General features: G+C 40.1%; 3 protein-coding genes across 4 annotated transcripts; 2 read left to right on the top strand and 1 right to left on the bottom strand.

The window, feature by feature from the left end:
* Positions 1 to 1,081: 1,081 nt before the first annotated feature.
* LOC127451211 (retinal cone rhodopsin-sensitive cGMP 3',5'-cyclic phosphodiesterase subunit gamma-like) lies at positions 1,082 to 4,149 on the bottom strand. The gene is made up of 4 exons (XM_051715714.1): positions 4,055 to 4,149; positions 1,967 to 2,124; positions 1,818 to 1,858; positions 1,082 to 1,680 (listed from the first exon to the last, which is right to left on the bottom strand). The coding sequence occupies exons 2-4, from the start codon at positions 2,110 to 2,112 to the stop codon at positions 1,604 to 1,606; spliced, it is 264 nt and encodes an 87-aa protein (XP_051571674.1). The 5' UTR covers positions 2,113 to 2,124; positions 4,055 to 4,149; the 3' UTR covers positions 1,082 to 1,603.
* A 23,500-nt stretch (positions 4,150 to 27,649) lies between these two features.
* On the top strand, positions 27,650 to 50,121 carry LOC127451205 (WW domain-binding protein 11-like). Of its 2 annotated transcripts, XM_051715705.1 has the most exons (12): positions 27,650 to 27,866; positions 28,517 to 28,600; positions 28,701 to 28,732; positions 29,109 to 29,202; positions 29,508 to 29,704; positions 30,233 to 30,366; positions 45,972 to 46,105; positions 46,171 to 46,368; positions 47,088 to 47,201; positions 48,027 to 48,296; positions 49,152 to 49,337; positions 49,419 to 50,121. In XM_051715705.1, exons 2-12 carry the CDS (start codon positions 28,537 to 28,539, stop codon positions 49,961 to 49,963), a joined length of 1,968 nt encoding a protein of 655 aa, XP_051571665.1. In that variant the 5' UTR covers positions 27,650 to 27,866; positions 28,517 to 28,536; the 3' UTR covers positions 49,964 to 50,121. The 2 variants fall into 2 exon arrangements, with proteins under 2 accessions (XP_051571665.1, XP_051571666.1); XM_051715706.1 differs by lacking the exons at positions 27,650 to 27,866; positions 28,517 to 28,600; positions 29,508 to 29,704 and having other exon boundaries at positions 28,702 to 28,732.
* Positions 50,122 to 52,243: 2,122 nt separating this feature from the next.
* Positions 52,244 to 70,362, top strand: ddx47 (DEAD (Asp-Glu-Ala-Asp) box polypeptide 47). The gene is made up of 12 exons (XM_051716590.1): positions 52,244 to 52,399; positions 52,859 to 52,952; positions 53,153 to 53,341; positions 54,175 to 54,246; positions 60,978 to 61,096; positions 63,190 to 63,261; positions 63,345 to 63,461; positions 63,623 to 63,769; positions 68,796 to 68,933; positions 69,184 to 69,254; positions 69,715 to 69,844; positions 69,934 to 70,362. Exons 1-12 carry the CDS (start codon positions 52,298 to 52,300, stop codon positions 70,141 to 70,143), a joined length of 1,461 nt encoding a protein of 486 aa, XP_051572550.1. The 5' UTR covers positions 52,244 to 52,297; the 3' UTR covers positions 70,144 to 70,362.
* The last annotated feature ends 1,727 nt before the right edge of the window (positions 70,363 to 72,089 follow it).

Genomic DNA, 72,089 nt, shown 5'->3' with positions numbered 1-72,089 from the left:
AAGTGACTTACAAAAGAGGAAACTATTCTGAAATTATTAACTTGCTGAAACATAACAGCACTTCTGCTTGTGTGGTAAGAATTATAACTTTTAACCAACTTTAATTTTCTTTATTGTTTATTTATATACTACAATTGCTTTGGCAATATTGTAAATATTAATAATCTTATAGCCAATATTATTTTTTGACTCACTTTGAGAGTTTTATTTTATTTCAAACGATAGTTTTATTTGATTTGTTAATACTGCATTGGTTTTCTCCATTTCCATTACTGTTACTTGACTTATTTTACTTTTACATGTAATTAAACACACTAAACAGAAAGTGAATATTGAGAGTGAGAGATTTATTCTTCTGATAGTTGTGCCGTTGTGACGCGTCTATCAGCGATGTTATCTCACACACTTTAACAAATGTCTTTCCTACTTTTACTCTTTTACACATTTTACATCATTTCTAATTTGAATCAGACTCCTTGCAGCAGAAACTGATAGTTTATTGTCTGATGTTTGACAGATCTCAATTAAAACTCTTAATGACTCATTCATTTAATGTGTATGATAAAATGTATCGTCTGATTGAAGGAAATTCATGAGCAGCAGATTATTAAATAGAGGTATTTGACATAAATTTATAATTTTGTGTCTAACACAATATACACACAGTTTAATATTTTGACCTGATTGTTTATGTTGTTATTAATTTAATTCCTTCAATTAAATTCTTAATTTTTTGTGTGTTATCTGTAAGATATATTGAGATGAAAGTTTCTCACCTGCAGGTCAACGAGTCGAACACCATCAGCTCACTGTAGTCTGTGTGTGTGTGTGTGTGTGTGTGTGTGTGACTGTGTGTGTGTATGTATGTGTGTGTGTGTGTGTGTGTGTGTGTGTGACTGTGTGTATGTATGTGTGTGTGTGTGTGTGTGTGTGTGTGTGTTTGTGTGTGTGTGTGTGTGTGACTGTGTGTATGTATGTGTGTGTGTGTGTGTGTGTGTGTGTGTAATGAGGTGTAGAGGCTGATGGAGATAATGGATTTGTTTCTACTCTTCCTGATTTTCCATTTACTGTATGTTAAACAGCCAGAGGCTAAAGAGCAATCTCTCTCTCTCTATCTCTCTCTCTCACACACACACACACACACACACACACACACACACATTCTGATACACAAATATCATCACGATTCTCAACATGAATCAATCATTTTTTAATAATGTTTTTGTTTTTAATTGAAGGTGTTTTGTATATGATGTTTATTAATATCTTGCATCCTAAAGTGTGATTTCATGAGTTCTGCTGCAGTTTTAATGTTTAATCATATTTACCGTTCTGTTGTGATATCTACTGGGATGTGAAGTTGGGGTGGGGTGGAAATAAGTTGTCGTCATAACGCAAAAGATACAAAATATAATATATTATATAATAATAATAATAATAATAATAATAAAAATAACAATCATATTAATAATAACAATGTCCATTTGTTTGAACCAATCATTTACCATTCAACATCATAACCACACAACAATATCAAGTACAAGAGGTGGGGTCATGGGATGAGAGGGCGGAGTCGAAGGCAGTGACGTCCAGGAGGCGGGGTTTAGATAATGCCGTATTTGGCCAGATCGCTGAGTTCCATATCGCCAAATGCCTCCCATGGACAAACCACAGTGATATCTGTGACGGGACAAACAAACATAATGTGTGTTAGTGTGTGTGTGCGCTGACACAGCTAACCCATTACAGTTAAACATTTGATTGTATTATTGTGTAATACATGGACTAGTTTAATAACTGAACTGAATTAAACTCACCTGTGCCGAGACCCTCCATACCAGGAATATCATCACCGAACCTAAACACAAGACATAAACACATTTAGTGACGGACACATTCACTAATGCAGTGTATGTGTGTGTGTGTGTATGTGTATGTGTGTATATGTGTGTTTGTGTGTGTGTACCCTTTCTGTCCAGGTTTGGGTGCTTTGCTCTTGAATGTACGTGTCTGTCTTTGTTTGAATTTGGGCGGTCCCTTCTTGGGCGTGGTGGGTCCTGCAGCACCGGCGGGTGTGGCCAGAGCACTTCCTGCGGGAGGAGCAGCGTTCATGTCTGCGTTTCCCTGAAACACACACACAGGAAGAGACGTGATGTTTATTATTTGCTCATCTGAGCAATTTATGGTAATCTCAGATTATCACATTAAACTGTCACTCACTGGAGTTAACTTCCTCACAATCCAGAGATTTACACAGCGCACTTTTATTCTGATGTTTGATTGTTTGTGTTGATATCACAGATTAGATCATTATAACACGTGTGTAATTGTGTAGTGATTTACTATAACTCTCTTCTCTCATAATAACATCATTTACACTCAAATCTATATTTCATGTCCATTTATTGATATATTTCAAAAGTGTGATAATATACAGTCAGCTGCTCATTTACATTTAGTTATTTAGCAGAATAAGGAACAGAACAAGTAATTTGTCACACAAAAGTCAACACACTGTCATTCTCACACAATAGTGACTTTACATGATGTGTGTGTGATCAGATTATTATGTCACAATAATCCATATCAAACTCTGTTGTTCACGTTTCCTTCAGCCGCTAATCTCATTAACATAATGGATTTATGAGATTTCCTGCCATCCGGAAGATTATATAACACATGCAGCACAGATTTCAGACAACAACCTGTCTCTCTCTCTCATCTTTCTGTCTCTATATGTCTCTCTCTCTCTCTCTCTCTCTCTCTCTTTGGTGATGGTGAATCTCTGACCGAACATCTTCATTATTTAATAAATTAAATGCTGATCTGATATTGTATATTGTATCATCTTATTTCACTGTGTAACAAATTTTTTATTTTTTTCCTGGGTTGTAAGTCCTTATTGCTTATGCCTCAAAAGTATAGAAAATGGCTATTATTCCCCACAAAATTTGCTTTTGTGACCAGGACAGTGATATTTTGAAATTTACCTATTTCCAATGAGAAAACGGGAGAATTTGTGTCTTTTTGTTCACATAAAGTCAGAAAAAACAACATATGAATCCAAATGAACATGTATTTATACTACAGTAATATTCAAAGCCGTGCTGGTCCATAACGGTAACAAGTTCCCGTCTCTTCCCCTGACTCACTTGGTGCACCTCAAAGAGGATTACAACAGCATCAAGACCTTGCTGGACGCCTTGAAGTATGATGAGTACGGCTGGGAGGTCATAGGAGACTTCAGAATGGTGGCATTCCTGATGGGTCTCCAAGGTGGTTTTACCAAGTTTCCCTGCTATCTTTGCCTTTGGGACACCAAGGCGCACTACCACAGGCGGGACTGGCCACAGCGGACCGAGTTCTCTGTGGGGAGGAACAACGTCAAGTGGGAGCCACTGGTGGACCCCCAGAAGGTGCTGATGCCACCACTGCACATCAAATTGGGCCTTATGAAACAATTTGTCAGAGCTCTAGATAAGGAGTCGGCAGCCTTCAAGTACCTTCAAGACTTCTTCCCTAAGCTGTCTGAGCCAAAGGTCAAAGCCGGTGTCTTCGTCAGACCACAGATAAAGAAGGATTTTGGATTCATATGTTGTTTTTTTCTGACTTTATGTGAACGAAAAGACACAAATTCGCCCATTTTCTCATTGGAAATAGCTTATCATTTCAAAATATCTCTGTCCTGGTCACAAAAGCAAAGTTTGTGGGGAGTAATAGCCATTTTCTATACTTTTGAGGCATAAGCAATTAGGAAATAACACACTACCCAGGAACAAAAATTGTGTTACATAGTGTTTTCAGACCAGATCATAAAGACAGATTTTAGAATTTAAATGTTCCTGTTTTTAAGCACCAGACCACACAACAGAAATAGTGTAGAATATAACCCAGAATAAACAAAACCACAATAAACTAATCATAGACTGAAGTAGACTTCAACAGACAGTGTGTCTTGATATTAATTGTTCAACTGAAACAATAAACAGAGATTAATAAAATAAAATAAAACACACAATGTGATTGTAGATGAGTAAAAGAGTGAAATGTTTACCTGTGTGTCTGTTGCGTGAGTGGTGTTTCTTTCTCTCTCTCTCTCTCTCTCTCTCTCTCTCTCTCTCTCTCTCTCTCTCTGTCTGTCAGTAGAATGAGTCTGTCTCTCTCTCTCTCTACAGCTCTTTTATAGTCTCACTGAAGGTCTCTCCACCAATCAGCTGTCAGCATCCTGATAGGGAAACAAATATTGATTTAAGACTCTGTACAGTTCATTTAGTGTGTGTGTGTGTGTGTGTGTGTGTGTGTGTGTGTGTGTGTGTGTGTGTGTGGTCTTAACACTTTAATCTCAAGGATCTCGTTTCCTGAGAAGATGCATAATCTCTTTGTACACACACAAAAACACACACACACACGAAGACACACAAACAATAATGATTTAGCAAAAAGCATATTTGGTAAATAAATAAATTATAATATATAAAATATAAATCATACAGTCAGTGACAGAAGTAATTTCAAATAAAACTGCACAATAAATTCTATGAGACTTTCCAAACCATCTATTTTTCCACATTTCTGTTACTGTCTTCTATTTTAAATATTGTCTTCATGATCTTTGAATGATCAGGTGGAGTTAATACTGAGACAGTGTTGGGACAACAATCTGATCAGACATGTCCTTTAATGTCGCAACCCTCCATGTGTCTCGACATGAACACACTTACAGTTCCCATTGTCCCATTGTGATTCGTTACAATCATAATCTCTAAAATTTCTAATACAAAATGTACGGAAAAAAATGAAAAAAGCACATCTCGGTCTTCGGTTGAAAATGTTGATGTCTTTAATGTAGTGTAGAAGTGACAAAATTTAGATTGACATGCACACATGAGAAGATCCAAGAGAGGAGGTACAGTTCAAATTGTTTAATTACAAGAGAAGGAATAAACCAGGGTAACAGATTACTGGAGTTTGACCTGACACAGACTGCAGCAGGAGTGCAGAAAATGTGATTAATGACTTCAACCGCTGTCTCCCTCGCTGAAGGCAATTCGGGGAGGGGGATGAAATGAGCCGCCATTGAGAACAGGTCCACTATGGTCATATTGAGCGTGTAGTCATGTGATGGGGAGACCGGTAACAAAATCCATGACTATGTGAGACCAGGGTCTCGAAGGGACTGACAGCGGTTAAAGGAGCCATGCTGGGGGCTGACTGGAGGTCTTACTTGAGGCACAAATGGGACAAGCGGCAACGAACTGTTCAACGTCCTGCGCTTATGAGCTAACGTGCACCTGGGTGCGAGCCATGCCAGGGTGACAGGCAAGATTGGAGAAGTGAACCCATTTTAGGATGTGTGTTTGGACCAATCGCAGAACAAACAATTCGGGCACATCAGGGGGATAGTTATGTCACACAATGCTGAACAGACTTTGGACTCCACCTCCCAGGATACCATGCCCACCACCCGAGAAAGTGGTAGGATGATGTCTGGTGGGACCATGGAGGTCTCGTCTTCAAACCGTCGAGATAAGGCATCGGGCTTGAAATTCTTAGAACCCGGACGGTATGAGAGAGCGAAGTAAAAATGAGCAAAGAAAGTGCCCAGTAAGCCTGTCTAGAATATAGCCGTTTGGCCCTGCAGATATATTCAGGGTTCTTATGATCGGTCCAAACCACGAGAGGTACCCTGAACCCTCTAACCAATAACACCACTCCCCTGAATCCAGCCTGACAGCCAGCAGCTATCTGTTACCCCCGTCAAAATTCTGTTCCGTAGGAGTTAGGCGATGGGATAAAAAGGTGCAAGGATGCATGTTTTCATCCGAGGGGGAGTGTTGAGACAAAACCACCCTGACCTCTGATGCATCCACTTCCACTATGAACTGATAAGAAGGGTCAGGAGTAACTAGAAATAGGGCAGTGGTAAACCTTTTCTTAAAATTTAGAAACGTGGCTTGAGCCCACGGGGACCAACAAAAGTCAGTGCGTGAGGATGTGAGATACGTCAGAGGTGCAGCAACTTGGTTATAGTTGCAGATAAAGCAGTGGTACAAATTGGGAAACCCCAGAAACCTCTGAAAAGACTTATGGGAGTCTGGGTTGGCCAGTCCGAGACAGCACTAACCTTAGCAGGGTCCATGCGAATCACCTCGGTCGAAAGGATGAACTCCAGGAACGGAACCAATTGTGCATGAAACAAACACTTCTCCGCCTTGACGTACAGCCAGTTCTCTAACAGCCGCTGGAGCACCCTCCTGATGTGCTGGAAATGGTCTTGGATATTCTGGGAGAAGATCAGAATGTCGTCAAGATAGACAAAGGCGTTGACCAGCTCGAAGGACATGACCAAGTACTCAAAGTGCCCCTATGGGTCTTCCAATCATCCCCTTCCCTTATCCGGCAAGGTGGTAAACGTTGCGTAGGTCCAGCTTCATAAAGATAGTCATTACCTGCAAGAGTTCGAAAGCTGAAGACCTCAGTGACGAAGGGTAACAATTCTTTACCGTGATGTCATTCAGCCCCTGATAATCTATACAAGGGCGCAGCGAACCATCTTTCTTCTCCACAAAGAAGAACCCCACCCATGCCGGAAAGGAGGAAGGGCAGATGAGCCTGGCCACAGAGAATTGTTGATATACTAATCCATGGCCTCCTTCTCAGGGGCAGAGAGCGAGAAGAGCCAATCCCCAGGCAGAGAAGTGCCAGGTAGTAAGTCAATGGCACAGTCATACAGGCGATGAGGAGGGAGGGTCTGACTGAACATGGCTCTGAGGTCATGGTAAGCCACAGGAACTCCAGACAAATTCACTGGCTTATCCTGTAACACAAAACAAGAACTGACAGGGGAAACAGCAGAAGTTAGACAGTGAGATGAACAAAAAGGACTCCAGTGTTGGTAGATGAGTCTATGTGGGGATTATGCATTACCAGCCATGGTTGCCCCAGCACTATCAGAGAAGATGGAGAACCAGGTCTGTTCCGAGTGATTTCCAGAGGTGAAAGGTCATGGGCTGGGTAGAGTGGTGATGATGGCTAGCGGGGTGCCACTCAGGGTGCACATGGTGTTGGGCTGCTCCAATTGGATGGTTGGAATGTGCCATGTGGAGGCAAGTTCGCTATCCATGAAGTTTCCTTCAGCTCCAGAGTCCACCAAGATGGAAACTGTGTGGGAGATGGAACCACACTGCAGTCTGGCTGGGAGAAGAGTCCTAAGTCCAGGGATTTTATCCAACAGGGTGATGCTTGCCAGTAACCCCTTGTCTACCAACAAACTGACTTTTACTGGGCAAGTGGCAAGAACTTGACCAGAGCATCCAAATTACAAGCCCAGGCCCTGTGCAAGGTGGCACTGTTTCTCCTCATGTGGCAAACAGGTCCTCCCGATCTGCATGGCTTCCTTGTCTGGCACAGGTTCCAGTGGCCCAGCAAAGGGTGGAAAAGGTGAGCAGGGATGTACCACCAGAGCTATTCTCAGATTTTTGTTCTCAAAGACCCTCACAGTTAGGCGACCAAAGGCTCTGGAGGCTTTGTTAATGTGGCAGTTTATTTCATGAGAAAAGGAGCAATCTGAGGAGAGTGTGGAGCCAAGATAGGTGAATCTGTCCACCACTTTCAGTGGAACACCATTGACATGGAAACTCGGAAATATGGCTGGCTGTACTGAGAACTGTGCAATAACTTCTGTTTTCTTAATATTGACTTGTAGACAAAAGGACAGGTAGATGCTGGAGATTGTATTGAGGGCATGCTGCATGGATTGAGGGGTATTGGCTATAACTGCACAGTCATCTGCATCTGCATCTGCAACTCATGTATCTGATGTGTTAGAGATTTATTGCAGGCCTGAAACCGTCAAATATTAAAGAGGTTTCCATCCAAGCAGTATTGATATAAACACCATCTGCACTTGATTTTTTACGAAAACCAAGAAAATAGTTTTAGGTCCTGTTGGCCAGCGGCACCTTCCTTCATTGCAAATCTAAAAAAGGATGCTCTTGCCAACTCCCTCACCCCTTGGTCATCACAGTTCAGCATTTTAAGTAGATGAGACAGCCTGGTGGCTATGTAGGTCCATTCAATATTGGGAACCCCAAGACCTCTCAACTGGTGACTCTTTTTTTATGTCTTTTGTGGAATGCGAATTCAGGCCAAGCCATTTTCTCACAACATTAACAGTTCTATTATTAATTTCTATCAGAATTTTACTTGGGATATGAATGATCAAAAACAGGTGCAAAACTTTAGAGAGTGTTACCTGTCTGATGGCTTCCACTTTCATTTTCACAGGTAAAGGTGACATTTCTATTTTGTCAAGTCTTGAGATATATTATCTTTGGATCGTAACTATCTGTTCTTTCCATTCTCCTGCTACGCTGAAGTTATGCCTAAGATAGCTATAAGTTTCATGGTGAGAATAAACTGGAATTGGTTGACCTCTGATGTTAATCGTGGGAGTTTTATCTGATTTAGCATGGTACCATCGATTCCCTCCACTGTGCCGCTCATAAAACACTGCACACTTGGAGCTCTTAACCTCCAGCCTAGACCAGATCAGAAATGAATCTGTGCAAGACAACATGTTCTTTATGACCTCCTCATTTCTTGATGCTAGTAAGACATCATCTGCATAGCCCTGTACTGGGTTGGTGGAGATACTACCAGGAGGAGCACATTGATTCAGCCACTTCAACCACTGATTAATAGCAACGATAAAGTTAATAGCACTCCAGGGGCAACCTGTATTAATCCCAATCTGGAGAGGAACTGGCATTGTCAGTTGATGTCCACATATAACTTGAATAAAAGAGTCTCTATATACATCTTAAACCAAGTCAATATATAGCTCAAGTCAATATATATAAATAATATATATTTCCTCCAGAGACTTAATTATTATATCATATTCCAATGTGCCAAAGGCGTCGCTGAAATCTAGGAACACTGCATAAAATCTGGTAGATTCATGCTTGAAGTCATCAGTTCCTGTTTTTAGGCAACAATTCATCATCCATCCCTTGCCTACACACACACTCACACACACACAAACACACACACACGAAACACACACATACACACACACACACACACACACACACTCACACTCACACACACACACAAACGTGCACACAGACACACACACACACACTCACACAAACACACACACATGAAACAGATACAGCACACAAACACACACACACACACACAGACACACACCACGAAATACACACGAAACACAAACACACACACACACACACTCACACACACAAACACACACACACTGAAAATTGGGGCGCAGCTGCATGTTTAGCGGGTGTATGTAAGAATTCTGGCATTTCACTGTTTTAGCGCCCTTTTGTGTAAATTAAATCTTACTGTACTTCTTTATATTGTCATCTCTCTTATCAGTTCTGCAGAAATACACAGCATGTAAGAATGTTTTGTTGTGTTAGACATTTATTTTCACTAATTATGAGTAAAAGTGTATTACAGTATTGATGTTACACTACAGTAATTAATATAAAACACTTTTGTAAGTGGTATAGTCGTTAAAAGATAGATGACTGATAGATCAGAGGAATAGTTGTGCTACTGAATGAAGATGGTAGAAAGTGTAACTCTTCACATGATGTTTACCGATCGTTTCATGATGTTGTTCTCCACTGAAACACATTTTTCCTCCAGATCAAAATAAATGTGTATGTTGTTTAGGGCTGGTTATCCATATTCTAACCCATAATGATTTACAAGCTCTTGATTATATTTGATTCAGTTCTGGTTCATTTCATTTCCTTTATAAAGTGTATTTGTTAACATATGTCTTAACACTGTTTGATGATTCTGATGCTGCTGGACTATTTTCTGGTTCTGGTCTTAGATGTTCCATTAAAGAATTGTTCTAAACTGATGGTGCAGTATGTCTCGTGCTGTAGATACAGAAGCACTCAGTGTTACATTGTGAATACATCGCTGGAAAAAATGCATGTTCAAGAACCATTAACGAAACGGTATTATAATGCTATCATTACCAGAGAATTTGTATGTGTAGTTGTGGATAATTAAAACGTATTTGCACATCCACTGGAATGTTCTTCCCAATGACATTAACGCTCCTGAACTTCATCTTCTAGATTAACCCTAACCGAGACTATCGACTAGCTAATAAGAACCGTTCTATACAAACACCTTGAGGAATAAACTGGAACATGTTACATTATTTTACGAGCTGACACACACTGACTGAAAGTGCACCTGTGACACTGTGAAATTCACCTGCCAAATAGAAAATTTACCAGCATTTGGAGACCAGAACTGAAAGGTCAGATCACAGCTCTCTGATCACATACGCACAGAAACCACCTGTCAATCAAACAATAAAGAAATATAAAGTGATGTTTTGTGAAGTTTCTCTCTCTGATCTCTTTTCCTTTCATTAACGAGATTGTTGTCTTGTGATTGACAGAGTAAAAGACAGATCTTGTGATATCAGGAACGCTGAAATGAAGATTGCATTTGAATTGGAAACAGTGTTGTTATCGAGAATGTGATTAATGTGAAACTTCATCTGAGGATGTTTATTAATTCACATTCATTATATTCTCTGTTTCTCTCACATCTAGAAGTTTCTCTGCAGAACTCAAACACAGATGGACGTGGAGACATGAGAGCGCTTTAATCTGGTTTACAGATTGAGATGTTGGATTGACCTGCAGAAGATCACGCCGCATGACTCCAGAGGGGGGTTGTGGGTAATTGGATGTGACTAAACAGGGCCTGATGTCACAGTAAAACATGACACACACGTCACGTAACATTCTTAACGTGTAAACAACACAACAGTCTGACCCGTTTCCCTTCACAAGAAGAACTTGATATCACAGTTCACATTAATCATTTTATTTCTCATGTTTAATAAATCTGAAGAATCTCTCTTTCTATAATCAATATTTTATTTGATGTGATTACTGCTGACTGCTGATCCAATCAGAAAACAGATTAGAGCAGATTACAGTTTAAACTGATGAGATGATGTCATGACTTGAATTTATACTCTTAAATCAGTTTTTTCTTCTGCAGTGAATTCAGAACATCTCAATCACGAAATCAGTCCAGTGCACTGAAACATTTGCTCCCTAAAAAATCACACAGTGTGCCATAAAAACCAGGGATTATCGTTGCTCACTATGTTCCTTTACCGGAAACGTCCTCATGTATTCCGAAGTCTCTCAAGTCGTTAAAAGACGAGCACAAGTGTAAAACTATAGAGTCTTATTTTCTCTTTAAAAGACATGTTGTTTGTAATGTCTTTCATTCATAATTACCATGAAAGAGAAACAATCTTTTAAATATTTGAGTTATTAAAAGAAGGTTTAAAATACACTCTTTTATATTCTTATTTCTTTATTATTGTAAATGATCTTTTAAAATAACACTATACATTATCTACCAAGAAAATGCACGATAGTGTCATTTCTACATCACTGTAAAAATGCTACAGAAATAAAACGTTAATTGATTAACGAATATTAACGTAAAATATACAGTACATTTTTTACATATATTTAAAAAGGCAATACAGTAGTTTTTACAATCAAATGTTGTAAAAATTACATTTTTAGATGTAATAAGTATGATTTTCCTGTATAAGTAACGGATAAAATGTATATTTTTTAACAAGAGAGTACATGTACTTTTTTACAGAAAATAGTGTTAAAATTACAGTAAAAAAACTATTATCGGGTGTTCCCAGAATCCCCTGCATGACCCATCATATTTCATTATATTTAATGGGAATAGTTCTGTTTCTTCTTATTTTTAATATCAGTTATGTACATTGGGGTGTTCTGTGTTATATTTGATGTAGTTTAGTTAATATTTATTGCATTCATTTCACATGTGTTACCCTGACGGTGTTTAGTGTTTGTGTGAGTGATAATGTCTCTATGTGTTTATTGATTATTGTTTCCGGAAGAGCCACTATTGATGAATTTTATGATATCATGTGCCCTTCTGTAATTTTTACAGTGATTAGCAATACTTTATAAAGTAAAAAGTAGATTTTTACAGTTTCAGAAAGTTAATATCGTGGTCATGTAAATTACAACAGTTTTAAACTGTACATAAAGTTGTTTATATTTTTACTGTATTTTTACATAATTATTCTGGCAACCACAGCTGCCAGTTTGTTTGTTTTACAGTGCAGCGATGGTGCTGATTAATATCAGCTTTGTTTTAATACGCAAGCTCGTAAACGTGTCACAGGTGATTGAGTCATAAGTGTCCCAATGTTCAGTGGATGAACACCCTTACCAGTGCCCGAATTCATGTTCACGATATACTGATTCACGACATGACTGAAACGCACCCAAAATCATCAAAACTCACAAGTGTTTTCTTTAAAGTTGTGCTGTGTAATATCTGTGGCATAAGACAGAACCCGTTTGAACTTCTGAATCAATGGTGTGAGTTTGTGTTCTCTTCATCTGTTTGACGAACAATGGTAGACGAAGTGTTCAGAAAACATTTTTTTGTTTTTGTCAGTTGTGTTCGGTGACTCTAATTGTGCAGAAAAGACACACTTCAGCTTCAATTATTCATTATTTATTAATCATGAAAAAGAATGTTGATTTATGAACACTGTGAAAAAATAAAAAGAGTTTCTACATTCAAACTAGGGATGCAAACTTTGGCAAATTCTTAAACCACCAGTATTATCTAGTTATAAACCATTAGCTGACCAGCCAAAAATCAAGCAAGTGTCCAAACAGACTTTACAAAATCTGTCAAAAGTCTATACTGACTGAAACAAAAACAACAGATGTGCATAATTAAATTAAGAATAGATTATTTGCTTGTTCGATTAACCCACGAGGTGATACATTTTGCCAGTTTTAACAACTGGTCTTACACCCATAATTTAAATTGTCCCGTTGGCGATCCTGATCAGTATATGTACATGGGCATCGGTCAGTGTAATACATACCTGGATGGCAGAAAATATCTGTTCTGAAGTGACGTCCCACCACACATCACACTGTCTCCGTTACAACATCAATAAACTGAGTAAACGTGGCTCTTAGATGTCAAAGATTGCAAATGTATGTTTTTTATATGCTACTGAACTGTACTAAACTTACTTAATAATTGACATCAGAACATGTCGTCAAATGGCGAGAGGAAAACAAGCCCTTCTGTATAAATAACACAATAACATTAGCTGTCAGGCTAGCAGAGGCCTACAGCTGTGCATTGGGTGTACACCGTAACTACAATACAAAACTCCGCATTTGAACTCACTGTAGCGGATAAATCCACAAATATTCAAGCATACTTACAGGTTGTGATCCTGAAGCACCAGATTGTCCCAACAAAGTGGGAACTGCACCATCATTCAGGAGTAACCGTCTTAAAAATCCAGCTTCGGTTGTGGTTGTTCTGCTGAGGAATAGTGGTAAAAATAAATTTTAATCACTGATTCTTCAATTCGTCTGCCTTTAGAAGTCCAGACAAAGAGGTTTTGCTTTCGCAGTGAAGAAAACAGCGTCTTCTCGACATAGCGACAACTCATCCTGGCCTCGGCGATAACTACGTTTGTTTGAGGGCGGGCCAAATGTGTTACATAGTGACGTAGATACTTCACGGAAGAAATGGCTGGACTACAAACAGCCCATTTCTTGAAGTTCAGTTAAAATATGTTTCCTGGGGACAGGTGAGACACATCAGCGATTACACCTTCTGTAATAATCCATCATTCACATGATCATTTGATCAGTCCTAAGATCAGTCACTAACCCTTTACTTTGAGTGACACATAATAAAAATTCTGTGAGGAAATGGTGACAGAATTTACAATATTTTGGGTTATCTATTCTTTTACAGGTGTGTTTGTGAAGCGTGACATAGCGTCCACTCTTATGAGACAGAAGAGCTGGAGCAACTTCTGCAGATCTGTCTGTGACTCAGCTAGAGAGGTACACACATTCAATATACATTACACACTATACAATATACACTATACACTACACGTATACACTATACACATACACACTATACACTATACAATATACACTACACATACACACTATACACTACACACTATACAATATACACTACACCTATACACTATACATTACACACTATACAATATACACTATACACTACACATACACACTATACACATACACACTATACACTATACAATATACACTACACATACACACTATACACGCTATACAATAAACACTACACATACACACTATACAATATACACTACACCTATACACTATACATTACACACTATACAATATACACTATACACTACACATATACACTATACACATACACACTACACGCTATACAATATACACTACACATACACACTATACACTACACACTATACAATATACACTACACCTATACACTATATATTACACACTATACAATATACACTATACACTACACATATACACTATACGCATACACACTATACACTATACAATATACACTACACATACACACTATACACTACACGCTATACAATATACACTACACATACACACTATACACTACACGCTATACAATATACACTACACATATACACTATACACATACACACTATACACTATACAATATACACTACACACACACTATACACTACACACTATACAATATACACTACACATATACACTATACACATACACACTATACACTATACAATATACACTATACACTACACATATACACTATACACATACACATTATACACTATACAATATACACTACACATACACACTTTACACTACACGCTATACAATATACACTACACATATACACTATACATTACACACTATACAATATACACTATACCCTACACATATACACCATACACATACACACTATACACTATACAATATACACTACACATACACACTATACACTACACACTATACAATATACACTACACCTACACACTATACACACATTAACTATACATTTCACACTATACAATATACACTACACATATACACTATACACATACACACTATACAATATACACTACACATATACACTATACACATACACACTATACAATATACACTACACTACACACATACACTATACACTACACACTATACACATACACACTATACACTACGCATATACACTATACACGTACACACTATACACTACACACTCTACAATATACACTACAAATTCACACTACACTACACACTATACAATATACACTACACATACACTATACATTACACACTATACAATATACACTATACACTACACATATGCACTATATACATACACACTATACACTACACACTATACAACTTCTACTTCTACTTCACTTTTATTGTCACACAACCATATACACAAGTGCAATGGTGTGTGAAATTCTTGGGTGCAGTTCCGATCAACATAGCAGTCATGACAGTGATGAGACATATACCAATTTACAATAAACAGATTTACACATCACAATTTACATATCTAATATACACATAATAACACACAACACAATATACAAATAATAATATACAATATACAGTATACAATACACACAATATAGAATACACATACAATATAGAATACACATTATACAATAAAAATATAGTATATATAAAATGTACAGTAGGTTGTATTGTACTGTACTGTCATTCAGCTGTCGGTTGATAGTCAGTTGCCAGTGTGTTGTTAAGAGAGAATATAATTCAAATTCAAAATCAAATCACTTTATTGTCACACAGCCATATACACAAGTGCAATGGTGTGTGAAATTCTTGGGTGCAGTTCCGATCAACATAGCAGTCGTGACAGTGATGAGACATATACCAATTTACAATAACATCAAATTAACACAACACAATTTAAACATCTTTTATACACATAATTACACTCAACAATATACAAATAACATACACTGTACAGTATACAATACACACAATATAGATACACATTAAACAATAAAAATTAAAAATTAAAATATGTATTAAAAAAAAGTATATATATATATATATATATATATATATATATATATATATATATATATATATATATATATAGAATGTACAGTATTGTACTGTATTGACATTCAGCTGTCAGTTGATAGTCAGTTGTCAGTGTGTTGTTAAGAGAGAATATAATTTATGACAGTCCGGTGTGAGATATAAGAGTAAGAGTAATAAAGTGCAGTGCTGATGTATTTTGATCATGAGAGATCAAGAGTTCAGAAGTCTGATTGCTTGGGGGAAGAAGCTATCATGGAGTCGGCTGGTGCGGGTCCTGATGCTGCGATACCGCCTACCTGATGGTAGCAGTGAGAACAGCCCATGGCTCGGGTGGCTGGAGTCTCTGATGATCCTCCAAGCTTTTTTTACACACCGCCTTGTATATATTTCCTGGAGGGAGGGAAGCTCACCTCCGATGATGTGTTTGGCAGTTCGCACCACCCTTTGCAGTGCTTTGCGGTTGTGGGCAGTGCTATTGCCGTACCAGTCAGGATGCTCTCTACAGTGCAGGTGTAGAACCGTGTGAGGATGTGGCGGTTCATTCCAAACTTCCTCAGCCATCTCAGGAAGAAGAGGCGCTGATGAGCCTTCTTCACAACGACTTCAGTGTGGATGGACCATGTGAGTTCCTCAGTGATGTGGACACCCAGGAACTTGAAGCTGCTGACTCTCTCCACTGGTGCTCCATTGATGGTGATGGGACTGTGTTCTCTGTCTTTTCTTCTGAAGTCCACCACAAGCTCCTTTGTCTTACTGACGTTGAGGGAGAGGTTGTGCTCCTGACACCAGTGTGTCAGAGTGTGCACCTCCTCTCTGTAGGCTGTTTCATCATTGTCAGTGATCAGACCTACCACCGTCGTGTCATCAGCAAACTTAATGATGGCATTGGAGCTATGTGTTGCCACACAGTCATGTGTGTACAAGGAATACAGTAGTGGGCTGAGAACACAGCCCTGTGGGGCTCCAGTGTTGAGGGTCAGTGATGAGGAGATGTTGCTGCCTATTCTAACCACCTGGCGTCTGCTTGACAGGAAGTCCAGGATCCAGCTACACAGCGAGCTGTTTAAGCCCAGAGCCCGGAGTTTCTCATCTAGCTTGGAGGGCACTATGGTGTTGAATGCTGAGCTGTAGTCTACAAACAGCATTCTCACATAAGTGTTCTTTTTTCCAGGTGGGAGAGAGCAGTGTGTATTGTAGATGCAATGGCATCATCAGTGGAGCGGTTGTTGTGGTAAGCAAACTGCAGCGGGTCAAGATTGAGTGGCAAGACAGAGCAGATGTAATCTCTGATTAGTCTCTCAAAACATTTGCTGATGATGGGGGTCAGAGCAACAGGACGCCAGTCATTTAAACAAGTTATTTTTGATTGTTTTGGAACAGGCACAATGGTGGATGTTTTAAAGCATGTGGGGACCACAGACAAAGAGAGGGAAAGGTTGAAAATGTCCGTAAAAACACCAGCCAGCTGGTTCGCGCACGCTCTGATGACGCGGCCCGGAATGCCGTCTGGGCCCGCGGCTTTGCGGATATTCACCCGTCGGAAGGATCGGGTTACATCCGCTACAGAGACGGAGAGTGAACTAACCTCTGTAGCTTCAGCCGCGAGAGCTCTCTCCGCGAGGGCGGTGTTATTTCCCTCGAAACGAGCATAAAATGTATTTAGCTCATCCGGTAGAGAGGCAGCGGTGTTCATGGCGGAGTTTTTATTCCCTTTAAAGTCCGTGATGATGTTAATTCCCTGCCACATGCTGCTAGAGTTGGTGGTGTTAAACTGTCCTTCAATCTTGCTCCTGTACTGGCGTTTTGCTGTTTTAATAGTTTTTCGGAGGGCATAACTGGCTTGTTTATGCTCCTCCGCGTTCCCAGAATTAAAAGCAGAGGTCCGCGCATTAAGTGGCGCGCGAACATCGCTATTGATCCACGGCTTCTGATTCGGATAGATTCGCACAGTTCTGGTCGGAATCACTTCCTCTACGCACGTTCTGATGAAACACATTACGCTATCAGCGTAAAGCTCGATGTCGTCATCAGAGGCGGACCGGAACATCTCCCAGTCCGTGTGATCAAAACAGTCTTGTAGCATAGAATCTGATTGGTCCGACCAGCACTGGATCGTTCTGAGGGTGGGTGCTTCCTGTTTCAGTTTCTGCCTGTAAGTGGGCAGAAGCAGAATGGAAGAGTGGTCCGATTTGCAAAATGGTGGGCGGGGGAGGGATTTGTAGCCATCCCGGAACGGAGAGTAGCAATGATCCAAAACCCTGTCCCCTCGTGTGTTGAAACTAATGTGCTGGTGATATTTTGGTGCGACTGATTTTAAACTGGCTTTATTAAAGTCCCCGGTCACAATGAACGTGGCCTCAGGGTGCGCGGCTTCCTGCTCACTTATAATCCCATACAGTCCCTTGAGTGCCCGGTCTGTGTCGGCTTGTGGGGGGATGTACACAGCTGTGATAATGACCGCTGTGAATTCCCTCGGTAGCCAGAATGGTCGACACAGAAGCATAAGAAATTCCAGATCAGGAGAACAGAAAGACTTGATGGAATGTACGTTCCTCTGATCACACCAGGATTTGTTGATCATAAAACATACACCACCTCCTCTAGTTTTACCTGAGAGGTCTTTTGCTCTGTCCGCTCGGTGCATGGAGAACCCCGCGGGTTCCATGGCTGAGTCTGGAATCTCCGCAGACATCCAAGTTTCTGTTAGGCAGATAATGCAGCAGTCCCTCGTCTCTCGTTGGAAAGAGATCCGCGCTTTCAGCTCGCAGAGCTTGTTATCCAGAGACTGAACATTTGCCAGTAGAATACTGGGTAGCGGGGGTCGATTTGCGCGGCGCCTTACTCTGATGAGAACGCCGGCTCTGTTTCCCCTTTTCCTCTTGCGTTTCCACAGCCGTGCTGCCCAGACAAAGGGCTCCGCTTGCGTGTTTGTAAACAGCGGGTCGGCATTGAGGAATGTGAAGTCCGGTTTTCGGTGTGAGATCGCTGAACCAATGTCCAAAAGTGTTTGTCTGTTGTAGACAATAAGGCAGACAACATCCAAGACAAAAAACATAAGAATTGTAAACAAAACAAACAAAACATTGCTATGTTGTGTCGGAGCTCGCAACGCAGCAGCCATACTCGGCGCCATCTTGAGTCTAACCAATGGTGGACTTTTTTAATTTATGACAGTCCAGTGTGAGATAATAAGATTAATAAAGTGCAGTGCTGATGTATATTGATCGTGAGAGATCAAGAGTTCAGAAGTCTGATTGCTTGGGTGAAGAAGCTGTCATGTAGTCGGCTGGTGCGGGTCCTGATGCTGCAATACCGCCTGCCTGATGGTAGCAGTGAGAACAGCCCATGGCTCGGGTGGCTGGAGTCTCTGATGATCCTCCGAGCTTTTTTCACACACCGCCTGGTATAGATGTCCTGGAGGGAGGGAAGCTCACCTCCGATGATGTGTCTGGCAGTTCGCACCACCCTTTGCAGGGCTTTGCGGTTGTGGGCGGTGCTATTGCCGTACCAGGAAGAGATACAGCCAGTCAGGATGCTCTCTACAGTGCAGGTGTAGAACCGTGTGAGGATGTGGCGGTTCATTCCAAACTTCCTCAGCTGTCTCAGGAAGAAGAGGCGCTGATGAGCCTTCTTCACAACGACTTCAGTGTGGACGGACAATGTGAGTTCCTCAGTGATGTGGACACCCAGGAACTTGAAGCTGCTGACTCTCTCCACTGGTGCTCCATTGATGGTGATGGGACTGTGTTCTCTGTCTTTTCTCCTGAAGTCCACCACAAGCTCCTTTGTCTTGCTAACACTGAGGGAGAGGTTGTGCTCCTGACAGCAGTGTGTCAGAGTGAGCACCTCCTTTCTGTAGGCCATTTCATCTTTGTCAATGATCAGACCTACCACCGTCGTATCATCAGCAAACTTAATGATGGCATTGGAGCTATTTGTTGCCACACAGTCATGTGTGTACAGGGAATACAGGAGTGGGCTGAGAACACAGCCCTGTGGGGCTCCAGTGTTGAGGGTCAGTGATGAGGAGATGTTGCTGCCTATTCTAACCACCTGGCATCTGCTTGACAGGAAGTCCAGGATCCAGCTGCACAGCGAGCTGTTTAAGCCCAGAGCCTGGAGTTTCTCATCTAGCTTGGAGGGCACTATGGTGTTGAATGCTGAGCTGTAGTCTACAAACAGCATTCTCACATAAGTGTTCTTTTTTTCCAGGTGGGAGAGAGCAGTGTGTATAGTAGATGCAAATGGCATCATCAGTGGAGCAGCTGTTGTGGTGGTAAGCAAACTGCAGTGGGTCCAGTGATGGAGGCAGCACAGAGCAGATGTAATCTCTGAGTAGTCTCTCAAAGCATTTGCTGATGATGGGGGTCAGAGCAACAGGACGCCAGTCATTTAAGCAAGTGATTTTGGATTGCTTTGGTACAGGCACAATGGTGGATGTTTTAAAGCATGTGGGGACTACAGACAAAGAGAGGGAAGCAACCTCAGGGTGCGCGGTTTCCTGCTTGCTTATAATCCCTTACAGTTCCTTGAGTGCCCGGTCTGTGTCGGCTTGTGGCGGGATGTACACAGCAGTGATAATGACTGCTGTGAATTCCCTCGGTAGCCAGAATGGTCGACACAGAAGCATAAGAAATTCCAGATCAGGAGAGCAGAAAGACTTGATAGAATTTACGTTCCTCTGATCACACCAGGATTTGTTGATCATAAAACATACATCACCACCTCTGCTTTTACTTGAGAGGTCTTTTGCTCTGTTCGCTCAGTGCACGAGAACCCCGTGGGTTCGATGGCTGAATCTGGAATCTCAGCAGACATCCAAGTTTCTGTAAGGCAGATAATGCAGCAGTCCCTCGTCTCTCGTTGGAAAGAGATCCGCGCTTTCAGCTCGCAGAGCTTGTTGTCCAGAGACTGAACATTTGCCAGTAGAATAGTGGGTAGCGGGGGTCCATTTGCGCGACGTCTTACTCTGATGAGAACGGCGGCTCTATTTCCCCTTTTCCTTCTGAGTTTCCGCAGCCGGGCTGCCCAGACAAAGGGCTCCGCTGGCGTGTTTGTAAACAGCGGGTCGACATTGAGGAATTTAAAGTCCGATTTTCAGTGTGCTATTGCAGAACCAATGTCCAAAAGTGTTTGTCTGTCGTAGACAATAAGGCAGACAACATCCAAGACAAAAAACATAGAATTGTGAACAAAACAAACAAAAAACTGCAGTGTTGTGTCAGAGCTTGCAACGCAGCAGCCATACTCGGCGCCATCTTGAGGTGGATAGAGTGTATATGTGTAGTGTATACACATATACAATATACACTATACACTACACATATACACTATACACATACACACTATACACATACCCACTATACACTATACAATATACACTATACACTACACATATACACTATACACATACACACTATACACTACACACTATACTATATACACTACACATACACACTATAAACTATACACTACACACTATACAATATACACTACATGTATACACTATACACATACACACTATGCATTACACACTATACAATATACACTATACAATACACACTATACACTACATATATACACTACACTACACATATACACTATACACATACACACTATGTATGACAGTTTATGTATGGACACCTTCAAGTCTCAAAAAAAAAAAAAAATCTAGGAAGAAACATACAGTTCACTGAACACGTTGACCTCTTGTGACAACTTGCCCCAATAGCAGGACATTTTGTCACACTATATGGTGTAAGTTGTCGCAATTCATTTCTCCCATTAAATCAGTGGTGTAGATTTTTTTTTGGACCTAGCCTAACATTAATGAAAATTACTCTTGTCCTGAGAATAATGTTCAAACTCTTATATTGTTTAATATTGCCTGAATGTTTTAACTTTTATTGTGTTCCTTGTTTACCCAAAAGCTATTACAAGTTGGTTGGAGCACAAACATGATTCAAATTAAAGAGGGATTTCAACTAGTTCTTTGCAACAAACATACAACACCACTTCTAGAGAAAACACACTTTTTGACTTTATAGTTACTGAGATATAGCCCCTGTAACAACTCGTCCCGGTCTCCTCACCACGATACGGTATACAATACATGAGTTTCAGCTCTGTCATTCTCTCTTCAGTCTTCAAGAAGTGTGTGAAGAGCACATTATGGACACTTCTGGAATCATCGCTGCCTACGCTGCATACTACAGGCCCATTCCCTACTAGAGCAGCATCTCGTCCACTGTGTAGTGCAACATCTCACCTCTGTAGTGCATCATGAGCATGTGACAAAAACTACAACAACAACAAAAACATTATTTTATAGCCATCATGTGATCAAAGTAAAAATAAAATAATTAAATACGAGTTCTGTTCAGTTTTTGTGTTGAATGTTTATTCATGATTTCATTTTTTGTTCTGAACTATGATCTGTCATCTGATGATCTGTCAATCTGTCATTTAGATTTGAATTGTGAGTTATGAAGGATCATGTTAAATAAATCACAACACAAGTGTTTATAAACAGAAGTTGACCTTAAAACACATCACATTATTAATACATGATTTTATAATAAACATCATGTTTTACAGGACAAATCTGTTGAAAAGTTTCACAACATAAAACATGCACATGCAAATTTCCATAAGGACACATACTGAAAATGTACATAATGCACATATGCATATATACACAGTGAGACATGATAGTGAATGTATTAAAAACTAAATACAAACTGGCAGATACAGAGGAAAAATACTTTAGTCAACATAAACTTTACCGAATGTATAAAAGACATACTGATGCCAAATAAACAAGTATTTACAACAAAATGAAAGTAGAGGCTATAGATCCTCTGTCACATGAACAGATGAAATATGATAATAATAATAATAACCTTTGACGGACTGTAGATTATCATTCAGATTTAATGACACACTTCAGTTTTCATTTCCACACACAGAAGCAGCACTTTATTTGGTGTTTAATGCTCAATTATCTTGAGGTTTCAATGTTAATACACGATTTAAAGCTGTTCACTGGAGACTCATGAAACAGTGTTTATCATCAGTTGTGTAAAGTGCTATTCAAATAAAAAAAGTATCATTTGTTACTCATCAGTTTCTCTCTGCTTATGTGAAATCTCATGTGATGTGCACATCATCACAATATACTAATTCTGTTGTTCAAACTTCTTTAATTGAAAATTAACTGGTGTGTACTGTCACGAACCGCTGATGATGTCACTGTTGTAGAGGTGTTGATTGACAGCAATCACTCTGTCATTTATTTATTCATTTATTCTATTCTCACAATTCTGTTACGTTTTTGAGAACTGACCTTCAAAAATCAGAATTTACGCATTTGTTTTAGTAAATATATAAATATTGGTTCAATGACAAATCTGTGCCATCAACACGCAGTTCCCTATCTGTCACTCACTCGACGTTGTGTCGATGTAGTGACACTAAGGGTCACTCTTGAGAGCCCCAAACACCTCTGATCTTTTTTTTTTTTTAAAGGCCAATGAGAATTGGCGAGTGGAATTTGCATGCCACTCCCCCGGACATACGGGTACAAAAGGATCTGGTATGCAATCACTCATTCAGATTTTCTCTTTGGAGCCAAGCGGTTCTATTCATTGAAGCTGAATTCATCCGCCGAGTTCATTCACCTCTCTCTGCTGGATCTTATGGCAAATTTCAGCGGCTTCTTCCCCTCTGCATTTGTGGTTTGCAGAGAATGCCCCTGGGTGCTTCGGTAGAACATTTAAAAGAGTATATTCTAATAGAGTATATTTTTTTCTGAAAGTGCGGCACACACGGAACGTCTTTTTAAAGACACGTCTTTTTAAAGATGGCTTTCCGTTTGTGTGTTATTCCTGGTTGCGGTCGTTATCTCTACGCTTCTGACGGCCACAATCGCTGTCTTACGTGTCTGGGCACTGCCCACGTGGAGACATCATTCGTAGATGGATCATGTCCTCATTGCGAGAACATGACCATGGCAACATTGCGGTCACGGCTTGCATTCGTAAGAAAGCAAGCCACCCCAGAAGCTCCCCGCCTCGGTCCTTCTACCTGCGGGTACGAGGCCATGCCGGTTAGCACTGGGGGTGATTTGGGGACCTCAATGGGACCACCTCCACCGGGTATTCCCCCCACTGCCCTCCCATTCCCCAACATGCTCGCTTGCCCCGGTCTCGCACTCGGACGAGATCGCTGGCTCATCTCAGGGCGAGTTCGACCCCTCGTTCAGAGCCCGGGAAGAGGAAGAGTTATCGAGCACAGCATCGGAGAGCGTGCTCATCCAGTCAGATGCAGAGGCTTCGACTGGGCTTCCTCCTTCGGGAATGGTCGCCCAGTCCCAGGCTGACGCGGAAATGACAGACATGCTTTCTCAGGCGGCCATGAGTGTCGGGCTAGAGTGGAACCCTCCACACTCCCTGGAACCCTGCGGCTCGATGATTGGTTCCTGGGCTCGGGGCGCCGCTCACAGCCCCTGCCCCCGTTCCTTTCTTCCCGGAAGTGCATGAGGAGCTGACAAGATCGTGGGAGGCACCTTTTACTGTCCGGTCCCGATCTTTCAGCACTCCCACTCTCGCTACCCTCGATGGTGGAGCAGCCAGGGGGTACTCGGTGATACCCCAAGTGGATAAGGCGCTCGCGGTGCACTTATGTCTGCAGAACGGTGCCACCTGGCGCGGATGCCCAAAACTCCCATCCAGGGCCTGTGGGTTTACGTCATCCCTAAGGCTAAGGCTAAGGCCTACAGTGCCGCTGGACAAGCCGCCTCCGCCCTGCACGCCATGGCTCTCCTGCAAGTACACCAAGCCAAGGTGCTAAAAGAACTGCACGAGGGTAGTTCTGACCTGGGATTGATGCAGGAACTGCCCTCAGCGACCGACCTCACTCTCCGGGCGACGAAGGTCATGGCGCGGTCTCTCGGGCGGACGATGTCCACCCTCGTGGTCCAGGAGCGCCACCTTTGGCTCAACTTGGTTGAGATGCGAGAGGCTGACATGGCATGGTTCCTTGATGCCCCCATCTCCCAAGTTGGCCTATTCGGCGACACCGTCAAGAACTTTGCCCAGCAGTTCTCGGCGGTGAAGCAGCAGATGGAGGCCATAAGTCACATCCTGCCCCGGTGCAGCGCAAGACCCCGCACCCTGTCTGCTCATCACCAAGGGTGTCCTCCTGCTGCAACGACATCGGCTTGAAGATCCCCCGACGTAGACACTTAGGGCTCCCAGTCAGTTAACAAATTCCACTATTTTTTGGGGAGAAAAGAGAAGGAAAAGAAGTCTCGGCTGGCCTAGCCTGTCCACCTATTTGTTGGGCAGTCGACTTGTGCCTGAAGGACTGTTCGATGCTCATAAAGAACGTTGGGGGAGGTTACGTGACGGCCTGGTGCGCTGGCTACGAGGCACACAGCAGTCTGCCCGTCACAGACCGCCACTTCACGTAACACAGTTCAGTTAGTTGTGGTGTTTTGTATAGGGATCCCTAGTGTCACTACATTGACACAACGTCGAGTGAGTGACAGATAGGGAACATCATGGTTACGTTCGTAACCTCTGTTCCCTGATGGAGGGAACGAGACGTTCTGTCCCTCTTGCCACAACGCTGAACTACCCGCTGAAATGGCCGGGACCTGGTCTCGGCTCCTCAGCACAAAACCTGAATAAGTGGTTGCATACCAGCTCCTTTTATACCCGTATGTCCGGGGGAGTGGCATGCAAATTCAACTCACCAATTCTCATTAGCCTTTAAAAAAAAAAAAGACCAGAGGTGTTTGGGGCTCCCAAGAGTGACCCCTAGTGTCACTACATCAACACAACGTCTCGTTCCCTCCATCAGAGGTTACGAAAGTAACCATGATGATTTCTGAGTAAATGAGTAAAAAATTTGAAAATAACACTTGAAAGTTATGACATCATAACAGTCTAGTTAAGGTGGAATTATGAAAAGAAAGAAAGGTGTACTATAAATAAACATTATTAGGGATTAAATGTGAAAAAATATATTAGGATAAAGACATTATCACAACATTTTCACAGCTCAGAAACATTTTTTTAAAAGTGCAATCTGGGTGCGAGTTCATGGACAGCAAGAAAAACCTCAGATTAAAGGTGCATTCACTCATTTGGGGCTCATTTTAAAAGATTTACACATTAATGAATGAATTGTGTTATTGTTGAAGAGTGATCTGAATGGTGTACACTCACATGAGATGAAGACTGTACTCATAATAAAAAGTGTTTTTATTGTACATGGTGCGGGTCACCCCCTTCAATGTGTTTCGCCATGTTGAAATGACCCGCCATGTTTCACTAAACGTCGAAGAAGAGAATCCTCGTGCTCATTGGCTGCCACCTGTGTAGATATGCTTGGCTATGCTTAGAACACTGTTGTTGTTTGGTGATGCGAAGAGTGAAAAGAAAACAATTGAACATATTTATTATCGTGCTTTAGCAGCAGAGACAACAGGCGATTCAGTAACTATATTGACGAAGACCGGCGAAGGCAAGAAACTAGAGTAAACATCGGTACGTCATACACAAGGTGGAAAGATTTGATGACGGAGAAAAACATGAGTAGTGATGCTGATGTTGCTTCTTTTTTATTGGACAGGTAAGACATTATTAATTGTTTAGACCACTCTCTAAAATGGTATCAGTAGAATTTACAGAAAACGTATACGTTTCCCTTGAACTTGACGTGTGTAATCGATGTATGTAAGTAAGGGACAGATTTCAGCGGTGTTTTACAAATGCAACCAGAAAGCAACATATAATTTTATTTTCTTTGTTATCACAGCTATAGTAAGGGGGGCCCATATCCCTCCACCTCTATGAAACGGCACACGTCTTCATTCGTTTAATAGACTGGCACAGCGATTGTTGTGGATTTTGAGAAAATCATGACATTGGTTTGCTGAGAAACTAAACAAGTTCTTCAAAAACAGTATTCATGGAAATGCTGAATTTCAACATCAAAAACAATTCTAATCTTTCCTTTATCATTCTGTATCGCTAGATAATTTATGATTATTTCACACTAAGCAGTTCTCTAATAAAGGTAGTAACTGTCTTTAGAAATAACGTGAAATGTAGACAGTCTCCAAATATTATTGATATGAGGGACAATAATAATCTGTCCTTAACAACAGAAGCATGTTTGCTTGAATTCTGATGTTTATTTTTAGACAAAACAATTATATTATAGTAGTCATAAATAACTTTAGAAATGACCTCAAAGGCAACAGATGCAAATGATATTGCAGAGCTGACGGCAGCAGAGACGATCATACTGATCTATGTCGATAGATGGCAGTTCAGCGTCTAACACAACTGTCGTATCGGTACTTAAAGCACATGAAGAAGAGCAATGATAACCCTAACCCTAAACTAACCCTTACCAAACCTAACCCTAACCTAATCTAACCCTATACTTACCCTAACAAACCCTAACCTAACCCCTATACTAACTCTAACTACTGAATGCCCCTATAAATTTAGTAATAATAATAATAATAATAACAATAACAATAATAATAATAAACACAAAAAAACAAAGAAATAAGACCATCAAAATGTAAAACTTTTACTTTCCCGTTGCTAGGCGACTAGTATTAATTGTTAATAATATTAGAACGCGGCACTTCTTATTAACTCAACAGCTGAAAACGGTGTTTATATCTTGTGTTCGTAACTGTGTGTAAATGCCGATATACATAATAAAAGTCCGGGTGGATGACGTATTTCCGCTCAGCGCACGGAAGATGGCGCGTGATGTTGATCAGTGAGAAATGTGAATATTTGAGATCGATTCAAGTGCTTGGGGTGAGTCTGAGTTTTATTCTGCTCATATGAATCTTTAGTTTGTGATTACTTTAACTTATTTACTGCGATATATTTACAGAAGACACTTTTATCCAAATGAGGAACATTACAAACAATTTGTAATACTAATGTAATCGATATCAGCAGTATTTAACCCTTAACAGTTAATAATGAATGTTAAATATTCTGATAGCAGCATGTTTTATAATAGTTATCTTTACACAATAATCAGAAACACAGCTCGTGTTGAAATGAAATAATGTGTATTTATTTTAAACAGAAAGAATATATTCCATATATTAAATAAGATCAACGGCAGTACTTGTATTATTTTTAAGTGCATTTAAAGATATAATTCAGACACAACATTTTAAATTCAGATATCTAATATATGGGGCTGAGGAGAGATTTAATTTAGAAAATATAGAACATGTCAAAGTGTGTATGAACCATTTGATCTTTTTCTTTAAAGGGATAATCTTCCCAAAAATGTATTCTCTCACTCTCATGTTGTTCCAAACCAGTATACATTTCTTTCTTCTGTGTAACACAAAAGCCTCAGTCACTATTCAGTAAAAGTGTGTTTTTAATGTTCCACTGATGAATGAAGATGACAGAAGTTCAGATGATTGACCTGTGTGTGTTTTCAGGTGAAACAAACTCTGCAGACATGGGGCGACGCTCCACCTCCTCCACCAAGAGTGGGAAATTTATGAACCCCACCGATCAGGCCAGTGAGTACAGTTACACCTGACACAAACACTACTAATGTCTGATGATCAGTCTTCATATATATGTGTGTGTGTGTGTGTGTGTGTGTGTCTGTGTCTGCAGGGAAGGAGGCACGCAAAAGAGAGCTGAAGAAGGTATGGATCTGACCTCTGACCCCTAGAACAGTTCAGCTCATTAATATTCAGTGTTTGAAGACGAGCTGCTGGAGGAAGTGTGATGCTGTGCTCAATGTTGTGTTCATGTGGACATCAGTTAGACTGGTGCCATTTATCAAAAGATCATTGTGTAGCAGATACACCTCGTCATGCCACTCCTGCACACATCGGGCATCATTCATTAATCACAATTCATGTGTGTGTCTGTTTGTGTTTAATGAATGAGCTCACATGAACTGATGAACACTGACATTTCCCAGCAGAACATTCCCTCTTCATGTCTTCATTAGTGTATGTTTCTAATGTATTTGATTGATCATGTGCAGGTATTGACACGTGTGTGTGTGTGTTGTAGAACAAGAAGCAGAGGATGATGGTTCGAGCGGCGGTGCTGAAGATGAAGGATCCGCGTCAGATCATCAAAGACATGGAGAAACTCGATGAGATGGGTCAGTGTCAACACAGTACATTTCAAAAGTACCTATCTATAATATAAAAATATATCTCTTGAATAAATAATCTTTTTACAGATATAATGGATTTATATATTTCCTGAGAGATACAGCTGGAGTGACGTGATTGCATCAGATCCGTCACTTTCCTTACAGCTGATTGGTTCAGTATGTGTTTGTGATCCGTTACCCAGAAGAAAACAGCACGTTAACGTGTAGCCACTGAGTTCTGCTTCATGGGACAGGCCATCGGTGTGTGTGTTTTGATAAGTGGGTTTTCAGTGTTTAATTTTGTTTTTCAGAATTTAACCCGGTGCAGCAGCCGCTGTTGAATGAAAAAGTTCTGCGTGACAAACGTAAGAAACTGCGCGAGACATTTGAACGAATCGTCCGTCTGTACGAGCGAGAGAATCCAGAGACGTATAAAGAGCTTCGTAAACTGGAGGTGGATTACGAAACCAAACGTGGACAGCTGGCACTCTACTTCCACTCTGTCAAGGTGTGTGTGCGCGTGTTTGCGTGCGCATGTTTGCGTTCGTGTTTGTATAGTGCTCACAATACACGCAATATCAAAGCAGAAAATCATACTGTAATATATATAATATTGAAGAATCCGATTCCTCTGGCTTTATGATGAATGTAGGGTCCGGTTTGAGTGCGTTTAGGTTGGGGTTCGGGTTCAGGTAATGCAGACAGTGGTTGGTGAAGCACCCTAACTGTCTGGTTGGCACAGACTGAAGTAGGAAGTCATCACTCAGTAACAGTGATTGAATTGATTGACCTGTTTCATCAAAGCTCATGGTGACATGAAGGTGCTCAATTAAATGACTGTTGAAATATAAAACTAGGATCAAGACTCCGTAAATAAATACTGATGTGGTGTGTTTGTTTGTGGTCAGGTGATGTAGAAACATACTCTTGTAACATCAGTGGAAACATGTTCACAGATCCACTGACTGTGTGTTTATGTGTGGACTTGTGTCTGTTATAATGTGTGTTTATGTAAAGATGTGTGTGTGTCCTTCAGAACGCTGAGTCTGTGGAGGTGGACAGTATTCCTCTTCCTGACATGCCACACGCTCCATCCAGCATCTTAATCCAGGACATCCCGCTGCCTGGAGCTCAACCACCATCAATACTGAAGAAAAGCTCTGCACTCGGGTCAGAACACACGCATACACACACGTATACACATACATATATACATACACACAAACAGACACACATACATACACACTCAGATACATATATACACACACAAACAGACACATATACACACAAACAGACATATATACACATATACACACACGTATACACATACATATATACATACACACAAACAGACACATATAGACACATATACACACACAAACAGACACATATACACACAAACAGACACGCACATACACACACAAACATACACATTCACGCACACACATATACACATACAAACAGACATACACATTCATGCATACATACACACAAAACATACACATATACATACACACGCACACTTCACTTCACTTTTATTGTCACTCAACCATATACACAAGTGCAATGGTGTGTGAAATTCTTGGGTGCAGTTCCGATCAACATAGCAGTCGTGACAGTGATGAGACATATACCAATTTACAATAAACATCAGATTAACACAACACAATTTAAACATCTGTTATACACATAATTACACACAACACAATATACAAATAATAACATACAATGTACATTATACAATACACACAATATAGATACACATTAAACAATAAAAATAGTATATATAAAATATACAGTAGGTTGTATTGTCATTCAGCTGTCGGTTGATAGTCAGTTGTCAGTGTGTTGTTAAGAGAGAATATAATTTATGACAGTCCGGTGTGAGATATAAGAGTAATAAAGTGCAGTGCTGATGTATATTGATCATGGGAGATCTAGAGTTCAAAAGTCTGATTGCTTGGGGGAAGAAGCTGTCATGAATAAGTCTGCTGCGGGTCGTGATACTGCGATACCGCCTGCCTGATGGTAGCAGTGAGAACGGCCCATGGCTCGAATGGCTGGAGTCTCTGATGATCCTCCGAGCTTTTTTCACAAACCGCGGAACTTGAAGCTGCTGACTCTCTCCACTGGTGCTCCATTGATGGTGATGGGACTGTGTTCTCTTTCTCTTCTCCTGAAGTCCACCACAAGCTCCTTTGTCTTACTGACGTTGAGGAAGATGTTGTGCTCCTGACACCAGCGTGTCAGAGTGAGCATCTCCTCTCTGTAGGCTGTTTCATCATTGTCAGTGATCAGACCTACCACTGTCATATCATCAGCAAACTTAATGATGGCATTGGAGTTATGTGATGCCACACAGTCATGTGTGTACAAGGAATACAGTAGTGGGCTGAGAACACAGCCCTGTGGGGCTCCAGTGTTGAGGGTCAGTAATGAGGAGACGTTGCTGCCCATTCTAACCACCTGGCGTCTGCTTGACAGGAAGTCCAGGATCCAGCTGCACAGCGAGCTGTTTAAGCCCAGAGCCCGGAGTTTCTCATCTAGCTTGGAGGGCACTATGGTGTTGAATGCTGAGCTGTAGTCTACAAACAACATTCTCACATAAGTGTTCTTTTTTTCCAGGTGGGAGAGAGCAGTGTGTATTGTAGATGCAATGGCATCATCAGTGGAGCGGTTGTTGCGGTAAGCAATCTGCAACGGGTCAAGAGAGAGAGGCAGCACAGAGCAGATGTAATCTCTGATTAGTCTCTCAAAGCATTTGCTGTTGATGGGGGTCAGAGCAACTGGACGCCAGTCATTTAAGCAAGTGATTTTGGATTGCTTTGGTACAGGCACAATGGTGGATGTTTTGAAGCATGTGGGGACCATAGACAAGGAGAGGGAAAGGTTGAAAATGTCCGTAAAAACACCAGACAGTTGGTGCGCGCATGCTCTGATGACGCGGCCCGGAATGCCGTCTGGACCTCCGGTTTTACGGATATTCACCCGTCGGAAGGATCAGGTTACATCCGCTACAGAGACGGAGAGTGAACTAACCTCTGTAGCTTCGGCCGTGAGAGATCTCTCCACGAGGGCGGTGTTATTTCCCTCGAAACGAGCATAAAGTATTTAGCTCATCCAGGAGAGAGGCAGCGGTGTTTTTATTCCCTTTAAAGTCCATGATGAATAGCGAATAGGAATAATTAATTCCCTGCCACATGCTTCTAGAGTTGGTGGTGTTAAACTGTCCTTCAATCTTGTTCCTGTACTGGTGTTTTGCTGCTCTGATAGTTTTGCGGAGTGCATAACTGGCTTGTTTATGCTCCTCCGCGTTCCCGGAATTAAAAGCGGAGGTCCGCGTATCAAGTGCCGCGTGAACATCGCTATTTATCCATGGCTTCTGGTTGGGGTAGAACCGTATTGTTTTGGTCAGAACAACATCCTCTACGCACTTTCTGATGAAACACGTGACGCTATCAGCGTAAATCTCAATGTCGTCATCAGAGGTAGACCGGAACATCTCCCAGTCCGTGTGATCAAAACAGTCTTGTAGCGTAGAATCTGATTGGTCCAACCAGCACTGGATCATTCTGAGGGTGGGTGCTTCCTGTTTCAGTTTCTGCCTGTAAGCAGGCAGAAGCAGAATGGAAGAGTGGTCTGATTTGCCAAATGGTGGGTGGGGGAGGGATTATTAGCCATCCCAGAAGGGAGAGTAGCAATGGTCTGAAACCTGGTACCCTCGTGTGTTGAAACTGATGTGTTGGTGGTATTTTGGTGCGACTGAGTTTAAACTGGCTTTGTTAAAGTCCCCAGTCACAATGAATGTGGCTTCAGGATGCACGGTTTCCTGCTTGCTTATAATCCCATACAGTTCCTTGAGTGCCCGGTCTGTTGGCTTGTGGGGGAATGTACACAGCAGTGATAATGACCGCTGTGAATTCCCTCAGTAGCCAGAATGGTCGACACGGAAGCATGAGAAATTCCAGATCAGGAGAGCAGAAAGACTTGATAGAATGTACGTTTCTCTGATCACACCAGGATTTGTTGACCATAAAACATACACCACCACCTCTGCTTTTACCTGAGAGGTCTTTCGCTCTGTCCGCTCGGTGCACGGAGAACCCCGCGGGTTCCATGGCTGAGTCTGGAATCTCCACAGACATCCAAGTTTCTGTAAGGCAGATAATGCAGCAGTCCCTCGTCTCTCGTTGGAAAGAGATCTGCGCTTGCAGTTCATAGAGCTTGTTGTCCAGAGACTGAACATTTGCCAGTAGAATAGTGGGTAGCGGGGGTCAATTTGCATGACGTCTTACTCTGATGAGAACGCCGGCTCTGTTTCCCCTTTTCCTTCTACGTTTCCGCGGCCGGGCTGCCCAGACAAAGGGCTCCGCTGGCGTGTTTGTAAACAGCGGGTCAGCATTGAGGAATTTAAAGTGCTATTGCAGAACCAATGTCCAAAAGTGTTTGTCTGTCGTAGACAATAAGGCAGACAACATCCAAGACAAAAAACATAAGAATTGTAAACAAAACAAATAAAAAACTGCAATGTAGTGTAGGAGCTCGCAACGCCATCTCGGCGCCATCTTGAGTCCAATGCACATTGAGTCCAATGCACACTTTGTCCCCAATGCACATAGGCACAAAGATCTTACTTTTTGGAGAAAGGTCCTCTGGTCTAATGAAACAAAAATTTTACTGTTTGGCCATAATGACCATTGTGATGTTTGGAGGAAAAAGGGTGAGGCTTGCAAGTCGAAGAACACCATCCCAACCGTGAAGCATGGGGGTGGCAGCATCACGTTGTGGGGGTGCTTTGCTGCAGGAGGGACTGGTGCACTTCACAAAATAGATGGCATTATGAGAAAGGAAAATTATGTGGATATATTGAAGCAACATCTCAAGACATCAGCCAGGAAGTTAAAGCTCGGTCTCAAATGGGTTTTCCAAATAGACAGTGACGCCAAGCATACCTCCAAAGTTGTGGCAAAATGGCTTAAGGACAACAAAGTCAAGGTATTGGAGTGGCCATCACAAAGTCCTGACCTCAATCTGACAGAAAATTTGTGGGCATAACTGAAAAAGCATGTGTGAGCAAGGAGGCCTACAAACCTGACTCAGTTACACCAGTTCTGTCTGGAGGAATGGGACAAAATTCCAGCAACTTATTGTGAGAAGCTTGTGGAAGGATACCCAAAATGTTTGACCAAAGTTAAACAATTTAAAGGCAATGCTACCAAATACTAACAAAGTGTATGTAAACTTCTGACCCACTGGGAATGTGATGAAAGAAATAAAAGCTGAAATAAATCATTTCTCTCTACTATTATTCTGACATTTCACATTCTTAAAATAGTGATCCTAACTGACCTAAGACAGGGAATGTTTTCTACGATTAAATGTCAGGAATTGTGAAAAACTGAGTTTAAATGTATTTGGCTAAGGTGTATGAAAACTTCTGACTTCAACTGGATTTATATATATATTTAACTGTCTTTTTAAAATAACAAACCAGGAGGCAATGTAGGTTTTCCTTTTAGTAGAAGCAAGTGATTTGGTGTTAGGGGTTCTAAGTCATTGGGGTGGTCGGATACTGTAGTTCAAGGCCTATCATTTAATATTGCCTCAACTTCACAAAGAGCAGTTTGAAGGCCTTCATCATCTAGTGTTTGCTGCTTTAATACTGATGTGAGAGGGCTTTGTACCTGCTTAATCAAGCGCTCCCATACACCACCATGATGAGAACCAGTAGGGGGAGTGAAAAAAAAAGTTCCCTTTTCATTTTACTGTTATCTAGGGATTTCACAGCTTTTCTCAATTCCTTTTCAGCAGCAAAGTAGTTTATTCTGTTGTCGGATCTCATTTCTTCTACTTGACCCTTTCGACAAATAAATCTATGAATTGCATTAATACAGGAGGCTGTATCATGATTGTAAGCCATTTCAAGATGGACAGCACCACTGGCAAGGCAGGTGAATATAACTCCATATCGTTTGATAAAACTCCGACCCCGCTTTACTTCAATTGGTCCAAAGAAATCTGTCCCAACACTAGTGAATGGAGGGGAATCTGGAGAGATTCTGCTTTTGGGAAGATCTGCTATGTTTTGGGTAAATACCTTTGCATGTTGACAGGAGCAAAATGTGCAATCATAAATGACTTTTCTTGCAGCAGAGTTGGCACATGGAATCCAATATTTCTGCCTCAGTTTGGCCAACATATGATTCCTACCACTGTGTCCCATACGCTTATGTATATGGGTAAGCAAAAGTCTTGACACAAGGCACGCTTTGGGGATAATGATCAGATTTTTTGTACTCATGGGAATTGTAGATTTATTAAGTCTCCCTCCAACTGTTAACAAGCCTTCTTCCATATTAGGGTCAAGATAAAGGATAAGGCTCTTGTAGTACTGAACCAACTTTTTCAAGAGCAACAATCTCTTTGGAGAAGTGCTGATGCTGGACAAAGCTAATGATGGCCTTATCTGCATCCATCAGATTCTCTACTGACAGACTTTGGTAGCTTAGAGATTTCTTAAATGATTTCTGAAATTTGCTTTTCAATCTCTTTACCACTGTCAGTTTTCATGTTCATTACATGCTCTTTTCTTGCACAACTGTCACTGTGTCTTTAAATTTAAGAATCCATGACAGGAGAGTCACGTGACACCATGCGAGGATCGGATGTGTGAACAGCGAGCTCTGTGCACTTAAACCAGTGAGATTCAATACACTCTGTTCCATAACTATTCAAGGAGGACAATGTCAAAGAATTCAAAATCCTCGTGCTCTGGAAACATTAAAAGACACTTACGTGCTCAAGCTGATACCCCCGAGCAGGCCGAGGGCCTGGGAGTCTATTTAGTCAGAGAAGTGTGGGAAATAGGGTGGGAGATGCTGAATATGTCGGCAGTACTGACGAAGGTCATTGCATACTTGGAGGATCTTGCTGTGATACGTCGATCGATCACTGCCATGGAAGCGTAATTCACTGAAATGGTTTCAAGAGTGGGGGATGTCGAGAAATGGATCGATTATCTGGAGTCATCGGAGAGGGAATTATTTGCTAATCTGCTAGCGACCAAGGTGTATTTGGAGCGTGTCTGGGATCTTCTTTGCCCTCAGGAATTCTGACAAAACGGATGTTATTCCACCGGCTACGTTTCTCCATGTCCTCCAACAGTTGGAGGACATGGAGAACCATAGCCGGTGGAATAACGTCTGTTTCATCAGAATTCCTGAGGGCAAAGAAGGACAGGATATGGTGAAATTCCTAGATGGGCTCCTTCCGAATCTGCTCGACATTTCAGGCCATAAGCTGGAAATCGAGCGAGCTCACAGGGTTCCGGCTCAGAGATCCATGGAGGGAGACAGGCCCCGATCAATTCTGGCCAAATTTCTGAGATCATCCGATAATGATCATGTGTTACGCTAGGCAAGGAGTAAAGGAAGGCTTTCTTGGAAAAATAACAGCATTTTCTTGTTCCCAGATTTTGACGAGAGAAACGTGTTCGATTCAAGGAATGCAAGAAACTTTTACATTAATGGGAGGTCGCTTTTGCACTGATATTCCCTGCCAAATTCAGAATAGATGCTAAGAAGGGCCATTAAACATTCACATGCCCACAGCAAACAATGTCCTTCATAAAGTCAATGGAGTAAGTCATCTTGTGGTGCTCACTTTGCAGCCGAATGGACCGGCTCTCTGAACATTCATTTGACTCTGAGGAAACTGAGCGCTTTTTTTGAACTGGTTCTGCCTTGCGGCTGGAGTTTATTTTGTAGAGTGGCACACCTTCACGACAGTTTTATGGATTAACCTACACGCTCGTTGTACTTATTCCTCCTTTTGGCTGGAGTTTGTTTTGCAGAGTATTTCTTGCAAAGACATTTGAGTGATTAAGTAATTTGCCTGCACTCATGTTGCAGCTGAGTGGATCGGCTCACTGAACGTTTGTTTGACTGTTTGAAGAATCTGTGCGCCTTTTTTGTGCTGGTTCCGCCTAGCGTCTGGAGCTTATTTTGTGGAGTGACACACCTTCAAGACAGTTTTATGGATCAATCTACATGCTCTTTGTGTTATTCCATCTATTGGCTGGAGTTTGTTTTATAGATGATCATTTGCTGTGTAATTCTGTCTCACAAAATTTGTATAGAAACACCGGACTTGAGTAATCTGACAGCAAATTTGTCGCAGGGGTTCTCGTAGGCATGCATAGACTGTTTGAGTTTGGAAGGACGAATTCCAGTTTGTTTTGTTCTAGGGGAATTTTGGGTTTTGATGGTCACACCAATGTTGGAAAGTGGTCTTTATAATCTTGTTTTTGACACACAATCTTTTTTCTTAGGGTTAGGGGATGGGAAGCTTCTGCCAACCAAGACACAAGCCCGGTTAGGTCACATTCCACGTGTCTCTCTCCACATGGAATGTGAATGGGTTGGGGCACCCCATAAAAAGAAGGAAGGTTCTCTTCTTAAGCATAAGAAATATGATATAGTGTTTCTTCAAGAAACGCACCTTTCTCTGCAGGAAGATGAAAAATTTGGGAAGATTTGGGCATTTTTTTTTTAATAGTGCTGGCTCGAGTAAGAACAGGGGAGTCATTACGCTGATAAGTAAACATCTACAATTCAAATGTCTCAAACAGAGTAAAAAAATTAGGAAGAGTCATTATTGTTTTAGCTGAAATTCACGGAAAAGTCTTATTCTGGCTAATATTTATGCACCTAATGTTGATGATCAGGGCTTTTTTATAGATCTTGAAGGGATGTTGCAAGCCACTGGCACCCCTCATGATATAATATTGAGAGGAGACTTTAATCTTTTGATGGACTCAGTCCTTGATCATAGTGAAGCAAAAGTGTGTAAGCCCCCTACAGCAACATTGACACTTCACAGGATGTGTAAAAATCTTGGTCTTACAGATATTTGGCGACTTTTGAACCCATCTGATAGGGACCATACATTTTTTTTTTCATCAGTCCATAAGATTTATTCTAGAATAGCTTTGTTATTTTATTTTTTATATCCAAGTCCCTCATTTCAGCTGTTGTCGATTGCTCAATTGGAAATATCTTAGTTTCGGATCACGCCCTGGTGAGTTTAGAGGTGTTGCCACATATGGAGAAAAAGAAATCATATAGTTGGCACTTTAATGTATCCCTTTTGCAAAATCCTGAATTCCAACAAATGTTAAAGGCTGAAATCAATGTCTATATGGAGACCAACTGGTCCTCAATATCCTCTGTGGGCGTGGCTTGGGAGGCACTTAAGGTGGTTCTTAGGGGTCGGATCATACAGTATGCCACATTCACCGAAAAATCCAAAGCACGAGAACTCGTGGAGTTGGAAGGGAATATTAAAAGTGCCGAGGCAGAGCTCAAGCGCTGAATGTCGTCTAATGGCCTCAGGGAACTGACCCGATTGAAATACAGATATAATACTATTTTGATGCGGAAGGTGGAGTTTGGGCTATTCAGGGCAAGACAGTCATACTTTGAGTCGGGGGACAAAGCAGGGAAGCTTTTGGCTAGATATATAAAGCAGAGAGAGTCTTTTTCTATCATTCCCTCTGTGAAATCTGCTGGTGGTGAAATATTTACCTCGGCCATTGATATTAATAATGCTTTTAAAGAATTCTATCTTGATCTCTATAGTTCCATGTCTTCGTCTACTGATGAGGTTATTAGAAATTTTGTGAAACCATTAGAACTCCCTAAACTGTAAAAGTTATTTGATTTGATTTGAACTGACGACTAAGCAAAGGAATTCTCTTGATTCTGAGATAACTTGGAGGAGCTTGGCAAGGTAATTAAGGTCTTGCCTACAGGCAAGGCTCCGGGGCCTGATGGCTTTTTTATATCTTATGCTACAGAACTGGCTCCACTTTTGTTAGAAGTTTATACTGAATCATTAAAGAATGGGAAGCTTCCGCCAACCAAGACACAAGCCCGGTTTAGTCTGATTCTTAAAAAGGACAAAGATCCAAGCGAGTGTAAGAGTTACCATCCAATTTCCCTGTTCCAGCTAGACGTTAAAATATTGTCAAAAATTTTGGCTAACCGATTAAGTTATGACATCTCTTATACATATAGATCAGGTGGGGTTTATTCGGGGCCGCAGCTCTTCTGATAATATTAGGCGTTTCATCAATATCATGTGGTCAGTAGTGAATGATCAGTCTCCGGTTGCTGCCATCTCACTTGACGCTGAAAAGGCGTTTGATATGGTAGAATGGGATTATCTTTTTAAGATTTTGGAAATGTATGAGTTCAGGAATACTTTTATTGGGTGGATTAAGTTACTGTATAGACACCCGGTAGTGTCGGTTCAAACAAATGGATTAATTTCAGATTATTTTACTCTGGATAGGGGCACCTGGCAGGGTTGCCCTCTTTCCCCATTACTGTTCTGTCTTGCCCTGGAACCATTAGCAGCCATGATAAGAAGGGAAGATGATTTTCCAGGGGTGATGGTGGGAGGCGTGGCACATAAGCTTTTACTTTACGCAGATTATATTTTATTATTCATCTCCGACCCCACTAGATCTATGCCTTGCCTCCACAGAATTATTAATTCCTTTTCTAAATTCTCAGGATACAGAGTCGATTGGTCTAAATCCGGAGCTTTGGCTCTGTCAGCGTACTGTCCAGTAACTGCTTTTCAGCCGGGCACCTTCCAGTGGCCCAAACAGTGCATTAAGTATTTGGGTATTTTATTCCCATCAAATTTGTTTGATTTAGTTAGTGTTAATTTTGACACATTAATAAAAAGCTTTTCGAGCGATGTGAGCAGGTGGGCTTCATCACATTTATCTATGTTTGGGAAGGTTAATGTTATTAAAATGAATTGTATTCCAGAATTCAACTACCTGCTACAATCTCTCCCTGTAGATGTCCCCCTCTCTTATTTCAAGCAATTTGATAGCATAGTGAAGTCCTTCATTTGGAATGGTAAACGTGCCAGATTCCATTTCAGTAAGTTACATAGGCCGACTGACAAAGGTGAGACTAGGCCTACCCAAGATTTAGTTTTATTATTATGCATTCGGTCTCAGACATTTGGCTTATTGGTCGCTTCCACCTGAGAGAGCCCCTCCCTGGTTTTGTATCAAACAAGAATTTCTTGCCCCTATTTCGCCATTACAAAGCCTTTTTATCAAACTAATTGGAGAAGTTACCCCGTTATCTCACATTTACACTCGATATGGACAAAAGTGTCCAGAGTGTTTAATTCTGACATTTATTTAAATGTTGCCTCGAGCATATGGCTGAACCCTAAATTTATGTATTAATAAGTGCCCTTTCTGTTGGTCAGAGTGGATCGTGAGGGGGGTTACTGCACTCGGTGACATATATGAGAGTGGAGTATTGAGATCCTTTGAAAATATGGTTCAGCATTTTGGGATTCCCAGGTCTCAGTTCTTTAGGTATTTACAGCTGCACCACATGCTCTGTAGTTTTTGGGAGTAGCATACACCCCCTTAAAGCAGCAGATACTTTGGGAGTGGTGATTACTGCTTTTGGAAAAGGACATGAGGCATCAGTGTATTACTCCCTGTTAATTCAGAGTCTGGGGGACGGAGCTTTCATTTCTATCAAGAAATTATGGGAGAAAGATTTGAACTTGGTACTGGAGGAGGAAGTGTGGGCTAGGATTCTAAATAACGTCAAGTCTACATCTAGAGATGCAAAGGGGCGCCTTATGCAATTTTATATTTTGCATAGATTCTGTTGGACCTCCTCTAGATTGTATAGGCTTGGTCTTAAAGACACACCTACCTGCTGCCGATGCCAATCAGAAGATGGGGACACAATCCATGTTTTTTGGTGGTGTGTTTAGATTCAAGAATTTTGGTTGAGGGTTCAGAGCTTTATGTGTGATGTATTGGGCACTCATTTCATTTTGCCCCAGACTCTGTATTTTAGGCGATGGGGCGGTCATTAACATAGGGATAAATAAATAAAGAATTGGGTCCTGGCCAGTGTTATGATAGGTAGACGGGTTAATGTCAGGGGATGGAATTCGGCTGGAACGCCCTCATTTCGAGAGTAGTGCATGGAGATGGACAGGGTGGCGGCACTTGAGGAGATGTCGTGTAGAAGGCTGGGCAATCTGGGGTTGTTTGATGGGAAGTGGGGCAGATATTTGGCCTTTTTAGAGGGCTCTCAGGGAGGGGGTAGTGGAGAGGGATCTCTAGTTTTAAATGTGTGTGTGCAATTTTATTGTTTTTTGAAAGTGTAATTTTTATGTTTTTTTAAAAAAAAAATTATTTATTTATGACCATTGGGGTGCGTGTTTGTGTCGGGTGGGGAATGTTTGGGGGTAAGGAATTAATTTGATATAATTTGATTCTTTTGATTACATTTCTGTTATGTTTACTTCATTTGTTGAATGTTGAATTTTTATTCATTTGTTAATCAATAAAAATAGTTAATAATAAAAAAAAGAATCCATGACTTTTTTTTTTTAGCTTGTGCCACTGAGAAAAATACTCACAACGTATCTGTGGGTTCCTGTTCTATTTGTTTAGTTATAGTGCTGACCACAGCCACATCTTTGACTTCAGGGTCATCCTTAGCAATGTGGTCAAAGTCACATATTGGTTTTGGCCATTGAGACTCCGGTTGTTTTAAGAAGTCTGGGCCATCCATCCACTGCATAGATTTTAGAAAAGCCTCTGTAGAAAGAACACGTGAGGCATCGTCAGCTAGGTTATGTGTAGAATTGACATAACGCCACTGCTTAGGGTTTGATAGCTCTCTGATGGCAGACACTCTGTTGGCTACGTATGTATGAAATCATCTGGTTTCATTGAAGATGTAGTGAAGTACAGCAGTACTATCAGTCCAGAACACTGATTCAGTGAGATTCATCAGAAGTTCTTTTCTCAGTATATCATCTTTCCATGCTGCCAGTAGTGCAGCTGCCAATTCTAGACATGGAATGGCAAGTTGTTTTAAAGGGGCTACTCTTGGCTTTCCAATAAGGAATGCAACATGGATTGCATCCACCGTGTTGGTTAGATGCAGGGATGTGACATCACCATAGCCCACCTCACTCGTGTCACTAAAATGATGGAGCTGTGCTGAAGATATCTACCCAAAGCAGATTGGTTTTGTGCTCCAAACCACTTGAAATCCTGAGAGCCTACTCAGGTCCGACATCCATGTTTTCCACTGAGTGACACATGCATGAGGCATTTCCTCATCGCAGCCATAATTCATTTTATGCAGCTCTTGTAAGATTTTCCTTGCTGTCAATACAAAAAGGGCCAAGAAAGCCAAGGAGGTTGTAAACTGAACATATTAATGACAGTATACCTCTTTTTGTTGCAGGTCTGTCTTTAGAAGCAACTCGAAATGACAATGTATCCGTTTCCACATTCCATTTTACTCCAAGTGCCTTTTCAATAGGTAATTGATCCATATCAAGATCTAGGTCTTTAACATCCACTGCTTTTTCCTCCACAGGTAATTAGGCAAGACAAGTCTGCTGTTGCTGATCGATTTTGTCAGCATGAATCCGCCTTCTAGGCACAAAGATTTCAGATTTTTCACTAAGGCGATGGCTTTTTCTCTGTTGCCACTGACTTCAAGCAATCATCCATGTAGAAATTGTTTTTGACTGTATTGATGGTTTCTTCATCACACTTCTCTTTGTTGTCTTCAGCTGATCTACGAAGTGCAAAGTTTGCATAGCTCGGTGTTGAGACAGCCACAAAGAGATGCACAGTCATTCTGTATTCAGTTATTGGCTTAGAAATGTGTCAATCTGGCCACCAAAGGAATCTTAATCTAAATCATCGGGAGCAACACGGACCTGATGAAACATCCCTTCGATGTCTCCCATGAAAGCTTCAGTGTCTTGATGAAACCTGATGAGAACATCTATCAGAGTGTTGGAAAGGTCAGGTCCCTGAAGCAGTTCATTGTTTAGGGATGTTCCAGCACAAGAAGCTGCACAGTCAAATACCACCTGTATACATTTCTTTCTAAGGTGGTAAACAGCATGGTGTGGAATATACCACACTTGGCCATTATCACGGACCAATTGATCAGATGGTACATTCTCTGCGTGGCCTTTTGAATCACCTTGATTCAATTGAAGTTCTATTCAGTATCTTAAGAAGGCCCAAAGCACGCTGCTCGGCTAGGAATCTGTTTTTAGGCATCACATTTGGATAGCGGAAAGGTAAGCACAACAGGTAATAGCCATCCTTTTGAATGATGGAATCCTCTGCAATTTTCAAGAACTGCTTATCCTCAACAGAGGCCCCTTTTTTGTCATCATGACATCTTTCTGGGAAGTCTTGGTTGTACTGTTGGTGTAGGAGTTTGTCTATATGTGCAATCGAAATCCTGTTTGCATTTAAACTTGGGAGTCCATGTTTTTTTGCACTGCTAGTCATCAATGGGCCATTAACAACCCATCCAAGAAGAGTTTTGATGGCAAAAGGATCATTACTTTGGCTATTAACTATTTTCCAAGGTTCTAAAGCATTTGGTGTGTTTACGCCAATTAACAGCCCAACATCTGCATCAATATTGTACTTGACTTCATTTAAGTATGGCCATTGTTTGTTATAATTCTGACCAGGGATGTTGTCTTTTGTGACAGGAATGGTCTTTTGAGTATACACTTCAGGCAATTTTAAAAAGGAACATTCATCCAGAGCACTCACTTCCAGTCCTGTTACTTTGTAGCTGTTCACAGATTTTTCTTGCTCCATTGTTCTTAGAAGGATGTCACATTTCTTTCCTTTCAGGTACAAGTCTGACATGAGCTTTTCTGTGCAAAAGATGGCAGAATTGCCTGGATCCAAAAATGCATATGTGTGTATAATCTTATTGCTTTTTCATGCTTTACTTGCACAGGAAGGATAGCTAAGGTACATTCAGGAATGCCAGCCCCTGTGTGGCTACTAGTGGACATTGAAACTAAAGCATTTCTCACAGTTTCTTCTCGGACAGAATGTCTTAGCACATCTGTGTTTTTCTGATTATGAATGTGCAATATACTTGGATGTCTTGTTCACACGTTGTGCATGTAAGTCTCTTTTTGCAATATTTGCTTAAATGACCTCTTCTTGGACATCCAAAACATAATCCTTTGGATTTTAGGAAGTCATCTTATGGAGTTTCATGTTCCTTGCCACAGTCGCCTTCAGCTTGCTCAAAAATGCTGACAAGCTTTCCTGTATCTTTACAACATCAGGGGACTCACTTTTCATCAAGGTTTTAATTTCATTTTGTCTCCGCGCTACAGCACTTAGTCTTGCTCGCTGTGATACGATTAATTTCATTAATCTTTTTTCAGCTTCAGCAGCAATCAGTGACTCATTTGTTTCATCAGTTATTTCAACTATTTCCGACATTTCTGGTAAATTATCCATCGTTTAACATCTCAATAGGCATTAACATTCCAGATAAACCCTTGAATTTAGTTGTGCTATCAACGCGATTGAATCCTGAAAACAGCGTCTTTTCCAAATAATTCAAATTTTTCTTGTTTGTTTGAATATCTCCATCAATATATCGAATTCATATCACTTATTTCCCTTTTCGTTCATTTTCATTACTCACGGACTTTCGTTGAATCCGATGTGTAGAGTCACCCATCGTGCTTCACTTGGAATGTTTGGAATTTCATTCATAATATAGACTACTCCACGGTCTCTCCGCATGGGAAATCCAGCATGGTTTTCAAACTTTTTGTTTGGTGGCAAATTCAAAATAACAAAATAATTATGCCACTTCCTTGATACAGGGGTGAAGTTTCTAGCGCACAAAAAATAGTCAAAAAGGTCCTTTTACTTGTTTTAATTTATTTGTTTCCTTTCAATGGAGAAGTGTGTGGTTTGAAAACCATATGCTCACCCCGTACACCTGCTCCCCCCACATTTCAAAACATATATTGCATGTAGACAAATCACATTAAAGGGGCGGGATACAGGTGAGTACTAAATAAACACAGGTGTACACAGAAAAGTAAAAATAAACATTCAAAATATAAGTGGCTCCTAAATGTGTGATGTGAATTTCATCACCAGCAGAGTCTGAGCGGACTGTCTGTGTACGACTCAGATTTTCTCAACACGGACCGTCTGCGCACATTGTTGGTGCATGCGCTTGCCATCGACTGTACTAAAAGAGTATCACAGAGCAGTTGTAGTGCGCATGTGTCAAACGTGTTTTTATATGCTCATGGTCAAAAGAGTATACTTTGAAAGCCTGACTGCTCGAAATGACCCAGAAAACAGAAAAACAAAGTATACCTGAACATCATTGTGATGGAAGTACCAGATGCTGCTCACTCATGGATTAAAGAGGACAAGATGAACACACACACCTGCATGAGTGTGTTGAAGTGTGTTGCTGTTCCAGTGGTGTGATGTGTGCAGCTACAGGAAGACATGTTTAATAGTGTTAGCTGTAGGGCTGTTATCAGAACGTTGCAGTAGTCCAGTCTTGAGATGACGAGCTTCAGACCAGCAGCTGTTCAGTGTTGTGTTTGACTGATGGTTGGGCTGCATATCATCCAGGATGTGTATGTGGAGAAGAGCACTAAACACTGATGTAACTCAGACACCATTAGGTGGAAGTGCACTTCCTGTGATGCTCAGATGAGAGAGTCTGGACAACAGGATCTGATGATTGACAGGTGTTGAGTGAGAACAGGTGATTCACAGGGCCGCAGTGAGCGCTGATTAGTGTTGACCTCGAGCAGGTGATTCTGTGAAAGAGTTGATTGAGTTTCTGTTGAAAACACAACATTATTTGTGTGTGTTTCAGGAAAGCGTCTGCGGTGTCTTCAGCTGCTCTCGCCGGAGTTCCTCGTCTGCCATCTGGACGAAAACCACCGGGACCCCCGCCAGGACCTCCCCCTCCACAGATACTGCTGCTGTATGGAAACACACGGCGAACAGGTTTGCACACACACACACACTTATATACACACACACACTCTCTACAGTAACGTGTTTGATGTCAGATGATGGTGGCGGTTCAGACACTGAAATGTTTGACGTTGGCGGACGAGACACTGACAGCGAGAGTGATGCAGACGACGACAGTGACTCGCAGGACGACAGCGGTGGAGAGAGAGACGACACAGACGCTGACATGAGAATGATGACTGATCGCCATGACGACAGAGAGGATGAGAGAGACAGAGCCGATAAACACACAGGTGAGACATTTACTTTGTGGTTTGTTTATTGTTTATTTGTGTTTGCATCCCCCCCATAATTAGTCCTAACTACATACAAAACAAAACACTTTTTTATGACATATTTTAATATTTTTCATGAAAATACAGATGAATAAAACAATGCTGTTGTGAACTGTATGTTGTCAGTAACGGATTCATTAGACCGATTCAATAACTTGTGAGTCTTTCTGACTGATTTGTTTATACGAGTCATTGGTTCATGATCCACTTAATGAAACATTAGTCTTAATCTTATAGTTCATAAAAAATATATTTTTTAAAACACTGCACATGAATAACTAATATTGTTATTATATTCATGATGTTAGTCAGAGGGGAACTGGCCCCCACAGTGAGTCTGGTTTCTCTCAAGGTTATTTTTCTCCATTAATCAACATCTTATGGAGTTTTGTGTTCCTTACCACAGTCACCTTTATACACAACTCACAATCGTATTTTATCAAACTACATAATAATGACTCTAAGACATTATAGATATTACAGTTTCATTTTCTGTTAATGCATGATTTTCTGTAACTTTGAAACGATGTGTGTTGTGAAAAGAGATACAAATAAAAAATGACTTGAATCATTAATTAAACTCACCATTGAGAAGTCATTATTTCTGTTGCCATGGAGCTGTAGTTGAGAATACTGTTGCAGTGTTTGTGTGTTTATTATGTGTTTGTCGCTCACAGGTCGCAGTGTGTGGTTTGCTGACATGCCTTCACCAAGAGAGAAGAGGAAGAAGAGGGTGATGAAGAAGAACAAGACCATCACACCACTGCAGGCCATGATGCTGAGAATGGCAGGTGTGTGTGTGTGTGTGTTGAGGTGAATGTTGAATACATGTTCACTCTTGTGTGTGTGTGTGTGTGTGTTGAATACATGTTCACTCTTGTGTGTGTGTGTGTGTGTGTGTGTTGAGGTGAATGTTGAATACATGTTCACGTGTGTGTGTGTGTGTGTGTGTGTTGAGGTGAATGTTGAATACATGTTCACGTGTGTGTGTGTGTGTTGAGGTGAATGTTGAATACATGTTCACTCTTGTGTGTGTGTGTGTGTGTGTTGAATACATGTTCACTCTTGTGTGTGTGTGTGTGTGTGTGTTGAGGTGAATGTTGAATACATGTTCACGTGTGTGTGTGTGTGTGTGTGTGTTGAGGTGAATGTTGAATACATGTTCACGTGTGTGTGTGTGTGTTGAGGTGAATGTTGAATACATGTTCACGTGTGTGTGTGTGTGTTGAGGTGAATGTTGAATACATGTTCACGTGTGTGTGTGTGTTGAGGTGAATGTTGAATACATGTTCACGTGTGTGTGTGTGTGTGTGTTGAGGTGAATGTTGAATACATGTTCACGTGTGTGTGTGTGTTGAGGTGAATGTTGAATACATGTTCACTCGTGAGTGTGTGTGTGTGTGTGTGTGTGTGTGTGTGTTGAGGTGAATGTTGAATACGTTCACTCTTGTTTGTTTGTGTGTGTGTGTGTGTTGAGGTGAATGTTGAATACATTTTCACTCTTGTATGTGTGTGTGTGTTGAGGTGAATGTTGAATACATGTTCACGTGTGTGTGTGTGTGTGTTGAGGTGAATGTTAAATACATGTACATGCTCTTGTTTGTGTGTATGTACAGGTCAGTCAGTACCTGAGGAAGAGGATGAGGATGGAGAGGATTTCACAGACTCTGATTCAGATGGTGAGGATGAAGGTGTGGATGCTGAAGCTGCTCACTCATTGGCCAATCCCAGACTTCCTGCTCCATCTGCACCAATGGCAGCTCAGCAGCCTCCTCCACATATGCAGGCTCCACCAATCACAGGGCCTCCTCCTTTAGGACCACCTCCTGCCCCTCCAATGAGGCCACCAGGACCGCCATCCGGCCCGCCTCCGGGACCGCCTCCTGGTGCGTCACCTCATGCTGTTAAATCCCTTATGTGTTCTTTATTATTATTACATAAATGTTATTACTGAGCACTAGTTTGTGTGTAGTCAGGCTACAGTCTTCATTACATAATATGATTAAATATTTGAGGTCACTCGTCACCTCTGGGCAATTCCAGCATTACAGATATGACACTTGCAGTCTAAACATGAAATTTAACTTCTCATAGTAATAAGTCATTACCAGTATATCGAACCATTTTTATATATAATTGTAAACTCCTGAAGATAGAGTCCAGAACATTTTCAGTCTGACAGGGTTAGGGTTTATTTTTTTGCAATACGGACGTGACAAAAATGGCCATGGTATAAGGAAAAACCATCTTAAACACTTTGAACTCAGACATCACTCATTTTGAAATATACTGTAGACTACATTCAGCGCTTCGGTCAGAGTGAGCGAGCAGCACACAAGCAGCGGCAGATGATCAGAAGATATTTATCACATTTCAATTCAAATCACAAATGCATCATGGATCAGATCGAGTCCGTGATCCTGATAAAAGAATGAGTGGTGGAGGTTTGTGATTCTCTCAGTGAATAATATGACGCACATGTAACTGTCACATTCATAACACATTATTATGAGTGTTTAAAGGAAAGTAGGAGATCGTTTGTTCCACGTGCAACACTGGGGCCATTATGGTCCAATGAAAGTATATATGTGCTGGATGAAGGCGAGCTATTATTAATGATATGCCCAATTGAGCTAAAATTGGACTGGTAAGACTACAGTCAGACTAAAGCCTTTACATGAAATTTAAAAAGACAATTTATTCTTTCAGTCCAACTGAAATCAAACTGTGTGTGTGTTCAGGTGCTCCTCCGTTCATGAGGCCTCCTGGGCTGCCAGCCGCTCTCAGGGGTCCCATACCACGCATGCTGCCTCCGGGACCCCCGCCGGGCCGACCGCCAGGACCTCCTCCAGGACCGCCACCGGGTCTGCCCCCCGGACCCCCTCCCAGAGGACCCCCGCCACGCCTGCCACCTCCTGCTCCTCCAGGTCATTTTTAGTGTGTGTGTGTTTGAATGTTAGTGTGTGTGTTTGATGTGTTTTCATGTGTGATCTTGATTTGTTTTGCAGGAATGCCTCCACCGCCCCCTCCCCCCCGCACCGGACCCCCCCGCATGGCCCCCCCGCTCTCTCTCTTCCCTCCACCACTCAACCCCAACGTGCTCAGTGCTCCGCCCAGCATCGTATCGCGTCAGAAGCCGCCCACGGTGTCTGTCTCCTCTGGCGACAGCTCTCAGAACGTGTCCACCCGCCCCCCCGCCCTGCAGATGCCCCCACCCCCTGGCACCGCCCCCCCGCTTGCCCCCACCATCGAGAAACGCGCCAACATCTCTGGCCCCTCCTCAGCGCAACCGGGTACCGCCACCATCTCCGCCAAACCTCAGATCATCAACCCCAAGACGGAGGTGACGCGCTTCGTTCCCACGGCGCTCCGTGTGCGCAGAGACCGCGCCGGCGCGATGGAGAAAACAGGTGGCAGGAGAGAGGATGAGCGTGAGCAGCCCAAACAAGTGTCTATAAACCCGACCCAGCCCGCTGGCATTGCCCCGCACAACATGAAGACTAAAGACCAGATGTACGAGGCCTTCATGAGAGAGATGGAGGGGCTGCTGTGATTTAATTAGTCAATAATAAAAGACATCATCTGTGCTTCATTGAAGTCGAAGGTCACTGGCGTTCTCTTTTACATTTTATATGTTTCCTTTTAGTTCGTTACTGTCACATGATTGTGTTTCATCTTTAAACATGATTAAACTTCAAACCTCAAACTCCTGCTGCTGTCATTTATCATCTCATTTAAATCATTTATAAATGCTGCTGTTATTTATCATCTTAATTATATTTCAGTATTCTGATATTTACATCCAGCTTCAATCGTTTTCATCTGAAATGTCTAATCAAACTGTAACGTCTGGAAAACCTGGAATTTGACTTCAGAACTTTATCACCAAGTGTAAAATAAACGAGGAATTTTTCTTTGCTTCTAATTCAAATACAGTAAAGACACACTATAGATAATAACAAAACACATGAAATTGAAACCCGCTCGGTTCGGAAATACACAATCAAGTAATGAGAAGTACAAGAAAGCCGCAATAAAAATGTGAAATAAAAGAGTGTAAAATGTGGTGAGGAATACATCAAATGGGAGATGATGTTAAGTGTGATTTCAGGCCTTAAATTTAAACTAATCAAGTCATGATGATTTCTATTTGCCCTGTAAAGTCAAATCCTCCATTGAGCTGCACTCACATACAGACCAGCAAACCATTTCAAAACACAGTTAAAAACATCACTATAACACTTATTTTACTACGGAAACAATCCCAGACTGTGCAACGTTTTGTTCAGAGTTCAAATATTTGTGTAAGTAAAATGTAGTGAAAATACTTCACAATTAAATATATCAATGACTTATTAAAATTATTTTAAAAATATATCTGAATAACATTTGCAGTCATATTTGATTTATCTCATTCTGTCATTATATATTGATAAACACTTTGAAAGATCAAGTGTATGCTGTCAAATTAATGATGATCCATGTAGTATCAGGTTAGACTTGGTGAGGTTCCTTGAATTGTGTAAACATTTATTCACTTAAAAAACATAATAATAAAAAAAAAAATGGTCCACTTTAATTTGTAGAAGCCAATTAATTAGGATACAGGCAAGAGGATATTTATGTCTTATTGCAGACTACACAGTTATATTTACTTTAAATCCATAATTCCAAGACTGGGCTTAACGAGACAAAATAATTTAGGTGGATTTTAGGACATAAAAATATGACCTGTAGTTGGTCACTCAAACCCACCGGGAGACTATCACAACCATATGTGTGTTCTTTTGTTGTTGTTATTTATCGGTCAGTTGAATGAACGCTTTGACACAGCTGATGTTTTAAAGCGTGACATTTTCAGACAGTCCCTTAGCAATAAAAGCACATTTTGACCATTTTCAGACAGTCCCTTAGCAATAAAAGCACATTTTGACCATTTTCAGACAGTCCCTTAGCAATAAAAGCGCATTTGACCATTTTCAGACAGTCCCTTGGCAATAAAATCACATTTGACCATTTTCAGACAGTCTCTTGGCAATAAAATCACATTTGACCATTTTCAGACAGTCTCTTGGCAATAAATGAGCATTTGACCATTTTCAGACAGTCCCTTGGCAATAAACGAGCATTTGACCATTTTCAGACAGTCCCTTGGCAATAAAAGCGCATTTGACCATTTTCAGACAGTCCCTTGGCAATAAAAGCGCATTTGACCATTTTCAGACAGTCCCTTGGCAATAAACAACGCATTTGACCATTTTCAGACAGTCCCTTGGCAATAAACAAGCATTTGACCATTTTCAGACAGTCCCTTAAACGAGCATTTGACCATTTTCAGACAGTCCCTTGGCAATAAACGAGCATTTGACCATTTTCAGACAGTCCCTTGGCAATAAACGAGCATTTGACCATTTTCAGACAGTCCCTTGGCAATAAAAGCGCATTTGACCATTTTCAGGCATTATCCTGCAGCTAATTAGTAAATTAATAAATATAGTATTATAATATACTCTTAATTGTGCTGGTGATATTTGTAAGACTGTCACCTCCAGAAAACAGAGTTAGCAGAAACCAAATATCCACCAAACATCAAACATGAAACGAACTTTAGCGCTAAATGAGCTGAATTTGAGGCATCGCCACAGTAATTTTTAGGGGGATCATAGATCACAAATGATCCATGTATACAGTTTGAGTTAAAAATAATTTACTGAACTAATGTCACGTTGACAAGATGCTTTTACTTTTGCAACTGTATTTTTATTTAAATTGCTGCGAGTTCCATTAAGTGAATATCATTTCCCAGAAACCACAGCGCAATTGCAGCGTCACTTCCGACCATGCGCAGTGTCTTAAACACGTAACACGTGGGAGAAGTGCAGCAAACATGGCGGAGCAGAGAGAAACAAATACAGAAGAAGAGAAAATAAACACACAAACTGTCGAAGACAACACAACAGAAGACACACACACGAGCTTCAGAGATCTGGTGAGATTCACTACAGTTCGATTCAGTTCACATGATGAATCGTTTCATTAGAGAGCTTCTCTAGTGATGCTCACATGAACCGTTCTCAATTTTTGAGGTTTTCAGTAGAAATTGATTAAAATAATCTTCATGAATCAAATCTGTTTGTTAGAGAGTGTGTGTGTGTGTGAGAGAGAGAGTGTGTTTGTGAGTGTGTGTGTGTGTGTTTGTATGTGTATGTGTGTGAGTGTGCGTGTGTGTGTTTGTAGCAAATATCATTACTTCCGTACATGTTTTTGTATTTTTTTATAAAGCTGTTCACTGGGAATTCAGATTTGAGACGTTATAGACGTGACAATGTAATTGGTAAATCTATTCTAATAAAAGTAACTTTATATATTTATAATAAAAACTCCCTATATAAACCATTGTGTTTATAATGTCTTCACAAATATAACAAAACTTGTGTGTGTGATTTAGGGTGTCACTGAAGTTCTCTGTGAAGCTTGTGATCAGTTAGGATGGAAGAAGCCGACCAAGATCCAGGTGGAGGCCATTCCTGTCGCTCTAGAAGGTGACCAGCTCCACAAACACACAACGCAGTAACACATACAACAAACACACACATGCAAACACACTCACACACACATAAACATGTCAGGCTGTGTAAGTGTGTTAGAAGTTGTTTTTTTTGGCTGCAGGTTTGGAGTTTTTGTTGGTTGTTTCTCTTATAGCTGCAGTGTTTGTGTGTGTGTGTGTGTGTGTCTGTCTCAGGTCGTGATGTCATCGGTTTAGCAGAGACCGGTTCAGGTAAGACCGGAGCGTTTGCTCTTCCCATCCTGCAGTCGCTCCTGGAGTCTGCGCAGCGGCTGCATTCACTCATTCTGACACCAACACGAGAACTCGCCTTCCAGATCTCTGAGCAGTTTGAGGCGCTCGGTTCCAGCATCGGCGTCAAGACAGGTATGTGAACCCTGTCATACGTGATAACTGTCCATTTTACATGTTAATTAGGGCAATTCAACAGGGCTATTAATGATGTCTCTGGACTGTAATACGTTTTTCTTCTATTGTAATTTAATCTGCCGTTTTTATGAGTCCCAGAGTCAGCAGAAATACAGTTCTGAGATCAGTTTATTGAAGAGGACCATTTATAAAAACACACGGTTGATCATTAACTGATTCAGTGTTAATGATGCACAAATAAAATCATCCGTCTGACACGTGTTCATTAATACGAATTATGACAACAGATTGACAAATTCATTTTGTGGACTGTAGGTCAATGATAGCTTTATGTTCAATATTATAGAAATAAACAATAATTAGATATTATATATAATAATAATAATAGAATTGTTTAATCATATTGAATTTTTATTTGTGGAGGGTTAGTGACCTTTTTATTGGCATATGCAATTAATTTGATTTTAAAATGTTAATTGATTTACAGCCCTAATAATAATTGAATTAAACATGTGACCACAGTGATGGAAATTAAAATATCATTTATTGTTTTTAACACTAATATTCAGTATTTATTGGATTTCACAGACACACTTATAAATGTCATTTGTGCGTGTGTGTGTGTGCGTGCGTGCCTGTGTTTGTATGTATGTGTGCGTGTTTGTGTGTGCGTGCGCGTTTGTGTGTGCGCGTGTGCGCGTGCGTTTGTGTGTGCGTGTTTGCGCGTGCGTGCGTGTTTGTTTGTATGTGTGTGTGCGCGCGTGTTTGTATGTGTGTGTGCGCGCGTGTTTATGTGTGTGCGCGCGTGTATGTATGTGTGTGTGTTTCAGCTGTGGTTGTTGGAGGGATCGATATGATGTCACAGTCGCTGGTTTTGGCTAAGAAACCTCACGTCATCATCGGTAAGAGCTCATTTTAATGTGAATATTCTGCTCTGCACATGTTCAAATCTTTGATTATTAAAAATGAAGAACACTTTTAGGTTTTATTTGGGGGCAGAAAATATATCTTCATCTGCCATTGAATAAGATGTGTTTTTATAATGAATTATTAGTGTGAGTGCAGATGAAACGTGTCTCATACGGTCAGATGTGACCATGTTACTCTTGAGTGTGTGATATGACAGTCATGTGTTCAGCAGGGTCTTTTCATGAGTTGAAATATGAATTGAATTGGCAACATCCCACAGGAAGTGGAATTTACTGAATTGCAATTCAAAGGAATTCAAAACAGTCACTTCTTGGACTTTCATTAGTCCGAGACTAATTATTTTGTGACAAATAATTAGTTATTATTTTTGAAGAAGTACGTATTTATTCCATAATTGTTAGAATTACATTTATAAACTTTTTAGACATAACATTTCTCGAAAATAAAGCTAAGATGAACATGGCCATCAACAGATTGAGTTTTTGCTGTCCAGCACATTGTTTTCAAATAACTTCATGAAAATTGATTCAAATTTTGAATCTATTGAATAATTGAGCAAATTAGAGCATTCTGGGAAATGAAGTGTTCTGCACCATGGTCAATAATGAAAATATGATAAATATTGTGAAATAAATGAAATTCACATTTCTATTGGTGGCATTTCAAACATGATTACATCTTATTATATTTATTATTGATTATTAATACTGTAAACAGTGATGTGTTTGTACAACTTAAAGAAATTAGGTTTGCATTATTTTTTTTTTAAGTTGAATTAATGTACTTAATTTTCAGTAAATTAACTGAACTTAAAATGTCAACCTGCCACAACTTTTACATATTAGTTGTACATATTAAATATAATTTTTTTACATATTTAACAATACATATTAAAATTAAGCACTTTTTAAGAATATTTTTAAAACTGTCATCTTTCCTTCATTGACATGTTTTTAAACGGATCTCATGTACATTTCTATAATATTTCATGGAAAGTGATGCGCTTGCTGTCTTCAGCCAATAATATCACATTTGAAGTCATCACGTGAACACTTATGAGGACAAAAATATATTCAGTATTTTAAAGTGTCACGCACAGACCTCATTACTCGGTACATAACACACAACAAGGGTAACAATCAACAAATTGATAATTTTATTACAGAAACAAATTTATCCTGACATCACAAAACAAGTTACTTGCCGAGACAACAAAATCAACAACAACAATGCAACCATATTATTCATGCCCAAGTGCATGCTGGGAAGAGATTGAATGGGACTGAACCAAATAAACATTTTGTGTAGGCCAATTTGGACTTAAATAAATGCAATAAAAAAAATACATAATGCATCTCCATTACTTGTGCCGAAAAACTACAATAACCAAGTAAATCTTTTAGTGTTTTTTCAGCTTTATTTACTTGATCTAAGATTTTTTTTACAGCGTAATTTATGCATGTGATATTAAAAAAATACATTTAAAAAGAGATTGAGTTTATTTGAATTTCATTCCACATCCTTTATGCTACCTCAATTCAAATTCATGAATTGAATTGGCATTCCTCATTCAGTTCTGAATGATGCCCAGCGCTGGCATTCAGTCCAGAGTAGGGTTGGGTGGTATAGTGGTAATAAACGTTTGGCTTCGATACGTTACCCGCACTATTACCTCAGTATCGATACTAAATTGATACTTCAGCAACAAATAAAGAGCGTCAGATTACTGATGAAAAGGACTTGATTAAAGTCTTGCCGTTGCAAATTCTGCATTTTCCATCTGAACCTTTCTGGATTCCATGTTTTAAGTGTTATCATCCTAACCCTTGAAAAAAATAACATAGATTATCATTATTCATTTTACTACAATTATTATTGCATGTAAGAAATATCACAAAAACAAGTGTACTGAATAACTGCTGTAGCAGCTTTGTGTCACAGGTAATCAGATTATTTTCTTTAATATTTTAATTTTTACTGTGAAACTCTGTCGTGCAGAATTATATCTGACCAAAAACAAAACAGCAATTTTTTTGTTAAATTGATTATTATATTTTTATTTGATTAAAGCTCTATGTATTCATTGATTAAACACTTGATGATAATATTTAATTAAAACATGGAATCCAGAAATATTAAAATGCAGAATTTGCAACTGCAAGACTTTATAATAAACTGCAAATTAATAATAATTTATTTATATTATATATTTTATTCTGTAGGTATTGTTTAGAAACTAAATTACAGAAACAACAAAATACTGAACTGTTAACAGTAATCATTATACATTATTATAATTATTTTGTATTTTATTATTTTTTTTATTCAATTTATACATTTTAAATAATTCAAAAAATATGTTTGACAGTGAGGCATACAATTAAATTGAGTATAGGGTTAGGGTTAGGAATAACTAAATTTAGAAATAACTAATTATTAAAATGCTAATAATACAAGCAATGCACCTCAATTTGGTAATACTGTGGTATTTTATGTGACGGTTATCATAAATCTCATACTTTTACACCTCTAGTTATTAATGTTAATGAGGTGATTTTCATATAAAGGGTTTCGGTCCATGTAGGTCTCCAACGGTACATGCACAATTATCTTTAGTTTTATATGTTTATTATTAGGAATCATATGTATAGTGCAGGTTCACAGTAAAAATTGTTGCAGCCTCTGTGTTTACTAAATAATTTCAATCTCTCGTACCGAACCGTGACCCCAAACCTGCACTGAACTGTCCCATGAGGGAAATGTGGGACGTTTGTTAATTTGATTTGAAAATGTACATGAATTTGGTATGTGTCTCTTTTGCCTTAATTCATGTTATCCATCAAATAAATATTCCTAAATCAAAAATATAGCTGCAAGTAGCAATGACTGGGGCCAAACCCTAAAGCACAATGCAGAGAGCTCCGTCACAACAGACTCGCAACGTTTATACCAGCTGAAGCGGGTATTGAACTGGGGTTCACCCAGTCTTTCGAACTGAAACCCAGAGCTCTAACCATTGCGCCACACAATCGACAAGTCTGACTAACGTCAAAGAGACATTCTTGGTTGAGAGTACACAAATATTTCTGACAAAACAGTTACAGTTTAGTTTTTTAAAATTGAAACAGGTATTACACAAAGTCTGCATTATAGTAAGCACAATATGAAGACTCAAAGATCAACAGAAGTACAGATTCTGAAACTGCTCTTTCCTGGACTCGAACTCAGAACCTTTTGACCGTATCCCAATGTGTTAACCACTGGGCCATTCAGTTGACAGCTCAAAAGTGCCAAAGAGACATTCCTGAGAGCAACAGGTTTTAAATAATAAATACATGTAGCTCTGCCAATTTCAGAAGACTTTGAATAAGGAAGCAATGATACATTAAAAGTTTTGTTTAAATTGAATTTGGTTCAATTGTTTATTTGTTTAAATGTACGTAATGTTTTCATAAAATTCAGAATGGCGGAGAAGTTATATGGCTGACGTTGTAAAAATATATATAGTTGAAATTAGGGATGCACCAATATGAATGTCTGGGCCGATACAGATAACGATAATTCACAGCTCATTGTAGCCGATACCGATAACCGATATTTAAAAAAAAGTTTAAATGTTTAATCCTTTAACCTGTAACTTCTAGCTAATTCATTAAAAGCTTGAATCAGAAATGTGCTTATGTTACAGATGAAGGCTGATTTGAATGAGAAATCAATGAAAATAGACTAGCAGTAATTGTACAGTGATCATTTATTTGAGTGTTTGCAGTAATCCTAAAGACTTACAAACAGAGAGTAATGAACTTCAGACAGCTGTAATACTTTAAACCAAAATGAGGTGATTAACAGCATGTAAAGAACATTAAAACAACAAAACACAATACAGACCCTAAACTCTGTATACATGGTGTAGTGTTTATGACTGTGTGTGCAGCTGTGGTTGTGTGTGTTACTTATGTATGTGTGCTTATGCACGTGTCATTTAGACGCTTCTACAGCGCTCATCCATGAAATGTGAACACAATCATAATGGGAATAGGTAACATTATACAGATGTAATAGTCATGAGTTATAACATTAGAAAAGTCTCAACTCAAAATACAAGCACGTTCATTTCACTCACAAACTAGTGTTTTTGGCCATCTTTAGTCACACTGTGAAACTTCAAGATCTATGAACCGTGTTAGGTTGTTTTGTGGCATGTTCCTACATTCTGTTTGTTTCATTCATTAATAAGCAAAAATTATCACCCCCAAATAACACAAGTTTTTGTCACGTTTTCGTTTATTGCCTCATGAAGCACAAACAGAATATCGGAAATGGCATGTTGTTACTCACAGCAGATGGTCCTGAATTAAAACCAGACCCAAACAACGTAACAAGGTGCTGAGATCTTGAAATAATCCACATAGACCGACATCGGCTTGGCTCTCACCGGATGTCACTCACACAGACACGCAGTGTGTGCGCACATACACAGTGTTTGAGGCTGCCCGAGTCTGTGCCTGAAGGAAAGACGCTGTTGGCAGTCAGAGATATTATAGCCGCAAGCAAATAAACCGTAACAAATTATTGGCAAACATATCAGCGGTAATTCCATTATTGGCTCGATAATATTTTGTTTTTCCCAGTTATCGGCCAATAATATATCGACTGCCGATATATCGTGTATCCCTAGTTGCAATCCTCATGACCCAAGGAATCCTAAGGCCACAAACTCATAATTTGAGGACAAACGGTTCAAAAGTAACAGTCCAAAATAGCCAGTCTTGACCCATAGGTGGCGCTGTCACCAAACTTCGGATTTGGTGTCCTCAGATCATTGTCCCAATGAAGTACACCAAATTTCGTTTCGATAGGACAAAGCATTCCTGAGATACATCCTCAAGTCCATTTTCATGTTGACTTCATTAAATTCACGTTGGCATAAATTCTGAACGGTAGCCCAAATTAAAATTATTTCTGGTCAGTTCTGTGAAGCTCGGTCTGGAGATTATTTTGAGCCATCGTTTGGAAAAATCAGACAAAGTTTGAAGGATGTGAAAATTTCAAACTCTAAACATCATAATCCAAGATGGCGGCCACTGTAATGGGCAGATTTTGTATATAAGTGGCCCATTTGAATCATGTCTCAACGGTTCAAAAGATATACGCAAAAGAAAAGTGCATTTTTGAACTGGTATTGGCGCTGTAGAGGATGACCTAGAGACCCCAGATTTGGTATAGAGGCTATTCATGACCCCCATCAGTCTGCCAAATGTAATCATTTTACTATGTACGGTTCATAGAGCTGAAGAAGAATAATACTAACAAGGGCTGCATGATTATAACAAAAATCATAATTGTCAATTATTGCCCTTGATATTGTAATCACGATTATTAATGACGATTATTTGATGAAATTACTGCGATGTCAATAAGCAGGCAATCGCTTATTACATACTGTAATAATGTTTGTTAATGTTACTAAAGGTTATTATAAAGGTATATCTATGGTTTAAAGTGAAGAAATATATGTATGTTCTTTTTAAACTATTGACAAAACCATTTTTAATTTCAGTCAATATGCCTGTGTCATGTAATAGGTTGATGTATACACATCCTCACACATTTAACACTTCCAAAGCCTGAAAATGTGGCATAAAAATCAAAAACTACCATCAGACATGCAATATGTGTCTTTACTGCTTAAATTATTGGCCCACATACAGTAAATTATAATATTTGACATTATTTAACAAGTTACTGCATTTAAAATCCCGTAATGTGATCTTGTTCACATAAGATGATCGTTAAATCATATTTGGCCTCAAATCTGTCACAGTTGTTGCACTTTGGAAGGTAAGATCAGCCGGTTTGTGAGAGTTGTTAAAATTTCAATCTACCAACAGCAGTCGTGTCAAATAGTTATTTATTTGAGCAGACACGATAACAAAGAAGATGGTCTGTGAAATATGACGTTGACTTCAAACAAGCTGACTTCAAAACAAACCACTTTATAGCTGTTTAATACATAAATACAACGTATTCTTTTTTAATAAATTGTACACAAAAATCGAGCAACGCAAAAATATTCAAACTTCTAATGACTGAAGCTGTCACTCACTGTTTGAGCTCTGCAGTTCAGCTCTCACATATAATAATAATAATAATAATATAACTGCTTAAACAACACAATAAATCAGTTATATACACCCTATCTGTGCGGTAAATAAAACGGTGCGACATGCAACGAATTGAAAATAATTTAAAATTGTACACTTTTGTTCTGCAGCTTCTTTTGGACTGTCAGATTGTTTCTTTAGCACTAATTTTTGTGTGCCATCACAAACAGATGAAACATACTGTAAACAAGCATCTGGACGTCAGACTATTTAAAACTTGAGCTGAAGGATCGGTTGTCATCAGTGACTCACCTCGTCTCTGATTGGCCGTTTCATTGCTCAACGCACACATCTGGGATTGGTTAGAAACTTAACCGCTGTTAAAACACTTTCTAAATAGAAACCATTAACGCAACAGGAGTACACTTAAATTGAATAATCATCAGTTTTCACGATTACATAATTGTGATGTCCATAATTGTAATTGCCATTAGTTCTCTAATAACAGATACAATACGGGCTCTCATCCTGCTGTTTAGTTGGACACCGTTCAGATGATCTTCTCAAAAAAAAATTCTGTCTGTCCTTCTCTCTCTCAGCGACTCCAGGACGATTGGTCGATCACCTGGAAAACACAAAAGGCTTCAACCTGCGAGCGCTCAAATATCTGGTGATGGATGAAGCCGACCGCATTCTTAACATGGACTTTGAGTCTGAGGTATACACACACACACACACACACACACACACACACACACGGGAGGCCGATCAGGGCTTGTATATACACAACAAGTATCCTTACACCTTCAGAATAAAAGCACCAATGTTATATTTGCTGAAAACATTAGCCAAAAGATACAAACTGAACACAATTTAAAATAAAATCTTACATCTGGATTGTCATCTTTGATGTCAGTTATGCCCTTTTCTAAAATCTCTGTGGATTGTCATATAACTGGCGTAAGAGCTTTAATTGATGGTTAGTTAATGCAGCTTATGGAAAGTGTTGACAACATTTCTAAATGTGTGTATGAGTGGTTATTGTTTTGCCCATAATATGTTGACGGTTCTCTTTTAAATGTATAAATTCATTGTGTCATTGCGTATGGGTTATTTATTCAGCAGATCTTGGTTAAGTGAAATGTCATCATGCACGCCATTAACAGCCCAGTTTGTTTGGTGAATTATGTGATTACCCAAGTTGTTTAAGTTGTTGTAGTGTACTGTTTCAATCTTAACTGTGGTGTAATGTAAGGTTAGATAAAACGACAAACACTGTAAAGATACAGACTTTCTTTACATGTAGTTCATGATGTTGACAAATATTATATGCGGATACCACTCATTTGTGAAGTTTTCAATACAGTTTAAATGCACAAATACATTGGACAGTAATACTAGACCAACAACAGAATAAAAATGAACATTAAACATACCAATTATTTACCAGACTGCTCTATAAAGCCACATGATACACCAACACTGAAGTATTTGATTGTAAAACTCGATTGTCTTTGTTTTCCCTGAACCTGAAACCGCCTTTTACAAGACACCTTATTTTGTTCTTTTAATAGTAACTTAAAATTTACAAATTACTTCTGCTTTTTGCCTTTTGGGGGCAGTAAAATGAAGCTTAAGAAAACAATGAATTAACCTAGATCAGAAACATAGTTTTCAGTTATCAAAAACATTTTCTTGACCTTTGCCTTTCATCACCATTGCATGTCTTTCTCAGACGACAGTATATATTAATATTGGGCAGAAATCCTGTGTAATAGTTGTCATTTATCATACTAAAGAGGAATATCTTACTATATCTATTGTCTAAGTGCCAGATGCTGTTTTTTTGCTGAACCCTTACTGTGAAACTCTTACGCACGCACGCACACACACACACACACACACACACACACACACACACACACAAGCACGTATGAGATTGGAATATGTCAAAGTGCTTTACATTCAAAAAAAGTGTCAGTGTTAGGATACTCTAAGTAACCGCACAGGTTCCTTGTGTATGTGCAAGCGTGATGTAAATGCACAAGCTTTTCAACACAGTGTGTGCAAGCTAGAGGTCGACAACCCGACCCGGACCCGAGAACCGCACGGAATTTATATTATTACAAACACACGCATACGCGCACATAAACGCACACACACACTCACGCACACACTCTCATTCAAACAAACACACACACACACTCTCATACAAACACACTCACTCACTCATGCACACACTCACTCACGCACACACACTCATTCAAACAAACACACACACACTCTCATACAAACACACACACTCACTCGTGCACACACAAACACACTCACAGACACACTCATACAAACACACACTCATAGAAACACTCACGCGCACACTCTCATTGAAACAAACACACACACACTCACGCACACTCTCATTGAAACAAACACACTCACGCGCACACTCTCATTCAAACAAACACACACACTCACAGACACACTCACGCACACACTCTCATTCAAACACACACACACTCTCATACAAACACAGACACTCATGCGCACAAACGCACACACTCATGCACACAGTCACAAACACACACACACAGCGTGACATGTCAGTGATCAGAACCGCGTCCCGTGATTCCAGCGTGTTGATCGTTGCATGAAAACTTGTACAGTCGAGCTTTACAAAGAACACAAACAGTTCAATCTGTTTTCTCCCCAAAAACATTCATGTGAACAATTGAACTAAAAGAAACTGTTTATTGAGATGTTAGCATGAGATAAAATATCACACGTGTTTGAAATATTGTGTGTTTCTGTCAGGTGGACAAAATTCTGAAGGTGATTCCTCGAGAACGGCGAACTTTCCTGTTTTCAGCCACAATGACTAAAAAGGTACAAAGAGTTTGAATGTGTGACGGATTTTAAATCAGGAGCTCAAACATGCAGAATAACATGTCGACGTGTTCTCATTTCAGGTGCAGAAACTGCAGCGAGCGGCACTTCGTGATCCCGTCAAATGTACCGTTTCCACCAAATACGCCACCGTGGAAAAACTGCAACAGTATTACATATTCATCCCATCGAAATACAAGGTTTTTCAGTGATGAACAAATGATTGTGATGTGCTGAACTGTTTAACACATTAAATGTATTGTTACAGTGTTACTTTGACATTTGTTTCATTATTTATCATCATAATGACTTTTGTAAATGTGTTTTTGTGCAGATGCTGATCTTTATGTGTGTGTTTCAGGACTGTTATCTGGTTTCTATTCTCAATGAATTGGCTGGAAACTCTTTCATGGTTTTCTGCAGCACGTGTAATAATGCCCAGCGTGTGGCGCTGTTGCTCAGAAACCTCGGCATCACCGCCATCCCGCTGCACGGACAGATGAGTCAGGTACAGACGAGCGAGTCATGACGTGATGATTCATGTTGTTTTGTGTCATTAAAGGGATAGTTCACCCAGTCCTCATCATTTACTCATGCTTGTGTTGTTTTAAACCAAACTTTTATTAAAAATAATATTACAATATCTGATTACCCCCTCAACCCCACTGCCTGACACAAGTAAAAATACATATGAAAAATAATGCAAACAAACAATCAACATTACAAATATGATTAAAATGTGCATTCTTGACTTTACCCTCACGTCTCACAATGAAATCAGTGGGAACGAGTTTTCAGCTGGTCATTATTCCCTTCAGCAACGTGTTTAACCTCGGAGAAGGTGAATATACTTGTTTTCTTTTATAAAAATCTGCGTTAGATGATGTTGCAAGTAAAGGGTCAGTTTTTGGCTGTACTTTATCGATAATGATAACCCTTGAGCAGGGCCCTTGACCCTATCTGCTCCAGGGGCCATATCTTGGCTGACCCTGCACTCTGACCCCAGCTTAGTTGGGATATGTGAAAACAATTAAATTTCACTGTATATATGCAAAAATGGATGTATAATATGTGACCAAAATAAAGGCTTCTATTAGAAATGTAGACTCTGCATAGACTTTGTGTTCAGCGTAGACTCGTATTAGGCGTAGACTAGACTCAGTGGTTCATGCAGTGTCATGAGTTTTTTTTATTTTTTTTTTATCCCCTTTTCTCCCAGTTTGGAATGTCCAATTCCCACTACTTAGTAGGTCCTCGTGGTGGCACGGTTACCACAATCGGGGTGGTGGAGGATAATTCTCAGTTGTCTCCGCTTCTGAGACCGTCAATCCGTGCATCTTATCATGTGACTCGCTGTGCATGACACCGCGGAGACTCACAGCATGTGGAGGCTCATGCTACTCTCCACGATCCACACACAACTTACCACACGCCCCATTGAGAGCGAGAACCACTAATCACGACCACGAGGAGGTTACCCTAATGATGAGCTCTTATTTAACTTTTGTTTCTATGTTGGCCATCCAGGTTACACATTGGAAATTCATTTATTGAAACACATTAAACCAAAGATATTTCTGAATTCAAATGACACTTCAGATGAAAAAAAAAAGCAATTAAAAGAACAATTTGGACAGTTAGAAAAGTAAATAATAATAATGATAATAATTGAAATATTAATAGATCTTAACCTCTAGAAAGTTCATCATTTGTACTTTCATAAAACGACTAACAGAGTTTACTTCACTTGGTCTGTGTTTAAACGAATAGAAAACATGTCGTATCAGTCTAATAAACCCTGATTAACCCTGCTTTATAATTTACACTTGTGTTCTTATTAAATTTGTGTTTGTACTGCACTTTTAGTTAATGCAGTTAATGCTGCCTAAAGAAAATTAAATGGAACTAAATTTTAGGTTAATGGTGAACATGTTTTGTATTATTTTATGATTTAATGACTTTCATCTTTGTTTTTTCAACTGCTTTACCTAAACATATTGTAAGGTTGATTAATACGCACGCCATCATTTTTTAGAGGTCAACCTATATATCGGTTTTGCTGATTAATCGACACCGATAACAGATTACTGAACTATCGGTTATCTGCAAAAATCCACACCGATAGTTTTTCCCCGTTGCGTCTGGTGCTGGAGCGGCTGGGAAGGGTCCGCTGTCGTTATACAGTATGAGAGCGTCCTCTAGAGGCGAAATAAAAACACTTCACTGACACCTTGTGCTGTTTGACACGTGAGATTACATAGAGCGAAACACTTCAGATGTGGATTTAAAACATCAATGAAAAGGTATGTATACAGTACAGTACACGTCAGATCATTATAAAGTAATTTGTTGACTAGATGTTGCATTAGTAAAGAACAGCAGTATGTTTGCAGACAAGGCTGAGAGGATGATAACATTAAAGCTAACCTCAAGCGGTTAGAGTAATGTGACAAAAATACACGCAAGTCCTACCCAAATGTTTAAATGTCACGATTGTTCCTATCTATTACCATTTATTTGCATTAGTTTATATCCAGCTAGTCACGTTTACGCATTCATTAGCCAGCTAAGTTGTATTTTTAAAGCTAGTAACATGAGAAAGCAAATTAATGTCTTCATGCAGCCGAGAGAAATGTATGAACAAATCAGAAACGCAAACATTTTCTTATCCTCACTGTAATATGATGACTTCAGATCGATCACATTCTTGCGCTAATAAAGGCGAGACACAGCGCAACAAATACTGTTTAACAGAAAGCAGGTGTCTCAATATGCTTTTAAAGTTCTTTTTAATTAGACTATTTTTTAATTATCTAAAAAAAACACTCACTTCTGCACGAGACGCTGAATAACAAAAAAAAACAAAGGGAAACAAAGATGTTCGTCTAGCGCGCATTTACATAGAAAAACTAATAGATTGGTTGCAAAAGCGTTCGGTGTGAACAGCCCCTTACAGTTGCTGGAGGTCTTTGGCCATTGCGTCTTGCTCTCTTATAAGCGTTTCTCAGATTAAGCAGTGAGTTGTTTAAATGCTTTGTCTGGAAAGATGTTCAACTTGTAAATGTGTGTCTCGAGATTCTTGTGTTCGTTTCCAGTCTGTTGTGTTTCGTCTGATTGAACAGCCCCTGACCTGTGCTCATAGTCGGAGCCGCTTTACCACCGAGTTCAGCTGAATGCCACTGCTATCTGTGAATATTTTGACAAACCATGACAGAATGAACCATCAATCTATCCGTTTCACCTTCGTATTAGCCCGCAATAGCATTGTCGATTTTTATCTAATACACCAGTTTAGCGAGACATGGAAATACTGTACTTGGTTACGTGGTCAGTTGATGGGTTGTTTCCTTGGTTGCGTTTTGCAGTCTGGGAGTCGAGCCAAAGATGACTTAAGGGTTGGAGAAGCCAATCGGGAATGATGAGTCGAGATGAATGACCCGGTTTCATTCATAGGCAGGTTGCTGTGGAGTGTTCAATGGTCGAAGGCAGTTGCGGCGAAGTAAACTAGTATCGCAAAAACTTTGCGGAAAACAAAGACTGGATGATAACACTCAGCGGTTAAGGCTCTGGGTTACTGACCAGAAGGCCAGGGGTTCAAGCCCCAGCACTGCCAAGATGCCACTGTTGGGCCCTTGAGCAGGGCCCTTGACCCTATCTGCTCCAGGGGCCATATCTTGGCTGACCCTGCACTCTGACCCCAGCTTAGTTGGGATATGTGAAAACAATTAAATTTCACTGTATATATGCAAAAATGGATGTATAATATGTGACCAAAATAAAGGCTTCTATTAGAAATGTAGACTCTGCATAGACTTTGTGTTCAGCGTAGACTCGTATTAGGCGTAGACTAGACTCAGTGGTTCATGCAGTGTCATGAGTTTTTTTTATTTTTTTTTTATCCCCTTTTCTCCCAGTTTGGAATGTCCAATTCCCACTACTTAGTAGGTCCTCGTGGTGGCACGGTTACCACAATCGGGGTGGTGGAGGATAATTCTCAGTTGTCTCCGCTTCTGAGACCGTCAATCCGTGCATCTTATCACGTGACTCGCTGTGCATGACACCGCGGAGACTCACAGCATGTGGAGGCTCATGCTACTCTCCACGATCCACACACAACTCACCACACGCCCCATTGAGAGCGAGAACCACTAATCACAACCACGAGGAGGTTACCCCATGTGACTCTACCCTCCCTAGCAACCGGGCCAATTTGGTTGCTTAGGAGACCTGGCTGGAGTCACTCAGCACACCCTGGATTCAAACTCATGACTCCAGGGGTGGGTGTCATGAGGTTTAAACCTTTCTAACTGGGTACAACCCAAAAGACTTCTGACCAGTCAAATATTAACTTGACCACGGGGCGTAAACAGCTTTTCCCGCCTCAAGTTAATTAGCATATCATTCTCTTACATGCTTTTCTTTAGGGGCCTGCTCTGACTAGATGTACTTCAGCCTTAAACATTGATAGCTACAATACAATGCAAGTTATGGGATTTTACCCAACATCAACATTCAGGAAATTTACTATAGACCTTATAGATACCAAACATGCATGATAATCGATTAAAAGAGTAATAAGAATAAATCATATGGTTAAAGCAAGGATAACATTACATGAGGTAGATTAAACCCACAAACTCACATGAAGACCTTTTGAGATTTTGTGTTTCTTCATTCTGTCATCTCGGGCTTCTCTGTGTCAGTGTGTATGAACCCACAGTGACAAATGACATTTGCCACTACATGATCGTTAAATGAAAGTGAAACCGGAAAGCTTTGCATTCACTAAAATCCTCATGTATATTTTTGCGGGAGTTTGGCCACGAACCTCAACAGTCGGCGTGTGAATCACCGTGCTTCATGTTCATCTTCACACGCTCTTCAGGAGCTGAATTCACTGAGACAGTCGGAGTTCAGTTGAACGAGACACTCAAATGCACAGTTCGTTCTCTTATTTGGACATTAAAATGTGAGAGGAATTTAAAGTGCACAATAATCAGATGATTATTTAATAATCCAGACAGGCATATTAGTATCTAAAGTACATAACTACTGAGCTACTATTTCATGTATTTGGCAACTTTCCAGCTCCATTGTTTGTCATTTTCCAATATTGTCGATCATTGTCTGTCTATGACTGTCACAATCAACATTGGGTTTTTTATCAGATATCTCAAATATCCAATTACATCATCCTATCACCCAGCCCTAAAACCCATATGACTTTATTTCTTCTGTGAAATGCAAAACGAGACATTTTCACCGAATTTTAGCATATAATGAAAGTGAATAATGACTCTGGTCTGTTAAGATCCATAAAGGACAAAAATCACCATAAAACCAGTAAAAGTAATTAATGTGACTCGTGCACTATAAATCTTCTGAGGGAACTGTTCACACAGCCGTGAGAAGATTATAAATCCTTTTCCTTTTGTAAAACGAGAGTGAGTCATGACAGAATCAGTATTTTTGTATGAACTATTCCTTTAATAGTGTGTGGCCTGTCATGATGTTGATTGTGTTTTTGTGTTCAGAACAAGCGTTTAGGAGCTCTAAACAAGTTCAAGTCAAAGTCTCGCTCAGTACTGCTGGCGACTGATGTGGCATCTCGCGGCCTCGATATTCCTCACGTAGACTGTGTCATCAACTTTGACATCCCCACACACTCAAAGGTACACACACACACACACAGGTGTACACACACACACACACACACAAAGGTGTATACACACACACACACACACACACAAAGGTGTATACACACACACACACACACACACACAGGTGTACACACACACACTCAAAGGTACACACACAAAGGTGTACACACACACACAAAGGTGTACACACATGCACACACATGTTCAGCTGTGTTTCTGTGCTGTTGTTGTGAGTGTTTCTGATTGTATTTTGTCTCTTCAGGATTACATTCATCGTGTCGGCAGAACAGCGCGAGCTGGCAGATCTGGGAAATCCATCACATTTGTCACGCAGTCAGTCTCTCTTTCTCTTGTAAAATGAGTTGTGTGTGTGTGTGTGTGTGTGTGTGTGGATGTGCTTTGAGTTTGAACACTGTTGAATTAATGAAAGTTAATGTTAACTCTGCAGCCATGATGAACAATTCATTTTCAGTCAAGTCATTGATTTTACTGATATCACAGTGAACACGTATACATGCATTTATTCATTTTTCAACATGTCAATCACTTTAGTTTTGCTCTTAAAGTTCACCCTAACGGATGCTAGACAAGAATCATGAATATTTTTATTACATTTGAACGTTTTTTTTTTCAAGAATATCATTAACTACATTACAAAACTCTGTTGTGAAAATATATCTTTAATTGCACTCATCATATGAGCAGCTAGTCAGTAATTGTACTGATGTTAATTTTCACAAACATTCAAATCAGACCCATGGTTCTGTGTGTGTGTGTGTGTGTGTGTGTTCAGGTATGATGTTGAGCTCTTCCAGCGCATTGAAGTGTTGATTGGGAAGAAACTGCCCGCCTTCCCCACACAGGAAGAGGAAGTGATGATGCTCATGGAGCGAGTGAGCGAAGCTCAAAGATTTGCGCGGATCGTACGTCCTGATTCACACCTTATTTGTCTGTTTATGATTCAAAGCGTGAACGAGTGTGTCGATTTATGAACACAATCTGTTTCTTTCAGGAGATGAAAGAACAAGGTGAGAAACGGAAAAGACCAAAAGCGGGAGAGGAAGCGGCTGATGATGGCGAGCAGTCGAGCGGCGTGAGGAAGAAAGTGAAGGGTGGCGCGTTCAGAGGAGGGAGAGGTGGCATGTCGAGAGGTGGCATGTCGAGAGGTGGCATGTCGAGAGGTGGCGGCTCGAGAGGTGGCGGCTCGAGAAGAGGCCGCTGAAAGACGTTGTGTGTTTCTGTGTAATAAAAACTCTTCCACATTCCAGCTTTTTGTATTATTGCACATATTAATCAACATCGTCAATGAACAAAACCGTCAACACGTGGTTAATTCTGTCAGTTTTATTTAGAAACTTCAGTTATTTCAATGTAATTAACCTCATTATTCAGCTGTAGCTTTAAACTCCTGTATATCAAAATAAACAATGTCACCACAAAACTTTTAAAGCATAAGGAGCATACTTTAAAACAAAAGTATAACAGGCCCAGTTTAATGGACATATTTGGCAATTCAGGGTTTATTGATGTGACTAATTAAAATCACATTGTTGAAATAACTCGGATCTGTATACTGCCAAGTAGAAATGTGTTTACACAGAACAGTGTGAATTCTGTCATGAATTCAGCAAGATGCTGGAAATGTTCCTTTCAGATTCTGTATAAATGCTGCTATTTAAAAATATGTGTTGCCAACCCCCTGATAAAGACAAATGACACTGAAGCCGGAGAAGACTTTTATCATTCAAGACAATTCAAACAATGACATGGGTTTTGTTCATCTTTAAACAATGTCTTACCACGTCAAACCAAGACATCGATCGGTTACTGCATAAAAACATACAGTTTGTCACATTGACCCAGCTGATATATTCTGGCCTATGTTAACACATTTGAAAGTGTTTTCATGAAGACTGGCTCTCAGATGAGATTATCAGTCAGTGTTGAAGATGACTGTGTGTGGTAAAAAAACAATCCAGTCTAACACATAGTAAAGCAACAGCACGTTAAAAAAAAAAAAAAAACTAGGGTAAAGATTAAATATGCGAATTATACATAGAAAATTATTTTTCCTATTTACACATGTAACAAACATGTCTGACAATTCGGTCTTCTAACATGTATTCAGCTAATGTCTTATGACATTTAATTCAAACATGCATTCAAATGTATGTACACATTTAAAACAAGAAGTGAAACAATCTTGTCTTCTATCAAATTTCATTCATAACAGTATTCAAGTAGACCATTTTTACGACTTTCCTAGTCGGAATCATCTAAAATGATCAGTTTCCCATTCGTAAATACAACTTCGCCTGAATATTTATGTGCTCAGAACACGTAAATAAACTACTACTGACTCTACTTGAAGGGCATTTAAAGGCTAGGTCAGCATCTTCTTCCGTATTGCATGATCATCATTTTGTTTCAGCTTTTGTGATTGGCCAGGACTTAATTGCGCCCGTCAGCCCAGCCAATTACAGGCCTGCTCTGTGCCTACTGAATATATAAGTGCTGCATTCACACCTGAAACAGTTTTGGCTTATTAGTGCTCCACACTCCTGTCCAGTTGGTGGTGGTAATGCACCGGAAGTTGGTTTGCCAACCGCCATTAAACATCATTAGAAGAAGAAACAGTTTTGGCATGAATATTTAAAATTGCAGCATGAGATTAGAAAGGTTGAAAGCAGGATTGGGTGAGTTAATCCAAAAAATAATACACGAAAAAAAGTCTGTATTTCCTCGTTCTATGTCGCAGTACCAGAGGTGTATAAATCTCTGAAAAATGTCTTTACTAATGTAGATTTTTTTTTTAGCACTTCTGCTTTACCTAAGAGTTTCTGCTGACTAATGTCACTATAAATCATTGTGAGAAGAAAACAAATTATTACCAATACTTTAATTTTGATACTTTTCTGAAAACAAACCAATAAATGAATAAATCTGGTGAAAATGTAAGAGTTTCCAGCTTTTTGAAAGCCTACTGCAACTGTAAGTACTTGTGTATCATGTAATATATGTTTAAGTGTGTATGTATTGTGAGTTTTGTTTGTATATTGTGTATGTAATCTTGATGTGTATTACGGTGCAGTGATATTGATATCCGATTCACGAATATTTTTCAAGTCTAATCTTATTCATTTCTTTTTAATTGGTCAAGTCTGTTCG

Source organism: Myxocyprinus asiaticus, chromosome 14, assembly GCF_019703515.2.
Source record: "Myxocyprinus asiaticus isolate MX2 ecotype Aquarium Trade chromosome 14, UBuf_Myxa_2, whole genome shotgun sequence".
Classification (NCBI taxonomy): domain Eukaryota; kingdom Metazoa; phylum Chordata; class Actinopteri; order Cypriniformes; family Catostomidae; genus Myxocyprinus; species Myxocyprinus asiaticus.
This window is presented reverse-complemented; position numbering and strand designations above follow the sequence as displayed.

Excerpts from the sequence above, each read along its gene's own strand:
- LOC127451211 (XM_051715714.1), bottom strand. The coding sequence starts at position 2,112 with ATGAACGCTGCTCCTCCCGCAGGAAGTGCTCTGGCCACACCCGCCGGT. Across the intron at positions 1,859-1,966 it reads CCCAAACCTGGACAGAAAGG|GTTCGGTGATGATATTCCTG; the intron begins GTACACACACAC and ends TCTTGTGTTTAG. Across the intron at positions 1,681-1,817 it reads TATGGAGGGTCTCGGCACAG|ATATCACTGTGGTTTGTCCA; the intron begins GTGAGTTTAATT and ends GTCCCGTCACAG.
- LOC127451205 (XM_051715705.1), top strand. The coding sequence starts at position 28,537 with ATGGGGCGACGCTCCACCTCCTCCACCAAGAGTGGGAAATTTATGAAC. Across the intron at positions 46,106-46,170 it reads TGGAAACACACGGCGAACAG|ATGATGGTGGCGGTTCAGAC; the intron begins GTTTGCACACAC and ends GTTTGATGTCAG. Across the intron at positions 49,338-49,418 it reads GCCACCTCCTGCTCCTCCAG|GAATGCCTCCACCGCCCCCT; the intron begins GTCATTTTTAGT and ends TTTGTTTTGCAG.
- ddx47 (XM_051716590.1), top strand. The coding sequence starts at position 52,298 with ATGGCGGAGCAGAGAGAAACAAATACAGAAGAAGAGAAAATAAACACA. Across the intron at positions 63,262-63,344 it reads CAGCCACAATGACTAAAAAG|GTGCAGAAACTGCAGCGAGC; the intron begins GTACAAAGAGTT and ends TTCTCATTTCAG. Across the intron at positions 68,934-69,183 it reads ACATCCCCACACACTCAAAG|GATTACATTCATCGTGTCGG; the intron begins GTACACACACAC and ends TTGTCTCTTCAG.